The sequence below is a fragment of the Pinus tabuliformis genome, chromosome 2_2, assembly GCF_031772625.1.
Source record: "Pinus tabuliformis cultivar Carrire ecotype Pingquan chromosome 2_2, CPIR1, whole genome shotgun sequence".
NCBI classification, from domain to species: Eukaryota; Viridiplantae; Streptophyta; class Pinopsida; order Pinales; family Pinaceae; genus Pinus; species Pinus tabuliformis.
In genome coordinates, this window is record NC_142300.1 from 760,446,480 (window position 1) to 760,518,568 (window position 72,089).

At 37.7% G+C, this 72,089-nt stretch overlaps 2 protein-coding genes and 1 long non-coding RNA gene across 5 annotated transcripts; 2 read left to right on the plus strand and 1 right to left on the minus strand.

Moving 5' to 3' along the window:
• Positions 1–30,621: 30,621 nt before the first annotated feature.
• LOC149194909 (uncharacterized) lies at positions 30,622–38,781 on the plus strand. Of its 2 annotated transcripts, XR_016254575.1 has the most exons (3): positions 30,622–30,984; positions 37,924–38,201; positions 38,291–38,781. It is a non-coding gene; the product is annotated as an uncharacterized LOC149194909 (long non-coding RNA). The 2 variants fall into 2 exon arrangements; XR_016254574.1 differs by lacking the exons at positions 37,924–38,201; positions 38,291–38,781 and adding an exon at positions 36,422–36,510.
• Positions 38,782–39,669: 888 nt separating this feature from the next.
• Positions 39,670–41,981, plus strand: LOC149194910 (uncharacterized). 2 transcript variants are annotated; one of them, XR_016254573.1, is made up of 4 exons: positions 39,670–40,594; positions 40,684–40,764; positions 40,862–40,938; positions 41,536–41,981. XR_016254573.1 is itself a non-coding variant. In XM_089405180.1 (4 exons), exons 1-3 carry the CDS (start codon positions 39,763–39,765, stop codon positions 40,935–40,937), a joined length of 999 nt encoding a protein of 332 aa, XP_089261306.1. In that variant the 5' UTR covers positions 39,670–39,762; the 3' UTR covers position 40,938; positions 41,536–41,981. The 2 variants fall into 2 exon arrangements, 1 of the variants encoding a protein (XP_089261306.1); XM_089405180.1 differs by having other exon boundaries at positions 40,852–40,938.
• Positions 41,982–43,728: 1,747 nt separating this feature from the next.
• LOC149194911 (disease resistance protein ADR1-like) lies at positions 43,729–47,454 on the minus strand. The gene is made up of 5 exons (XM_089405181.1): positions 46,705–47,454; positions 46,168–46,577; positions 45,419–45,777; positions 45,107–45,315; positions 43,729–44,848 (listed from the first exon to the last, which is right to left on the minus strand). The coding sequence occupies exons 1-5, from the start codon at positions 47,363–47,365 to the stop codon at positions 44,010–44,012; spliced, it is 2,478 nt and encodes an 825-aa protein (XP_089261307.1). The 5' UTR covers positions 47,366–47,454; the 3' UTR covers positions 43,729–44,009.
• Between the last annotated feature and the right edge of the window lie 24,635 nt (positions 47,455–72,089).

Sequence of the window (72,089 nt, forward strand, 5' to 3'; positions counted from 1 at the left end):
AGTACAAGGAATTAGTTTTGTCAATGTCCATTTTGGGTTTTGTCATTTATTTTTGGTGCATTTTGGCTTTTGGTGCATTTTGGCTTTTCGTGTATTTTAAGGAATTTGGTATAATATAAAGAGGTAGAGGAAGATTTTTGGGGTTTGGGTATTGTGATTTATAATTAAGAGAAAAAAATAAAAAATAAAATAAGTCAGAACCAATTAATTAACAAAGGAATATAGGTCAAATTATTGGTTTTCAATGTTCTTTAGTGCTAAGACAACATATTGCTAATTTATTGTGTGAATATGTTATATTCTTATGGATCTTGTTGTGTTTTGGGCTTCAAGAGTGTTAGTTTCACATTATGTTATGACATCCATGTGTGTTCAGTTGCATAATTGACTGCTAGATACAGTCGAATATCGAGATTTTCCATCGGGAGATCAAGAAGCCTCAATTACGCAAAGTTCATCAAAGATTGTTAGAGGTGATTATGTCTTAAATAAGTTGAATGGAAAGCTCGAATATTGTGGTGGTGAAAAGAGCGTTTTCCGGGAGACTTCTGAGTGGGGATAAGTGCTTAGGAAGACCAGTGAGATAGATGTGACATGCAAATTGTAGTTTGTCCCTTTTGGTACCAATCGCTGTAATGATGTAAATGTAAGTATTAAAGGAGGCACTTTAAATAATTATTACATTAGAATGTAGGCAGATTCGATTTGTTAATGGTTGGACTTTTATGAGATATTTTCTCAACGGTGTTCCCCTGTCTTAGAAAATGTTAGATTTCATTATCACTATTTATATGGCTTCTAACTTGGATTTGGGGTGAATAATATGAATTGTTTGTGTTGACCATGTCTTCTCTACCAATTTCTTTGTTGGTATCAGAGCCTATCTTGGCTTAATTCCTTTGGAGGAAAGGCCACAGAGATGAGAGAGTTTTGAGTTTTATCTCACCATACATAGTTAAATGTGTTAATTTGTTTTGTTTTGTTTTTTTTTTTGTTTTTTTAATGCTTTTGTGTAGATTTTCTCTATGTTTATAGCCTCTTCAACGTCAGATCCTTCCATTTTCCTACGTCATGTTCTCCGGCGGTTCCTCTGAAGTCTCCTTGGGCGTGACAACTGCCACAACTAGATCCATATTATAGACAAAAAAATTCTAGCACATCCACTTTAGCGTGAGTGAAGTCCATAACCATTAATTAGGATTGATTCGGGCATAAAAGACGCATATTGAAACCTCCTCGACGAAACCTCCTCGACAAAAGATGATCGATATATCAGATGAAATGCACAAAACTAATCGATTGTTGCTAAACACAAAAGTAGTCTTTAAATGCCCCTTCATAGAAGATATTTTGTTGCTAAACACAAAAGTAGTCTTTAAATGCCCCTTCATAGAAAATATTTTGTTGAGGTTAAACATTTCGAAAGAGATCAACTAGTTAATGGAATAAGATTTTGGACATGGGCGAGGAAATATATTTGAGATGCCTTGAAAGTGAAATGCGAGAGCAACCTCATCGAAACATGAATTTTGCTTCATATCTATTGCTGGTCGTAACACTAAGAGGTGATAGGGAAATCATTTTCAAACATATTATCGACTACAACAAAGCCCACTGCTGACCATACCTCGATGAGATCGAATCTTGATTGCACAAGAAAATGTGGTGGGCTTATTACACGCATTGGCTGGTGGTATAATGCGTATTTGAAAATGTCTGAAATGAACATGCCATTAAAAAGGCTCATTTCTTCAAGCCTTTGGATGGAGAATAGCTCAAATGGTTGGCTAAATACCACAAGATCCATTTTCAAATATGACGAGACCCTTTGAAATTTGTGTAGGCATTGCTTGGATCCCGATCTGCATAGATCTAATAGAAGGTATTATTTTTTTCACTGTCCATTTTGGGTTTTGTCATTTCTTTTAGGTGTGTTTTGTTCTTTGGTATATTATAATGAGTGAGAGCATGAGTTTTAGGGTTTGGGTATAGTTATTTATAATTAAAATAAAAATAAAAAAATAAAAGAGGTCAAAACCAATTAATTAATAGAGGAATATAGCTCAAATTAGTGGTTTTCAATGTTATTAGGTGCAAAGAGAATGTATTGCTAATTTGATTTTTTGAATATGTTATATACTGATGGATCTTGTTGTGCTTTGGGCTTCAAGCGCATCATTTACACGCTATGTTATGAGATCCATGTGTGTAGAAAAGTCAGGTGCAGAATTGACCGTTGGATACAATCCATTATCAATATTTTCCTTTGGGAGATCGAGAAGACTCAATTATACAAAGTTCATGATCCAAACTTAAACAATAATGCAACAACTTACATATATAATCATAAACACATAGAGATAGCAAAAAACACTTCATTTCAATAATAGAAAAATATTGAATTATGCTTACAAACAGAATGGAAATAAGATAACACGGGCGATGGTAGCTTATCTCTGAGAAGAGATGTGGTGGCGACATGCGTATGAACTGAGTTACAATGAAGCTCAAGGGAAAACCATAAACAACCAGAACCCTAACCCGACGAGATGTAACACCAAGAGTTTATGGGCCCCGTTGGGGTTAGTTGGACAACTAACTTCTCGGGGTCGTAACTTGGTCATACTATCTCCATTTGATGCGTATGATACCTCGCTAGAAAGAAATCTCTGAGGGCTATAACTGCTGACGCAATATCAATATTATTCATCGAAGGAAATTTTCCAAAAAAACATCTTTTAGGGCCTCAAAATGGCTTCGAAAGTTTAGGACCAAAAAAACTGCTAAAAATAGTAAATTGTGCTATAATTAAGGAAACATATGAAACTAACTAGGGGGTTTAGGTGGAATAGGCGAGTGGCCACCAATATCCACCTAGATCATTCCTCCCCCCTTAGGAATCAATTGTCCCCATTGTGTGCAAAGTCTCCATGAGGTGAGGAAATTTCTGTTCAACCTCGTCCCTCATGAACCACTTACCCTGGTGACGGAGTTGACCTGCTTTGACAACTCGATATAGTTGTATCCTCTGTTTTCGAGTGTTCTTGATGTATGTGTCCATGATCTGATCAATTGTGGCTTATTCCATGCATTCCTGGTTGAGCTCTATTGGTGTGAGTTGTTTTGCAATTTCATATGTGTCCAAATATAGTGGGAAGTATGGTTGAAGGTGATCTCCATTGAACACTGGGTGCAAACCAAGGAATGGTGGGATGTTGAGCTCGAAGAAATTGTCATCGATGACCTTGGTGATGGTGTGTGGCCCATATCGGAGCGGGTGAAGCTTGTGGTGGGGTCCAGCAAGGCGCTTTTTCTACAAATGAAGCCAAACTTTGTCGCCCACCTTGAACTTGTGCGGCACTCGGTGTTGATCATGGTGTTGCTTGTACTTACCATTGCATCTATCCAATATATCATGGACCTATTGGAATATGTGTTGAATGCGCTCAATGAAGTTTTTATCCCTTTCAGCTTCGGACTGCACGTGAACCGAATCTATGTGAGTGGATGCAAATGGTATGGCCGCATCAATGGGGCATAATGGCTGAAATCCCAGCCCTACCTAAAAGGGGTTGTGGCCTGTTGAGCTATGGAGAGATCTGGTGCAGTTGTGTTGGAAGTAGCGGAAACTTTCATCCCATGCGCATGGATGCTTTGAGTTGTACATGTGCAGAATGTGTATGATCATCATGTTGACAACCTTTATTTGGCCATCAGTTTGGGGATGGAAAGCTATGAACTTAGTGAGTTTTGTATCCGACGTCAACCAGAGACTTGACCAAAAATGCACTCAAGAATCTATTGTCCCAATCTCAGATAATGGATTGTGATATCCTAAAGTGTACCCACACTGGCTCAAAGAAGAGCTTAGCAGTGGCCTCTGTTGTGATACTCTTCTTGTAGGCTGCCATGATGGCCATCTTAGAGAATTTGTCAACAACCACTGAAACACAATTGTTGTCATGCTCAGTAGAAGGAAGCCCTGATATATAATCCATGGAGACAGATTCCCAAGGTTTACTAGGAGTAGATAGAGGTGTATATAGGCTTGCTTCTTGATGGTTGGTTTGGTAATGGTGCAGGCGTTGTGGGATCTAATATACTTCCCAACATCCTAACGAAGTTTCGTCCAATAAAAATAGTTTTGTAATACTGCCACTATTTTCTCTACTCTGAAATGTCAAGCGACTTGATTGTAGTGTGCCTCCCAAATTACCTTAGCACACTCACTTGAAGGAAGACATATGCGTCCCAAGTGGCATAATAGTGCATCCTGAAGGTGAAAATTTGGAACTTTCTTCCCTTCTAGGACTGTATGGCATATGTTGCCAAATTATGGATCACTCTTGTAAAGATGCGGCCACCTTTTGGAAGTAATTCTTCCATGTAATGTGTGAGTTGTCATTATGAGTCCCAGGTGTCAATCTAGAAGTAGTTATTTTCCTATGTGTGAGTTGTAATAACTATCTAGATGTGTCATTGTTAGTGATCTGGATACTATAAATATGTAACCCTTGAGATCAATAAAATATATTGTGTTTGGTGTTGTGTTTAATCGATCTCTCTCGCTCTCTTTCATATTTCTAACATGGTATCAGAGCGAGATCTGGCTTGACTCCCTAAGGGAGGGCCAGGAATATGTGAAAGTTGTGAGCTCTAATCTTCTATATATATATATATATATATATATATATATATATATATATATATATATATATATTAGTTTAATAGAGTGTTTGATTTATTGTTTGTCTAAGAAAATTTATGTTCATGTGTGTTGTTGTTCCATGGTGTTCAAGTGTTGTGATTTGCTTGTTTGCAACAAAGTTGTGGATAACTTTTATTTTTATTTCTAGTGTGGATCGAATTGGCGAAGAAAAAAATCCAACCTGATCTGAAAGATCTAGAATGTACATGGAATATTTAAGGATGTACTCAGGGTATAACTACTTCCTGGATATGCTCCCTGCAATGCTTACAGAATACTTCCATCCACGTGTTCTGTCAAGTCATAAGAGGAGGTCATGGAGAGTCCAGTGCGGATTGGAAATAATCCAATATTTATGTGATCAAGCTCTGTTGATAAACACTCCAAAATGAAGAGGGTCGCCACATTGTCATCGTCGCCGTAGGAGAAAGATTGCGTTGGATTATGTGGGAGAAGGTGAGAGTAATGGTAAAACCTTGCAGAATCTGGTGGCATTCACCTACAAGACAAAATTTTGAGGTAGAGACCATGTTGTAACTATTACATGGTGCAAGAATTTAATGGGTCGAGGTTACATGTGCATCAAAGTTGGTGAACTAGCGAGCAATATTGTCTGTAGAGTATACATGAAACCCTTGGGATTTGTGTGGGAAAGGTATGTAAATTCTTTCAGCGCTTATATGACTGAGTAGTACAAGATAAGGCAGCGGTCAATTATACGTATAGTATGCAGAGAATATTACAATGGTCAATTTGGTTGTGTTTCTTAAAAACATTGCTGAAAGCCCGCTATTGCCACATGCACCATGAGCCACTTCCACTCAATTACTTAAGAAGTTTATTTTTTATTAAGGTCATGTGGAGAAAATCCTCATTTAAAAAAAAAATCAAGCCTTTGCTCAAATGGTTTGATTCGTTCATTTAATTGGATGTGAATTATTATCACATGTTTCACTATTCACATTACAAAGGGTTTAACATGACTATTTTAAAGCCCACGTGGTAGATCGTTAATGATTCAAGCAGTTGATTGTGTTGAGAAGATTGTGTGTGAGATTTTGTTGATGTTTGTGGTGGTTTTATTGGTATTTTATGACTTCAAGATTGTATGGTGTGGGTTGTAAAATTATTTTGGTGTGTAGAAGGAAAGAAATAAAATAAAAAATCAAATGATGCAAAACCATAAAGAACATACCAACTGTTCAACAGACTAATGTGACCCATCGTGCTCCGAGAGAATTAGTCACAAGTAGTCCTTAATAAGGTCAAGCTAGTGTGACCCGTCATGCTCCGAGAGTGTCAGTGCAGGTTATTTATACAAGGTCAAGTTGTAGAATTGTTTACTCAAGACATTTTTTACCCATAATGCTATTCTAGATAATTGATGAAGGCTACGTAAGGCCATGGATGTTGAGATTTTCTGTTTTGGAGCAAAATAGGAAAAATCTCAGCTGATGACAACAATAGAAATTCAGTTCCTAGATTAGCTCCAGGTTGTTGGGAGGGAGTTAATGCCTCCTATATTTGATGTGAGTGAGTTAATGAGGCTGTTAGATTCTCTATGCTATATAACAGGAAACCATTTGGATGGTTTGCTGAGAGGGTGAGAGTTTTGTGAGGATTTCATGATGTAATCTCCTGTTTTGATTAATAAATGCATGATGCCTATGTTGTGTGGACGTAGCCCATATTGGTTGGGTGAACCACGTTAAACTGTGTCATATGTGCTTGATATTCTGCTGTGTGTTTAATTGATTTGCTGTGCCTCTGAATTCCAACAACTGGTATCAGAGCTCGTTGGAGGAGCGGCACTGCTGGAGCACGGAGTTAGTTTGGAGGTGGAGCGCGGAATTGGTTGCTGGAGCTGATCAAAAACTGCGTGGAGAAATACCTGGTGAAGTTCGGCGTGAAGAGCTGTTGCCGGAGCTGTAACGTGAAGAGCTGTTGCATGGATCTCCATTGAGCACGCTGTGGGAGCACGCATTGAGCACGTTGTTGACCGGTATGTTAACTGCGTGGAGTCTGTTTTAAACTGCTGGTGTTTTATAAAATTGCTGGTGCGTATGTATTTTAAAACAACGATGGATATTGCAAAGGATTTGATATAACCTGCGGTGATATATATGTTAAAATGGCGTTGACTCATATCTAAAACGGTGTTGATATATTATACAGCGTGAGTATGTTGTTTAAAACAGCGTGAATTATATTTCCAACAACGTGGATGTGTATTGAACACGGTGTGAATTAAGTTAAAACCGGCGTGGATCTGGTATACACAAACTGCGTGGAGATGGTTTTTTGTAACAAACGGCATTGATACATATAAAAAAACAGCGTAGATATATATATTTTTGCAACAACGTTGATATAAAACTATGGTATTGTTTAAATATATGCGCTGTGTAAATATGTGAATTTTGTCAATAACAGTCGGCCCAAAATCACATAATCCTGTTAGGTTGTGTCCAAGTTCAGTTCGGCGAAACTATTTGCCCGAAACTTTTGAGAGAGTAAATTATTTTGCCTGAAAGGGATGTATTACTCTTGAGTTTGATACTCAGTTTATATACTGGAATTTTGCACAGCAATAAGGCAGTTTTTTCTTTATTGTGTAAAAAACAAAGGCATAGGCAAATTTTTTTTTTAATTGCTGGTATTTCAACGTTGGTATTGGAGATTATTGTGCTTTTTTGATACAAAATGGCGAAAACTCAAAGTGCCCGGTTTGAAATTGAGAAATTTAATGGGAAAAATAATTTCGAGATCTGGAAGGTAAAGATGCACGATCTGCTGGTTCAACAAGGTGTGGCGAAAGCTTTGTTGGGGAAAAACAAAAGGCCTCCTTCCATGACGAAGGATGAATGGGATGAGATGGACGATAGAGCTCTGAGCGCAATTCGGTTATGTCTGGCGGACGATGTTCTGTTCAACATTGTGTCAGGGAAAACCGCTGCAGGCTTGTGGTCAAAGCTTGAGAAGCTCTATATGACGAAATCTTTGACAAATCGGATTCTTCTGAAACGGCAGCTTTATGGTTTGCAAATGAAAGAAGGTACCTCGATTACTGATCACCTGAATGTTTTTAATACTTTATTGGTGCAATTAGACAATCTAGATGTGAAATTTGATTCCGAGGATAAGGCAATAACTCTATTGTGTTCATTGCCCGAATCATGAGATCACTTTGTTACTTCCATAAGCTTTAGTACTATAGACATCCTTGAGTTTGACGATGTTGTTGGAGCCTTGTTGGCTGAGGAGACGAGGAAGAGGTCGAATGCAGACACCTCTACATCAGAGGTAATGATGGCCAGAGGTCGCTCAAGAGAGAGACACTCCGGGGGCAAGCATAGCGACTCTCGTTCAAAGTCCAAAGGAAAGAAGCCAAAGGTGAAGTGCTGGCATTGTGGCAAGGCTGGACATCTGAAAAAGGATTGCTGGAAGCGAAAGCAGGCTGCTAAAGAAAGCTCTTCGACAGAAAAGAAGGAAGCTGACACCACAGATACAGGTTCAGTATCTGGTTCAGGTATGAGTGATGAGGTATTGTATGTTAATGTTTCAAAACATGATCAACATTGGTTGTTAGATTCCGGGGCATCTAACCACATGTGTATTCATAAAGATTGGTTTAAGACATATAGATCAGTTGATGATGGATTCGTGTACATGGGTAATGATGTCACGTGCAGTATTGTTGGAATAGGAAGTGTACAACTACAAATGTTTGATGGCACAACCAAAATGTTAACTGATGTGAGGCATGTACCAGATTTAAGGAAAAATTTGATTTCATTAGGAGCACTTGATTCAAATGGATATAAAACTGTAATTCAAGGTGGAGTAATGAAAATTTACAAAGGCATCTTACTAGTTATGAAAGCTAAGAAAGTAGGAAATCTATTTCAGTTAGAAGGTAAAACTGGGTCAGATCATGTGTCTGTGTCTGAACATGACAGTAGTTCCATTCACTTATGGCATCAAAGATTGGGGCATATGAGTGAAAGAGGATTGAAAATTTTGGCTGACCAAAAGTTACTTCCTAATCTAAAATCTGGAAAGTTAGATTTCTGTAAACATTGCTTGTTTGGAAAACAAAGTAAACAAAAATTTAAAACAGGCAAACATACTAGTAAAGGAATACTTGATTATATCCATTCAGATGTTTGGGGTCCAGCCCCTACAGCGTCATATGGTGGCTCGTCATATTTTGTATCATTTATTGATGACTTTTCTAGGAAAGTGTAGGTCTACATGTTGAAAAGGAAGTCTGATGTTTTTATAGTTTTCAAGCAGTTTAGAGCATTGGTAGAAAACAGCACTGGTAGAACTATAAAATGTTTAAGAACTGACAATGGTGGTGAGTTTTCCTCCAAGGAGTTTGACAGCTATTGCAAGGATGCAGGGATCGAAAGACATAAGACCACGGTTTATACTCCTCAGCAGAATGGAGTTGCTGAACGCATGAACAGGACTCTTCTAGAGAAAGCAAGGTGTATGCTGAGTAACGCCGGGTTGCAAAAGGAGTTGTGGACAGAAGCAGTGGCAACAGCTTGTTATGTGATAAACCGATCTCCATCAACGGCGATAGGCTGCAAGGTTCCACAAGAGGTATGGAAAGGACACCCTTGTGACTATTCTAAACTCAGAGTGTTTGGTTGTGATGCATATGCTCTAGTGCCTAAACATCAGCGAACTAAATTAGATCCAAAGTCTAAAAGGTATATCTTTGTTGGGTATGGTGATGGAACAAAGGGATATAGATTGTGGGATCCTACTACCCGCAAAATCATCATCAACAGAGATGTAAAGTTTGATGAATCCTCTCTTGTACAGTTAGATGTAAATAGTAGATTGAAATAGGATGATGTATCTAATTTCCAGCATATTCAGTTTGACAGCATTTCTAATGATAATCATAACGGCCATAGTTCAGATTCTTGTCATGAACAGGTTTCAGAATCAGATTATGAACAGGGTTCAGATGGAGGTCATGAACAGGTCTCAGATGGCGATCATGAAGAAGTTCCTACAGATGATAGACAGCCAATTGTGGAAGCACCAGAAACATTCTTAAGGAGGTCTACAAGGATCAAACGCCCTCCGAGAAGGTATGATGATCATGTTACTTCAGTTGCTTTGATCGCTAATGATGATGAACCTTTGTGTTATCAGGAAGCTGTAGAAGGTTCAAATAGTGACAAATGGAAAGCAGCCATGAAGGAAGAAATGATGGCCTTAAGTAAGAATGGCACGTGGAATCTGGTTGAACTTCCGAAAGGCAGGAAAACTATGGGGTGTAAATGGGTTTTCAAGCTGAAACGGGGTGTGAATGATACGGAAGACAGGTACAAAGCGAGGCTGGTTGCAAAAGGGTTTTCTCAGAAAGCTGGCATAGACTTTCATGAGATTTTTTCACCAGTTGTTAAAATTGTTTCAATTAGAATTGTGTTAGCATTAGTGGCTTTGTTTGATTTAGAGTTGCAGCAGTTAGATGTTAAGACTGCATTTCTACATGGTGACTTAGATGAGGAAATATATATGGAACAACCGGAAGGGTTTGTTCACCATCGCAATGAGAAATTTGTCTGCAGGCTCAAGAAGTCATTATATGGCCTGAAGCAGTCGTCTCGGCAGTGGTATAAGAAGTTTGATTCTTTCATGTTGAGTCAGAAATATGTTAGAAGTGAATATGATCATTGTGTTTATTTTAAACAGTTGAATAATGGCATGTTCATTATCTTAGTGTTGTATGTTGATGATATGCTTTTAGCAAGCAAAAGCATTGAAGAAATCAACAGGTTGAAGACTCAGATGGCAAGGACGTTTGATATGAAAGATCTAGGAGCCGCAAGACAGATTTTGGGCATGGAGATTTTCAGAGACAGGAGTAATGGTAAGCTGTGGCTATCACAACAGAAGTATGTTGAGAAAATACTTTTGAGGTTTGGTATGAATAATGTGAAGCCTGTGTCAGTCCCTTTAGCTTCCCATTTCAAGCTTTCTTCGAGTTTATGTCCTAATACAGATGAAGAAAAGGATTATATGTCTCGAATTCTGTATGCCAATGTAGTAGGATATTTAATGTATGCGATGGTTTGTACTCGACCATATATTTCACATGCAGTTGGGGTTGTCAGCAGGTACATGGCAAATCTGGGTAAAGAACACTGGTCAGCAGTGAAATGGGTGCTTCGGTATCTGAGAGGCACAAGTAGTTGTTGTATTTCTTACAATAAGAGTAGTGAATTTGTTTGCGGATATGTTGATTCCGATTTTGCAGGTGATTTGGATAAGAGAAGATCAACTTCAGGGTATGTCTTTACTGTTGCAGGTGGAGCTATAAGCTGGATGTCAAAGCTACAGAATATTGTTGCTTTATCCACTACTGAAGCAGAATACATTGCTGCTTCTCATGCTTGCAAAGAGGCGGTTTGGTTGAAAGGTTTGCTTGGTGAGTTTGGTAGGTTACAGGACAACATCAGGTTACTTTGTGATAGTCAAAGTGCAATACATTTGGCTAAGAATCCGGCCTATCATAGTAAATCAAAGCATATTCCAATTAAGTACCATTTTGTAAGACAGGTTATCACTGAAAGGGGAGTCTCTCTTGAAAAGGTGCATACAAAGGAGAATTGTGCAGACATGTTCACGAAACCAGTTTTGTTGGAGAAGCTACGCTGGTGTTTGGCTTCTCTTGGCTTGCAGAAAAAATAAAATAATAATAACAGGGCATCAGGCTAATTGTTGTCAAGGTGGATATTGTTGAGATTTTCTGTTTTGGAGCAAAATAGGAAAATCTCAGCTGATGACAACAATAGAAATTCAATTCCTAGATTAGCTCCAGGTTGTTGGGAGGGAGTTAATGCCTCCTATATTTGATGTGAGTGAGTTAATGAGGCTGTTAGATTCTCTATGCTATATAACAGGCAACCATTCGGATGGTTTGCTGAGAGGGTGAGAGTTTTGTGAGGATTTCATGATGTAATCTCCTGTTTTGATTAATAAATGCCTGATGCCTATGTTGTGTGGACGTAGCCCAGATTGGTTGGGTGAACCACGTTAAATACTGTGTCATATGTGCTTGATATTCTGCTGTGTGTTTAATTGATTTGTTGTGCCTCTGAATTCCAACAATGGATTCACAGATGGTGGTAGTTCCATAGGATGGTTCAGTATTGAGATTGACCGGATGCGCTCTGGGAGGTTGAGAAGCATCAATTCTACAAATTTTATTAAAAATTGTCAGAGGCGATTACATTTTAAATGGAGGTCAAGTGACAGCTCGAAGATGTGGTGGTGAAAGAGCGATGTTTGCAACATTCCAGAGTGGATGTGGCTTTTGATGATGTGGCTTTTGTGAGTCCCTAGGTGTCAATCTAGAAGTAGTAAATTTCCTATGTGTGAGTTGTAATAACTATCTAGATGTGTTGTTGTCAGTGATCTAGATACTATAAATATGTAACCTTGAGATCAATAAAATATATTGTGTTTGGTGTTGTGTTTAATTGATCTCTCTCGCTCTCTTTCATATTTCTAACACCACCCCGATGTCTCGTGCCCATAAGAGTCGAGCACAGTGATTAGTGACATGACCGGTGGTCGGCTGAGGCAATCAATGATATTATTGGTGCTGCCCTTCTTATACTTAATGTTTAAATGGAAATCTTGCAGATATTTGGACCATTTTTGTTGTTGATCATTCTACAACATCCCTTGTGTATGTATGAATTGTAGATTCTAGTGGTCTGTGTAGATGATCGTTTCCTTCTCCATAATGTAATGCTTCCATTGACAATAGGCCTACACAATGGAATACATTTCTTTGTCGTAAGTGGGGCACTTTCGAACTGTGTCCGAAAGTGTCTCACTATAGTAAGCCACTAGATGTCTATGTTGAGTAAGAACTGCACAAATTGCATAGTCGAAGGCATCTTTCTCAATCTCAAATGGTTGTTGAAGGTCTGGTAATGTGAGCACTGGTGCAAAACGTAGGTGATTCTTCAACTCAAAGAACACTTGTTGTTGGGTTTCCAACCAAAAGAACTTTTCTTTCGCTTCGCCCTTGGTGACTTGACTTAAAGGCCAAGTGATATGAGAGAACCCCAACACGAACCTATGGTAGAAATTGACAAGACCCAAAAAGCTGCAAAACTTTGTTAGAGTGGTTGGGGTTGGCCAATCCCGAATGACTTGTATCTTGGATGGATCCACATGTACACGCTACTCATCCATGATGTACCCTAGATATTGAACCTGGGTCATGCCAAAGGTGCATTTCTCCAAGTTAGCACACATCTTGTGTTGTTGAAGGGTTTGAAGGACATGTCAAATATGGGGGAGGTGCCATTCCCAACTTTGGTTGAATATCAAGATGTCATCTAAATACACCACCATGAATGCATTGGTGAAGGGCCGCAAGATGTCATCCATCAGCCTCATGAAGATCGCAGGGGCGTTCATCAACCCGAACGACATGACAAACCATTTGAAAAGTCCCTCATTGGATTAGAAGGTAGTCTTCCACACATTGGAGGGTTGGATAGGCACATGGTGATAAATTGATTTCAAGTCAATATTGCTGAAATATTTGGCCGCCTTGAGCTGGTCCAGAGAGTCATCAATCTGCAGGATTTGGTACCTATTCCGGACAATGATCTTGTTGAGGGCCTGATAGTCAATATAGAGCCTCTAGATCCCATACTTCTTTTGTACCAATACAATCAGGCTCCCACGGGGTGATGAGCTTGGCCTGATGTGCCCTTTCAATAGTAGTTCTTGAATCTGCCTCTTGATCTCATCGTTCTTCAGATCAAAGCATCGATAGATTGCTCCATTGGTAAGGGGCACATCCAGGGTCAGATCTATGGAGTACTTGACTTGACAATGCATAGGTACCCCTTTGGGTGAGGCGAAAATGTCCCTGTACTCCTCCATGACCTTGTCTATCTGTTGTTGTTGTGCAGAGGAGCCCTGCCTGGAAGTCATGGTCACAACCTTTTTCTTTCCTTGGGGGCGAATCATAAAGAAAATGAATTTCCTCGTTTGGGAAACGATCTTACTAAATTACTTTGCAGTGATCAAAGAGATGGCGGTAGGCGGGGCTACCTCTGGTATCATGTACAACTTATTAGCCAAAGTAATAATCACAGAGCGAGGTTTAGACTCATATACAACATGTCGCTTCTACAAGTATGGTTGTCCTAACAATACATCAAAAACTTCAAGAGGACAACATCACACAGTACCTCATCCGTGAAGGGTTTGATGATGTAGGGAAGGCTACGATACTGGCTGACGTGAAGATCTTGCCCTTGGTGAAGCCACTTGATGGTGTACGACTATGGGTGTGTCGTAGCCTTTAGGCCCAGCCTTTTTATGACTTCTACTGAAATGAGGTTATTTTGGCTCCCTTTGTCGACAATGAACTGCAACGAAGAACCCTTTACCTACATCTATGAGTGGAAGAGGTGTTCCCCCTCCTCTAGATCTTCAGGATCAATTTTCCGGATCTTTGTGGTGGCCATAGTGGCACTGGGCTCCGCATCAATGATTTGCTTCCCTTTGTCAATCCCCTTATCAGGTTCTGATTCAGAGTAGGAACCTACATCTAATTTGGAAGCCTTCAGCTCGGCCACCAGTGACTGCTTGGTCCAACACTCACTTGTATTGTTACTGGAGCTCTTATGAAACAAACACCATTTTCCAGTGTCCTTCTTCGTCTTCATGGTGTTGTTCTCTGCTTGCGTCTTCGGTGGGTTGTCCTGGGTAGCCTCGCCTTGGCTTGGTCCCTTCTTATATGGTTTGGGGGCACCTTTTCCTTGCTTTGGATTCGCAGATTCGAATTCCCTCTTCTTCTATTTAAACTTCTACTCAATCTTTATAGCATACCGATAAGTTGTACCACGCGAGGAAATGTCCATAAACTCCATCTCATCCTAGATGTACTTGTGTAGACCGTCGCGATCCTTAAGCACCAAATGCCACTCAATATCCTTGATACCCAGGTTCATGTGAAGGGTATGGAAAGTATTTGTGAACTCCAGAACGTCTTGGTCCCTTCCCTATTGTAGCATGGTCCATTTTATGTATTTATCTTTATAGCTCTTGACAGGATAATATTGTTCCTTGATGGCGTCTCAGAAAGAATTCCAAGTGGGTGTAGTGGAAAACAACGAGGGTTCACTCTTGTCCTATTGTTCACAGTACCTTTCCCACCAGTCCTTGATGTGTGTGGGGGCTTTGAGAAGTGCAAATGTAATCTTTTCCCGATTGGGAAAGTCATGAACTGAAAAATATCATTCCAATATACTTAGCCATTTATCTACGGCGTTTGCATCTATCAGGCCTTCGAATATGGGAATATCCAAGTTAACTTGTACCTTAAAAGGAGTGGCACCTCCAGAGTGGTTGCTGAATGAAGATATATCACATATAGGTAGCCGTCGAAGGATCTGGACAAAGTTATCTAGCATTGTGTCCCTCTATTGCTCAGGGGTTTCGTAAAGGAACATTTTGAAAGGATTTCCTGCCCCCTTGTCTTTATTTTCTTCCTCCATGGGAGGTTGTCGGGTTTTACGAAGTTGATCCTACAATGGTTCAACCAGATCAAGCCCTAACTCATTATACCCTGACCTCATTGAGGCATGTAAAGAAAAACAAAGAAATAGCATACTGCTCTGATACCACTAATGCGAACTTAAACAAGAACGCAACAACTTACAGATATAATCATAAACACAGGGATGTAGCAGAAAAACACTTCATTTAATAAATAGAAAAATACTTAACTATGCTTACAAACAGAATGGAAATAAGATAGGTCGGGCGATGGTAGCTTATCTTTGAAAATAGATGTGGCGACTACATGCCTCTAAACTAAGTTACAATGAGACTCAAGGGCCTTTTTATTATTGAACAATAAGGGAAAACTCTAAACAACCAAAACCCTACCCTGAGGAGACGTAACACAAAGAGTTTATCGGCCCTATTGGGGTTAGTTGGGTAGCCAACTTCCGGAGGTCATAACTTGGCCATATTATCTTTATTTCACCTGTATGATACCTCGTTGGAAATATCTCTCTGAGGAATATAGTTGTTGACACGATTGCTATAGAAATCGTCAAATTTCTCCATAAAAGCATTGTTTATGGCCTCAAAACGGCTTTGGAAGTTGAGGACCCGAAAAACCACTAAAAATAGTAAATTGTCCTATAATTAAGGAAAGAGATGAAACTCACTGAAAGGCCTAGGTGGAATAGGCAGGTGGTCACCAATAATATCCAGCTGGATCAGTTTATCAAAGATGGTTAGAGGAGATTTTCTTAAATGAGTTAAATGGAAAACTCGAATATTGTGGTGGTGAAAAGAGCATTGTCCAAGAGATTTCAAAGTGGGGATAAGTGCTGAGGAAGACTAGTCAGACATATGTGATATGCGAATTATAATTTATTTTTTTTGTACATTAATCTTTGTAATGATGTAAATGTAAACATTAAAGGGCGCACTTGGAATAATTCTTACTTTAGAATGTCGGAAGATTTTCTTTGTTAGTGGTTAGAATTTGTTGAGAGATTTTCTCAACACTTTTCTCCCGTCTTAGAAACGGTTGGATCTCATTACCATTATTTATGTGGCTTGTAATTTGGCTTTGAGGTGAATAATATGAATTGTTTGTGTTCACCCTGTTTTCTCTATTAATTTCTTTGTTGGTATCAGAGCCTCGCTTAATTCCCTTGTGGGAAAGGCCACGGGAGTTTTGAGTTTTATCTCACCGTAAATAATTTAATGAGTGAATATGTTTTTTTTACGTGACTATATGCATATTTGCTCGGTGTTTACAGCCCGCCCCTTCAACGTTATATCCTTACATTTTCCCACATCAAGTTCTCCACTGATTCCTTCGAAGTCTACTTGGGCGTGAAAACTTCCACACCGAGATCCAGTTTCCTGACAAAAAATTTCTACCACAACCACTTCAGTGTGAGGGAGGTTCACAACCATTAATTAGGATCAATTCTGGCAGAAAAGACACATATTGACACCTCCTCCACCAAAGATGATCAATATACCCGATGAAATGCACATAACTGATTAACAGTTGCTTAACGTCAGAGTAGTTTATAAATGCCCCTTCGTAGAGGAGATTTTGTTGCGGCCCAACATTTCTAAAGGGATCATATAGTTAATGGAATAAACTTCTCGACGTGGGCAAGAACGGATATTTGAGCCGCCTGGAAAGTCAAATGCCAGACCAACCTCATCGAAACATGAAGTATGCAACATATCTATGGCTGGCCGTACCGCCAAGGGGTCGCAAGGCAATCGTTTGCAAACATATTCTCGATTACAACAAAGCCCACTGTTGTCCATACCTCGATGAGATCGAATCTTGATTGCACGAGCAAACGTGATGGCCATATTACACGCATTAGCTGGTGGTATAATGCATATTTGAAAAACTATGAAATGAACATGCCATTTCAAAGGCTCATTACTTCAAGCCTTTGGATGGATAATTGGTCAAAAGGTTGGCTAAGATATAGATCTGCATAGATCTAGTAGAAGGCACTGGTTTTGGCGGCTTCTGTTTTGGGTTTTGTCATTTCTTTTTGGTGCGTTTTTGTGTTTGGTATATTTTAAGGAGTTTGGTATTTTATAAAGAAGGAGCAGGAGTTTGGGTTTGAGGGTTTGGGCATTGTAATTTATAATTAAAAAAGAAAAAAAAAAAAAAAAAAGTCAAAACCAATTAACTAACAAAGGAATATAGCTCAAATTAGTGGTTCTCAATGTTCTTCCGTGTAGAGAGAACATATTGCTAATTTGATTGTGTGAATCTATTATACACTGATCAATCTTGCTGTGCTTCAAGCTTCAAGAGCATTAGTTACACGTTATGTTATGAAATCTATGTGTGTAGAAAGGTCAGTTACATAATTGACTTGTGGATACAATTTAGTGTCGAGATTTTCTTTTGGGAGACCCAGAAGCGTCAATTAGACAAAGTTCATCAAAGATGGTTAGGTGATTATGTCTTAATGAGTTGAATGGGAAGCTCAGATATTGTGGTAGTGAAAAGAGTGCCCCGGAGACTTCACAGTGGGAATAAGTGTCGAGGAAAACGAGTGAAATAGATGTGACATGGAAATTATAATTTGCCTTAATCTTTTTAATATCTAAATGTAATCATTAAAAGAGGCACTTCAAATAATGCTAACATTAGAAGGTAGGCAATTCGTTTTGTTAATGGTTAGAGTACGTTGAAAGATTTTCTCAACAATATTCTCTTGCCTTAGAAATTGTTGATTCTGATTACCACCAGGGATGGAATTTGACGGGCATTTTGCCCGTCATAGGGCAATTTTCCCGTATTTGACTGCTGAAATTTGTCAATGCCCGTTTTTACTGACGTGCCCGAAACCGTAAAAGACGTATTTTAGACGTTTGGAACTTTTTCCAAAACGTTCTTACGCCCCTTTATTTTCCATCTAACCGTGTGTTTTTTTGGCAAGTTTCTTTTCACTGAAAATATGCTCAATTTTAATCAGCGCCGACAGCCAATAAGCATATTAAATTATGTTTACGTTATCTGGATTCAGAGTAGGAACACGGTAACTTTCCAGAAAGCCCCAAAAGCTACCTAGGGTTTCTTTTCGTTGTTATTTTTCTTTCTTTTTTCAAAACATGGGTTTTAAATTATTTGGGTATTTTTTCTGTTTGAATGGGATTGATGTGATGAAGACTGGGTGCAGATTCATGGCTGCCAAAGGCCCCCTCAACCGCCCATGTTGTCTTTTCCCTTTCCGTTGCCTAGAGTAGAAAATAAAAATTCGTCATTGTAGTGCAAACATTTCGTCAAGTAATTTGCCTACAGCGGTTTCTTGCGTTTTTCCCGGTGTTCGTGTTTGAAGGATTTTGATGCATTTGGCGTCTCCGAAATCGAATTGATATATTTGACCTGCTAGCCAGCCAGGCGCCCGTATGGTCCTCGGGAATATGTGCCCAGCTTGAGAGGACCGACGAAGAAGAATTCATTTGGTGGGGGAGCAACGGGGATTCTTGTAATCTCGAAATGCATTTTCATAGGATATGAGAGCACCGGGGATTCTTGGAATCTCGAAATGCATTTTCATAGGGTATGACATTTGATTCGATTGCTTGGTTGGTTCGACTCTTCTGGGTCAGAGGAAGGAACTTTGAGAAGCGAGTTTCTGTTGGATTTGGATTCTTGGGTTCTATTTGAGCGATGGATTGTGTAGGTGAACGCCTTCTGCTGCTACGGGGGTAAATGGCGAGAATTTGTGGTTATTTCTGTTGTTTGTGGTAGATCTCCGTGGAGGTGGTATTGGAGCGGGGGTTATGGGTAAGGCGGCGTTGGGACTGGCTATGGCTTGCGCTGCGGTGTCGTGCACGGTTGCCTCTTTGCTGGTGGCCAGGTGGGTGAGGAGCCGAGGCAAGTGGAACTGTCTCGTGGGATGCTCTACTCCTTTGTATCGTTGGAGGCAGCTAGTTGACGCCATGGTTGTGGAGATGCACGCCGGATTGGCCTATGAGAGGGGAAGTAAGCTCAAAATGTTGCTTACATTCGTCAACAGTGCCTATGAGAGGGGAAGTAAGCTCAAAATGTTGCTTACATTCGTCAACAGCCTGCCTAATTTTGTATGGTATTTTGTATCGAATTTTATATTAGATAATGTCATAAATTATCTCTAAATGGAACTTGGTTTTATTAGGTATCTAAATATTCAGGTGGTATAATATAATATATAAGACTTTTGTGATCTAGGATGTAGAAAATACTTTTTCAGATTAATCACATTGTAAGCATTGGGTTGACGTTTCAAACCAACTAATGTGATTCATCCTAATAGTCTTTCGGATTAGTTACATTGGAAGGATTGGGTCGAAGTTTCAAACCAGCTAATGTGGTTCATCCTCAGGACGTTTCGAACCAACTAATAAACCACATTAGTTGGTTCGAAACATCCTGAGGATGAACCACATTAGCTGGTTTGAAACTTTGACCCAATCCTTCCAATGTAATTAATCCGAAAGACTATTCTCTTGGCATAATATAAATTGTTGATTTTAAATTATAACTGTTGATTTTAAATGATAATTTAAAGATTAGGCATCTAAATATTGGCATGATATAAATTGTTGGTTTTAAATGATAAATTAAATATATGCAATGGCTAACAATCAAGTATTTTACTTAAGACTAACTATATAGTTTTAATAAGAAAATTTCAAATGCTCAAACACTTTTTGTTGAAACCTCCACAATTGAGTTTTTCAAATTTTGGTTTTTTCATTGAGATAAATATATGAAATTCTTTAACATAATTATGTTATTGAATGGTAATTTTTTAATCAAATCTTTATTAGTGAAAGGTTAATCTGTGTTATGAGAACATCACTCTTTTGACGGGCAAAATTTTAAACATAACGTTTCTTGACGGGAAGCCTAAAGACCCAAAACGTCAAAAAAAAAATTGTATGATGGGTAAAGAGAAACCCAAATTCCAACCCTGATTACCACTATGTGGCTTGTAATTTGCCTTTTAAGGTAAATAATACGAATGGTTTGTGTTTTCTCTGTTCTACCTTAATTTCCTTGCGGGAAAGGCCACAGAGATGAGCGAGTTTTGAGTTTTATCTCACCGTACATAGTTTAATCTGTGAATTTGTTTTTTTTACGTGCCTATTTGTAGATTTTCTCGGTGTTTACATCCCCCTCAATGTCAGATCCTTCCATTTTCCTGCATCAAGTCCTCCGGCGGTACCTCTGAAGTCTCCTTCGGCGTGACAACTGCCACAGCGAATCCAGTTTCTTGACAAAAAATTTCGAGCAGTACCTCTGAAGTCTCCTTCGGCGTGACAACTGCCACAGCTAGATCCAGCTTCTTAACAAAAGATATCTAGCATAGCCAGTTCAGCGTGAGCGAGGTCCAGAGCCATTAATTAGGTTTGATTCGGGGAGAAAAGACGCAGATGGACACCTCCTTCACCAAATATGATCAATATATCCGATGAAATGCACATAACTGATCGACCATTGCTAAACACCAAAGTAGTCTTTAAATCCCCTTCGCTTCTGCGGCTCAACATTTCGAAAGAGATCAACTAGTTAATGGAACAACCTTCTGGACGTGGGCAAGGACGGATATCTGAGCCGCCCAGAAATTCAAATGCGAGACCAACCTCATCGAAACATGAATTATGCGGCAGATCTATTGCTGGACGTAACACCTAGGGGTCGCAGGGAATCATTTGCAAACATATTCTCTATTACAACAAAGCCCAATACTAGCCATACCTCGATGAGATCTAATCTTGACTACACAAGAAAATGTGATGGGCGTATTACACTCATTGGCTGGTGGTATAATGTGTATTTGAAAAAGTCTGAAATAAGCATGCCATTACAAAGGCTCATTTCATTAAGCCTTTGGATGGAGAATTGGTCGTCGGCTAAATACCACGAGATCCATTGTCAAATACCAGGAGAGCCTTTGAAATTTCTATATCTTATGTTTCTTTGATATAGGTCTGCATAAATCTTATAGAAGACAGTAGTTTTGTCAACGTCCATTTTGGGTCTGTCATTTCTTTTTGGTGCTTTTTGGTGTTTGGTATATTATAAAGAGGCAGAGCAGGAGTTTTAGGGTATGGGTATTGTGATTTATAATTAAAAGAAAAATAAAATAAAAGAGGTAAGAATTAATTAATATATAAAAGAATATAGTTTAAATTAGTGGTTCTCGTTTTTTTTGGTGTGGAGAGAATGTATTGCTAATTTGATTGTGTGAATTTGTTATATACTAATGGATTTTGTTGTGCTTTGGGCTTCAAGAGTGTCACGTTATGTTATAAGATCCATGTGTGTAGAAAAGTCAGTTGTATAATTGATTGTTGAACACAGTGGAGTATCTAGATTTTCTAAGATCCATGTGTGTAGAAAGGTCAGCGGCATAATTGACTTTCGGACACAGTGAAGTATCCAGATTTTCCTTCAGTTGATTGAGAAGCGTCAATTATACAAAGTTCATCAAAGATGGTTAGAGGCAATTATGTCTTAAATGAGTTGAATGGGAAGCTCGAATATTGTGGTGGTGAAAAGAGCATTGTGCTGGAGACTTCAGAGTTGGGATAAGTGCGCGAGGAAGACCAGTGAGACAAATTTGACATAGAAATTGTAATTTGACTTTTTTGTATTAATATTTATAATGATATAAATCTAAGCATTAAAAGGAGCTTTTGGAATAATGCTTACATTAGAATGTAAGCAGATTTGGTTTCTTAGTGGTTAGAGTGTGTTGAAAAATTTTCTCAACAATGTTTTAGTGTCTTAGTGATTGTTCAATTTCATTACCACTATTTATATTGCTTGTAATTTAGTTTTAAAGTGAATAATACGAATTGTTCCTCCTAATTTTTTTGGATAGCCACCCTCGACAGTTCTCTTCCGACCATTTTTATATAACATATATCCACCGTATATGATTTTATTCAGCTGGTTTCGTTTAATAATTATTTAGACTTTGGATAGAACTCAGCTTAAAAGATTTTATTGTTTATGTTTAATTTCATAGAATACGAGAACGAGTTTGTGGGATAAAGCTACTCGGGCTTTTTTGTTTTTTCTTTTTTCTTTTAAAATTGGTTTCGAATTTTATAGAAATTAAGTGGAAAATATAATTTTATTAATAATTCGATAAAAATATTTAAAATTTTCCTTTTTAGGTTTTTGTTTTTTGAATTTTGACCAAATGTCAAAATATTGAAAAATCAAAATATCTAATTTTTTCAAGTTTTAACAGACCATAAAGAGATGCATTTTGACTCATTAAAATAACATTTAAGACAATTTCAATAACCTTATGCAATAATCATGGGCAACCACCCAAAAAAATAATTACAAAGAAAATAGGTATTTGATAAAAGTTCCGAATAACACCTGTTTCATTTTAAAATTTAAATAAATAAGATTCTTGTCTAATCCAGATATTGCTAACAGAATAAAAAAGAAAATGTAGGCATTCAATCAACATCCCGGGTCATAAACGTTTGTTTAAAATTTAGATTATTTATTTGTAAAATAGAATAATGCATCAGAAGATATCCACTCATGTTTTTAAATCTAAAAATGTTACCGGTAAAATAAAGTATCTAACGATAAAATACATAATTCTTTCTTTGAAGGTTTTGCTGTCCTACAGTCCTAACCAATGTGTTTGAACTGAAACATGCTTCTTAGGAGCTATGTATTTTAACTTAATAAAACAAACTAGATCAAAAATAACCAACGAGGTGACCTTAGAACTCCCCCAACCATGCTACGAAAGCAAAATAAAATAAAATTGTGATAGCATAAACTATATAAAAACGGCGAACGGTATTTCCACCTCCATAGAAACATAAATGCCCGTCCTTACACCCCTTCTTACGTCAACATGTGATGGATGCATGGTTGGGAACATGCGATGACGTAAGGAGGAGGGGTGTAAGGTCCTCGAGCTCTAACCGAGCGCGGGCACACAAGTGCGCGGACGCACAAGTGGACAGGGCGCGCGGTTGGAGTGTACACGGGCGCGGGCGTGATGGGCGAACATGGGCGCGCGGTGAACGAGCGCGGGTGCGCGGTGCACAACCCGGGCGGGCAATGCGACGGAGGGCGCGCACGACCGAACGCGGGAAGAAGTGCGACGATAAGGCGAGCTGCGTGCGACAATAGTAAAATGGCTAAGGCAAATGCGATGGTGACTTATAACCCAATGAGCATGGAGAAGTATGGGCGAGGCCGACTTGCATCCATGGGCGGGCCGACATGCATATGGCGTTCACAAAGGGGTGTGTTAACATAATTTTGGGGGTCGGCTGGAGAGACACCACCCACGTTGAACCCACGTTGACATGCATATATATTGCATAGCGTTGAGGCTTCATTTGGCATCGAACAAGCTTGGACAACTTCGCATAGAGCTCATGAGTAAAAACAAGTGTGCAGTTTTGAAGGGAATGCGCATAGCTCATGCGCATTATTTGAAGGCGCATTCTTGGTGATACTTAGAGTTGGTCGAGGGTTGGGCAAGGTGTGCCCAGGGTTGTCTCAAGTGCAGATTTGTGCCGGGATTGACAAGGGTGTCTTGGTGGCTCGGGTGAGCACCCACCCTTCGTGCAAGGTGTGCACAAGGTTGTTGTAAAAGACTGATTTGCCTATATTGTAAAAAAACTAAGTATTAGCTTGGAGTTTTGCCAAGCATTACTTGTTATGATTGTATTATCAAAGAAAGATTGATTATTATATATTGCCGGGCAGACTCATTGTTCAGGGAGTTGCCCCTCCCTTTATACTGTGCAATTGTTGTTCTCTTTTATAATTGCTGTGGATAATGAATGAGTATAGGTGTTCATTAGTATAAAGGATAAATATAATTTTACTTGGTTGCGAAACACAAACTAAGTAAGGACAAGTGAATTAGGCGTAGTCCATGAATGTTAGTATTGGTGAAAAGAAAGCATTCGGTGGTGCCGCACCTCGCTATAAGCAGTTGGAAGACTACCGCAGGTGTAGGGGCGTGACAGGTGGTATCAGAGCAGGGTTGCTCGTGACGAAGTGCAGGTGTGGGAACACTTGGAAGCTGGTGAGCAGGGTTTCTCATGAGTGAAGCTGATAAGCAAGGTTGCTTGTAAGGGTACTTGCAAGTGAAGGAAACCGTTTCACACAAGTGGAACAAGGGTTGGTTCAGGTTGCAGGCACTTGGAGAATATGGAGAGGGCTGAAAAGGCAGAGATGGTGGATGAACCTACGATAGGTGAGTCTATCCATGATGTAGTTAAAGACCTCCAGTACAAAATATTGGAGCAAATGGGTCGATGGAGTTCTGACTGGGTTTCAATGAAGGCTGAGAACATGAAGATTCGGGGACGCTGTTCGGAACTAAGGAGGGAACTTGAGAAACTCAGAAGCCAATGTGAAAGTATGGCAAACATGGAACTCAAGGGACTTGATGAGGAGATCCAACAAAGCAGACTTGGTCTTCAAGAGCTCTTTAATGAAAGAGCCCGGTTGAGGAAGAAAAGTGCCAAAGTGGAAGCCGAAATCAAGCAGGTTGAGGAAGAAATAAAGAAGAAGCTTCTTGGTAAGAAGGTTGTGGTGATTGAGTAAGAAGAGCTCGACCACATTGGCAGGTTGGGAACTCACTACCGAGAGAATCCAGAGAACATTCGAAAGCTTAGTTCCATGAATTTGGTCAGTGGACACTTGGTTGGTGCACTTGAGCAAGATGCGGTGGAAGGGAAGCTTGGAGCAAGACAAGCTGAACCAGGACCGAGTTGCCTAGAAGAGCCAAGAAAGGAGGTGAAGTACCTTAGAAGAAATGTCAAGAAGGAGCATGAGCCTATTGACACTTCTAAGGCCGAATTCTTGAGGAAGGTTGTTGAGGTAAGGCGCAAGACAAAGCTGACACAAGGAGGTGATTCCTTGAAGCTAAGTTTTGTGCAGGTAACTATGAAAGGCAAGAAGTTTGCAGCTTTGGTGGATACAGGAGCTACTCATAGCTTCGTAAGCAGAAAAGCAGCAAAGTCTTTTGGGGAAAAGACAAAGGTAGAAAAGGAATGGAGCGCTTTCAAGGCAGTCAAATCTACCATAAGCGTTGTTGATGGTGTATTGAAGAACACTCAAGTGAAAGTAGGATCGTGGTTTGGGAAGTTGGACTTGAGAGTTGTGGACATGGATGATCATTCTATGGTGTTGGGGCTGGACTTCATGGAGCTGCACAAGCCATACCGATGGTGGACCGGGACATTCTCTTGATTACAGCTGAAGGGAAAACCAAGATGGTGCCTATGAATAGAAGGAGTTGCTTGGGGTATAGACCAAGAATGAATTCTATGATTTTGTATCCCAAAGATCCAAATGTGAAGCATGAGGATGTGGAGCAAAGAGGACTTGGGAGTATTATTCAAACAACAAAGGAAAAGAAGTTGGTTGACTTCATTGCAAAAGCTAGAAGGAAGAATGAAGGAAGTGAGAGGACAACCTCACGAACATGGAGACACTTGATGGGAACATCTTCTACTGATGATCTTCATAGTGGAGTTGCAAATGAAGAGAGTCTGAGTACTACTTCAGAGGCAATGGTTGATGAGGATTATGGAAGTAGAGATCCTACTGGGATAGTGGACTTTTGCAGGTATGCTATGGGCATATATGACTTCTAGCTGACAAAGACCAAGCTAGGCGAGCTTGGATGTACATGTGAAGAGATTGAGGCTGTGCACAGATACTTGAGGACACAACATCAATCTGACACATGGGTGGATGAGAGTCAGGGAGGAAACTTCCTGGCCCTCCTTTCTCTATAAACAACCTTGGAGGAAGGTTGATGTGGAGGCCTTGGTAGGGAGGAACCACACCAACTTGAACAAGGGGCCTTGAAGGGGGCTTCTTCATGATGGAGTGCAGACTTGGATGCAGATGACCAGATGTTGGGATGGAGTCTACATGAGCTAGACATCATGGACAACTAGAGTCATGGACATCAGGTTGGAATTAAGGAGCATGACAGTTATGCAGGGACATGAAGGGGAGGCATGTGTGGAAGAAGTTATTCATGAACATTCCATGGGAATGCCGAAGCAAAAGGTGTTGTGTAGATGTTGTTATGACATGGAGTTATATGAGCTAGTGGAGAGGTTGTACACTCTTGTGCAACAAGACCATGGCTTGACATGTTGCAGATGGGATGGAATTCCATGGACCTGGACATGGTTTATTCTTGATGAGTCCAAGATGTGGAAGAAGTTAGAGAAAGACTTGCGATGACATGAGGATGTGCATTCTTATGATTTGGGCGTGTGGTTGGACTGATCACCCAACTAGTTCGGGTCATGAGGGGTACCAATGTGCAGAGATGTGTTTATTTCAGGTGGAGTATCATGACAATCGTTCACATGGGACACATGACAGATTGAGGAGATTGTTGAGACGAGATGTTGACACATGGTAGAGGTGTTTTAGCACTTATTGGAGGATCATGGCAGTGGTGCACATGGTGATGAGGACATGATGGAGTTTGACACATTGTTGCGGTGGACATGTAGCTTGAGTTGGAAGGACCAGCCTTCCATGATGAAGAGCAGCATGGGGAGATTGTGACAAGGTGGTTGATGATCATGGACATCTGATATATGACATACCAGTGGGATGTGTACATTGGTATGGCTATCTTGGTAACAATTGGTTGCTGAGATGAGACATGGTGGAGATGGAGTCCTACATATGTTGCAAGGATGTTTGCCATATGAGGGGGAGTTGACACCATGGATATTGATGCTTGGAGGATGGTATGTTGTTGAGGACGACAATGATTTCAGGTGGAGGAAGATGTAAGGTCCTCGAGCTCTAACCGAGCGTGGGCACACAAGCGCGCGGGCGCACAAGTGGACAGGGCGCGCGGTTGGAGTGTACACGGGCGAGGGCGCGATGGGCGAACATGGGCGCGTGGTGAACGAGTGCGGGCGCGCGGTGCACAACCCGGGCAGGCAATGCGACGGAGGGCGCGCACGACCGAACGCAGGCAAAAGTGCGACGATAACGCGAGCTGCGTGCGACAATAGTAAAATGGATAAGGCAAATGCGATGGTGACTTATAACCCAATGGGCGTGGAGAAGTATGGGCGAGGCCGACTTGGAGACATGGGCGGGCCGACATGCATATGGCGTTCACAAAGGGGTGTGTTAACATAATTTTGGGGGTCGGCTGGAGAGCCACCACCCACGTTGAACCCACGTTGACATGCGTATATATTGCATAGCGTTGAGGCTTCATTTGACATCGAACAAGCTTGGACAACTTCGCATAGAGCTCAAGAGTAAAACAAGTGCGCAGTTTTGAAGGGAATGCGCATAGCTCATGCGCATTATTTGAAGGCGCATTCTTGGTGATACTTAGAGCCGGTCGAGGGTTGGGCAAGGTGTGCCCAGGGTTGTCTCAAGTGCAGATTTGTGCCGGGATTGACAAGGGTGTCTTGGTGGCTCGGGTGAGCACCCACCCTTCGTGCAAGGTGTGCACAAGGTTGTTGTAAAAGGCTGATTTGCCTATATTGTAAAAAAACTAAGTATTGGCTTGGAGTTTTGCCAAGCATTACTTGTTATGATTGTATTATCAAAGAAAGATTGATTATTATATATTGCCGGGCAGACTCATTGTTCAGGGAGTTGCCCCTCCCTTTATACTGTGCAACTGTTGTTCTCTTTTATAATTGCTGTGGATAATGAATGAGTATGGGTGTTCATTAGTATAAAGGATAAACATAATTTTACTTGGTTGCGAAACACAAACTAATTAAGGACAAGTGAATTAGGCGTAGTCCATGAATGTTAGTATTGGTGAAAAGAAAGCATTCGGTGGTTCCGCACCTCACTATAAGCGGTTGGAAGACTACCGCAGGTGTAGGGGCGTGACAAGGGGTGTCTGGGCTGTAAAGGACGGGCATTTATGTTTCTATGGAGGTGGAAATAAACTGCGGATGATTTGGAAGGAATTGGCGTGCCTGGGCCAGAGAATTTAACGATGTTGTCTGCTTCCCGGGATCGTCCACCCGCTCTGTTAAGTAGACAAGACGAGACCGCCCGCCTGTGCAATAAAGATTGATTCGGAGGATAAAGATTGGCGGGCTTGAACTGAATGTCCTGCATTGTATTCTTATCTAAATTGCCGGCGCTTTTTCCCTTTGCTAGCATGTCGCAGTGCTCTACATGATACCTCCCAAGGGATCTTCCGCCACTCGAAGATTCAGGTGATGATAATAATAGATTCTTTCTGCTACTGTTGCTGCGGAATATTTGATGGCTCCTGTCTCGGACAACAGCTCTGTAAATGAAAGGTATCAGTCCTTCCATTGGTATTAGTTGGATCTTTGTCAAAGATTGCAAATGATTAATCACTGAAACAGTCTGAGGGACAAGGCAGTGATAATGTGAACTTGTGCAAGAGCTATACTGGTAACACAATATGAGATGAGGAAGGGTATGTTACGATTTGGTATAAAAAGAGTGCAGAGCAGAAGTGGAAAGCGGTAAGTCACACTGTCTGTGTGCTGCGCACAGTCCTTTTTATCGTGCTGCCAGAATGTTAATCGAGGCGGCTGCTTGGTCAATATACAAAAATCTCGACGTCTCGCAGTCAACATACACCAAAAATCCAAAATGGATAGCGTCAAGACGTGGAACGCTGACATTTCTGCTAAAGCGAAGCTACGGTTACCTTGCCAATAATCAGTCGCGATTTTCGTTTCAAGCTAACTATCCCCCTCGATTTCATTAATTCTCCTCAATGCATCTCTATTAAACCTTGTAAGACTCCTAAAAAATACAAAACACCAGAGGATTGTCATGTTTTTGTCAGGATTGATTATTTCCATGACTGTAAATTGAGGGAGAATTCTCCCACCAATCAGTCGCGATTTTCGTTTCAAGCTAACCATCCCCCTCGATTTCATTAATTCTCCTCAATGCATCTCTATTAAACCTTGTAAGACTCCTAAAAAAGACAAAACACCAGAGGATTGTCATGTTTTTGTCAGGATTGATTATTTCCATGACTGTAAATTGAGGGAGAATTCTCATGTTTTTGTTAAAATTGATTATTTTCATCACTATAAATTGAGGGAGATCATTAAAATTAAGAAAATATCTAATAGGTTAAATAAGAATGATACATAGAAAATCGAAAATCAACAATTTGTATATTCCATCTCTTTATTCCTAAACTCTGTGGTTTTTTTTGAGCTTGTAGTATTTCTTTTTCTCTTCTCCTCTCTGTTTCTTTCATTTTTACTATTGTTTTTTTTATCTTTCATTATATTCTTTGCATTTTTACTAATATTAAATTTTTTATATTTTTTTAATACACACTTCCTTTTGTCTTTTGGTAATCTAATATTATTCTATATATATTTCACTTATTATTTTATTTTCGTAAATTATTTATTATTATTAATTTAAATACTACTATGAATTTATATATTGGTATTCCTTTCTATGGTTGGAATTTATATAGTGGTATTCCTTTCTATGGTTGGAATTTATTTTTATTTTAGAATTTTTTTATTGTTATTTTAGTTGACATTTACATTTTATTTATTTATTTAGTTATAATTTATTCTATTATTTTTGTAATTTTTATTCATCCTACAACTTTATTTTATATATATTATTATTAAAATAAGAATTTATTTTATGTATATTATTATTAAAATAAGAATTTTTGTAACTTTGTTTTATAATATTTTTATTATTATAGAAAATAGTATTTTTTAAAATAAGAATATGTGTAATACAATTTTTTTATAATAAAGTAATATTTATAACAATCTATATATTTGTATTTAATATATTATTTTTTCTTTTAATCTTTTTAAGGTTATTTTTGTTAATTCTTTCTTCTTTTTGGTATTATTTTGGGTAGTTTCTAATGAATTAATTAATTTATTTTTCTTAAAATAATAATAGTACTTTTTTTTAGTCACTCTTTAACATTTTTTTAATGATATTTATTTTTGTAATTTTTTATTTTATTGTTATATTATTTATTTTCTTGATTTTTAGGAGTTTATCTATATATGTGTATTGTAATTATTAGGTATATGGATCTTAATATATATCTTTGTTTTGTTCATTTCAAGCAGCTCAAGTGGCAATGGCCATGGAATGAAGTCTCACTGGGTTCGAATCTTGTACTACCCTCCCTGGTTGCGGAGTGAATAATGGACATGTAAAATCGAAAATAAGAGAGTCCTGCCAAGAATAACAAATATATATATATATATATATATATATATATATATATATATATATCATGAACCAAATAGATCTTTGTCTTCATAAAACCAAATAGATGATTCTACACGGAGTAGTCTACCTGGGCGGAGGAATTGCCCGGTTTCCGTCGCCGCCCGGAAAATTGTCCGGCGCCGGCCGCCGGCAATCCCTCGCCCTCCGCCACTCTCCCCTGGCTCCGCCACCCCTTCCTCCGCTCGGCATTCACTCCCTGATTTTTCCACGCACCCCCTTCCTCCGCTCCGCATTCACTCCCTGATTTTTCGACGCAGATCGGATCCGAGCTGGCATCCTGAAATTTCGCTGACAGATTGCCCGATTCGAAATGGAGGAAGGTCCCGATCGCGATCTGCTCACTCACCTTCCTCCTCGACTAGGCGCCTCCGGCTCTGGGCTTCCTCCGCTCTGCTGCTCGCCACCAACACACCAGGTTTGTTCCGCTGTTTATTTTAAAATTGTTATAACCTTGCTCAGTTTAGTAGAATGATTCCCTGAGTCACATACTGATGAGGATACGCGGTAGGCAAAAGAATTGCTTTGTTCCCAAACCCAAGTTGGATCTCTGAGCATCAGATTCCTGTGACCTCCTTTTACATATTCCTTACAGATATTCTCAATGTGGACTACTCCCAGGTAGATCCAAATCGAAAACCTCAACGCTGTAAATTGTTGTAAATTGTTGCAAGAATCGTTACTATTTGATCACTGATTTCGCGCCACTCATAGTACCTTCACATTCTCCATTTGAGGAGGCGACATCCTTTAGATGATGGTTACATTAAATTTCAAGGGGCTCTGCTCTAGATTAGAAGAGCTGCTCGCAGGCCTTCTTGAAACAGTTGGGCAACTCTATTCGCCAATCGTACAAAAACCTCAAAATGAACAAAATCCCATCTACTTGAACTCCCTGAGCATCGTCAATAGAGGTGTTCAATTGGTGAAAATGTGCGAGAAAACCAGCCCTCTTAATACTTTCCAGAACCTCAGATATGCTTCTGAAATCCACCAGCTGGAAAAGGAGATCCGTGACTTCGTCCAATACCAGATGCCTGATCCAAATCGAAAACCTCAGCGCAAGTTTTGCGATTGTTTCCCACAACGGCTGTAAATTGCTGCAAGAATCGTTACTATTCGATCACTGATTTCGCGCCACTCATAGTATTCTCACGGTGTTTCAAACTGTTCAATCAAACCTCTGGCAATTCGTTACCGGCCATTTTCAGAGTCGTCTGAAGTGTTTAAAAATTATAAACTAAGAGAAACCTCTGCACATTTTGTAAGATGAATTTGCCGCAATTTTTCCTACCATCTGCTCCACCTCCCTGTCAAACTTCTGCTTCTCCTATTCGGTATTGGAATAGGAGAATTTACAGTCAGCACGAGAATCCATGCATATCATACTGTAAAGCGTCTAAGTAGCAGGATTATGGCCACTTGCAGAGAGTAATGATAACCCTAGAAGGCAATTATGATTTTGTGGAGCATCCTGTATGTGGTAGATTGATGATCTTGCCACAAAGTTTTCATATGTGCAGATATTGATCCTCTCTGCTAAGAGTGCCTTCACTTACTAGCTATACAGGACCAGGCTTTTGCTAGCATCCAAGGAAACCTTCATCTTACTAAACCAGATGTGAAAAACCAGATGACAAAGTGTCTTTCCCAAATGGGAGGTCTATAGTGCAATAAAGTAGTAATGCCTATCTTCAAGTGGTATGGCACCCCTGTTGACAGATTTGCTGAAATGTATCATTCCTTGAGAACAAACCTGCTTTGCCCTTGAGCAAGACTTGACAATTTCTAATTTCATTTGCTATTCATGCAATCAACTTCCTAGGGATCAATTTCATATGCATAGTACTGACTATTCAATTTGACATCTTACCAAACAAGCAAGTTTTCCAAGTGGTCTAGACACCAAACAAAACACTTAAACCATATGATGGCAATATCAATGAACCAATGTCAGTATCGGTAGAGCATGTCCTCTCTTTAGGGCACATAGATGCAAACTAAGGTTAACATAGAGCACTAAAAATATTAAATTCCTTCAGAACTGTATTAAACCAATGAAAAATACACCATATAGGAGATGAGAAATCTGATCAGTTCAAGGTTTCCAACTTTTAAAGAAAGTTTCAAATGAAGGAGTTAGCTTTTTCATTATACACATAACTAGCTAACTCGAGCTACTGTTTAATTTGCTGAAATGTATCATTCCTTGAGAACAAACCTGCTTTGCCCTTGAGCAAGACCTGACAATTTCTAATTTCATTTGCTATTCATGTAATCAACTTCCTAGGGATCAATTTCATATGCACAGTACTGACTATTCAATTTGACATCTTACCAAACAAGCAAGTTTTCCAAGTGGTCTAGACACCAAACAAAACACTTAAACCATATGATGGCAATATCAATGAACCAATGTCAGTATCGGTAGAGCATGTCCTCTCTTTAGGGCACATAGATGCAAACTAAGGTTAACATAGAGCACTAAAAATATTAAATTCTTTCGGAACTCTATTAAACCAATGAAAAATACACCATATAGGAGATGAGAAATATGATCAGTGCAAGGTTTCCAACTTTTAAAGAAAGTTTCAAATGAAGGAGTTAGCTTTTTCATTATACACATAACTAGCTAACTCGAGCTACTGTTTAATTTACTGAAATGTATCATTCCTTGAGAACAAACCTCCTTTGCCCTTGAGCAAGACTTGACAATTTCTAATTTCATTTGCTATTCATGCAATCAACTTCCTAGGGATCAATTTCATATGCATAGTACTGACTATTCAATTTGACATCTTACCAAACAAGCAAGTTTTCCAAGTGGTCTAGACACCAAACAAAACACTCAAACCATATGATGGAAATATCAATGAACCAATGTCAGTATCGGTAGAGCATGTCCTCTCTTTAGGGCACATAGATGAAAACTAAGGTTAACATAGAGCACTAAAAATATTAAATTCTTTCAGAACTGTATTAAACCAATGAAAAATACACCATATAGGAGATGAGAAATCTGATCAGTGCAAGGTTTCCAACTTTTAAAGAAAGTTTCAAATGAAGGAGTTAGCTTTTTCATTATACACATAACTAGCTAACTCGAGCTACTGTTTAATTTGCTGAAATGTATCATTCCTTGAGAACAAACCTGCTTTGCCCTTGAGCAAGACTTGACAATTTCTAATTTCATTTGCTATTCATGCAATCAACTTCCTAGGGATCAATTTCATATGCATAGTACTGACTATTCAATTTGACATCTTACCAAACAAGCAAGTTTTCCAAGTGGTCTAGACACCAAACAAAACACTTAAACCATATGATGGCAATATCAATGAACCAATGTCAGTATCGGTAGAGCATGTCCTCTCTTTAGGGCACATAGATGCATACTAAGGTGCTTCAATGCTTAACTCCTTCATTTGAAACTTTCTTTAAAAGTTGGAAACCTTGCACTGATCAGATTTCTCATCTCCTATATGGTGTATTTTTCATTGGTTTAATACAGTTCTGAAAGAATTTAATATTTTTAGTGCTCTATGTTAACCGACTTTTCAACATTCCCCCCTACTCTTCTTCTTCCGACAGCTTCCTTTTAGTTTCTTTAGGCTCTTTTAGCCTACTTTTTCTTCTGAAAATATGCCATGTTTATTCTTGCCAGATTTTTGATTTTGCCTGCTTTATCGCAATCCTTTTTAAGTAAACGAGGTTCTGATGCCATCTTCTTCTAGTTAGGAATGATTAGACTTTAGGTCTAGATGGTTTCTGATTTGACTTTTACATTACCAATGACCATAAATTTTCTTTGCTGCTCAGAAATGCTCTCTTTACCACCTCTGTAATTTCTGCAAGTTGGAGCCAGATTCAGAGGCCTACATGTCACATGGTTTCAGATTTTTCAATATCTGAGCAAAATTGTTGGCCAATGAATCGTGCCTTGCTACTTACTCCCCATATTTCTTCCACCTTGATTGTGAGATTTAAATTTCCACCTAGAGCAGTATTTACATCTTTAACACGCCTTAGTGCATTGGAGTCATACCAAAAGGGATTTTGGACTCCGTAAAGACCATAATGATTAGTAATTTATGACAGCTTTCCTGTTTTTGGTGGAATTCAAAACTCTCTAGACAGCTGCATAAGACATGTTGAACTACCGAGTTCCGGTGTATTGTTTCAGCAAGTTTTGATGTCACCAGACTTCCCATATGGATCATGAACACAAAATTGCCACTGTACCTTTACACATTGTTTCTTGAATCAAAATTATGTCAGGATTATAATTGGAAAATAATCTCTCGCTAGCTTTGTTTCGTCACACAATCTTGTTTTGCATTCAAAGAAAGAATGATCATCGCGTAACCTCTGTTAGAGGTACCCCTGTTCCGAGGACCCCCTTAATTGTCATTTGTATTTCCTTTGTCCTCAATGTATTTCTATTGTTAGGAATGGAATGCACGCTCTTCATGTTGTGGAGGATGTATCTTTATACATATTTAACCCCTCAATGCCTAAATCTTCTTTTTCGGTTTTGAGTCTTTCCATGTCTGAGACTTTACCCTATCAAGTTATTCCTTTGCTTGTCTTGGGCTTTTACCTCCTTTTCTTGACCAGCAGCACTTTATACGGGAGATTCTTTCAAATTTTGCAACTGTCCTCAAATACATCGACACAACTTGATCATTACTCGATGAATCACAACGTACCTCTATTTTTATGCTGCCAAGCTTGAAGATTTTGATAATGCTTCTGAATCGTCAGACTCGTTCCAAGCTTCAGTTGTGCTACTTGATTTTTCCTTTGTCCCATAGGCCTCTGTTTTTCTTTCACGATATCCCCCTGAAGGATTCTAAATTTCAAGCCAGTTCAATCCTAGAACTGAAATAGAGTTGGGAATTTCTCCGTGCTCTTATAGTGACTCTACTCTCTTCTCCTCTAGAACATTCTGCCTCATTTAACACTGATGTAATTTTTCAGGAACTAAATGGTAAGAAACAGTTTACTAAGTCTTGTAATGATACATAGCATGATCTGTTTTCTTTGTCAATGACCATTTTCTCTCAAACCTTACCAAGGAAAACGTTGTGACCCTTCGCATCTGATGGTCATGTGCTTTTCTGGCAGTTATGTATTTTTGGCTGAATTAAAGGTAAAATGCCATTTAGCAACTATCTTTTGTGCCTCATGGTTTGCTTTCTTCTCATAGCTTGATTTCTCTTCGACAAAGGTTGTTTCACTGTATTCTGTATATCAATTTCTGAAGTGAATTAAGGATATTCCAAGCCCGATTGTGACACTTGCTTTGAAACACTGAGTGTTAAAGTTTGACAAAACATTAAGACAAATGTTGTTTCCGTGTATTCTATCTGTGGTGGAATATCCCCGAGCAGAACCTCTATGGCAAGGATCAAATCATTGTAATCATCTCCTTTTGATACTGGAATTCCTCGCTGCATATAATTCAGGACTTATGTTTGTCTCCATAAATCTTGAGGAAGGAGCAGCGGGTGCTATATCAAATCCAAAAGCGCTAACACTAAGTAAGAATCTCCTTGGAGATTGTAAAACTTTGGTATCTTTACTTATCCTGGACTGCTCCATTAAATTGAATTGTCCTATAAGGCAGACTAAGACCATTGCTTGTTGGACCGGTTTCATGTTTTGGGGGCATATCAAAAAACACTTTTTGAATTTAATGGCCATGTTAACTTTTAGCATCAATCACTCTCGATTTCTTTTCCTGTTATCCTCAGGTTTGAGCTTAAGTACATCTTGAAGGCCATGAACCCAGATTCATGTTTGTGGCTTGATTTTTGACTGTTTGTTCAATTTTTGTGTCTTGGCTTTTCTAGGATTCCTCTTTGAATCTCCATCAAAATGTAGCCTGTATAGGGTTCCTCTTTGAATCTCCATCATAATGCCCTTCTTTTTAGACTCTAAAAATTTTCTTTATCCAAAACTAGTGCCCTCTTCTTTGCTTACAACTCATTCACCTATAATTTTGTGGCTTAATTAAGAAACCAAAAACATCACTTTTGTACAGGGATTCTAGTTTTTCCTCCACTTCCTTAAGTAATCTCTCCTTCTTATGTATTTTGTAAATTGCCAAATCAGTGGACCTGTTTAGTCCTTTTGAGGTTCTCCTCAAATTGTACGGAAGCTGATCCCTGAGAGAATCCATGCATCCTTTAGTTTCTTGACATATTTTTCCTCCTTAACCATTCAAGATTTAGGTTGAAGTGATGAGGGGTCTTTTCTTTATAGGAGCCAATTCTAGTATTACAAGGTTGTGGTCAGAATCCCCTCCACATAAGGCTGAATTTGGAACTGATAGCTTCATCTAAAAAGAGGTCTGATATAAGAAAATGGTCCAACCTTTTCATTATTCTATATACTCCAACCCTCTTATTTCTCTAAGTAGGGGAGAGATTTATTACCTCAATAGCATTGGAGAATCCTCAGGAATTTCTATTTAACATGAGAAAATTTATAAGTGGGATTTTGTTCCCCTTCTAAAACAAGTTGATATATGGGGTAGGGAGATTCTATGAAACCTGTGAGAAATGAAAGGTGGGATTTTTTTACTTTATAAAGAAAATTGATATCTTGGTAAGAAGCATGTGACAATGGTCTTTTAATTTTCTTGAAGCTCTATCAGTACTCTGTGAATGGTGGTAGTTGGAATGCAGTGGTTTTCATTGGTTTTGATTATGCCTTTGTTAGATGTTTAAAGAGTGAAACTAACATAGTGGTTCTTCTTGATGATTATATTATACCTAAGTAAATCTGATGGTTAATGGGTTGGCTCTAGTGGAGAGCTACTTTAAACATGAATGCCACAAGGCACAATAGGGCCTTTTCTTTGTTCTAACACATCTCTTTTGCCACGGGTAGTGGAATGTGAGTGTAATGATTGCTTGCTATAAATTTCACATATATTATGGCAGCACCAAGAATCTTTGAGGACAGACTACTAGTAGAGTTGTGATGTAAACATACATTGTAGAAAACCCTTTAATTCAAGTCTAGTCCTGCTTAGCAAATGGTCACCCTAAAAAAACATGGCCAACATTCATTGGATTGCATCTGTTCATGTTGTCAAAGGAATCTTTCCTTTAAGGAATGCCTGGTTCAAAGTGAATGAGGCAAGAAGCAACATCTTAAAGGAAATGCTTGCATCCCAAATTTTTTGCATCCTTTTGTGCTATTTATTTTTGTCATTATTGAGTGATTTATATTTTAGACTTCAAAAAAAGCATAAAAGAGGTTTTATATATATATATATGTGTGTGTGTTGGATAGCTTGCTAAGATTGAAATTTTGATTTTGATGTCCTTGCATATTGTTTGACCAGATCAGTTCAAAATGGGCAAGCGAAGCAAATGGAAATATATCATGGATCTTGAGGTGCAAGACCTCAAAGGCAAAATGACGTTCTCTAGTAAAGACTTGGTTTGGACGGAAATAAATAAAAAAAACAATAGTATTGATCGAATTGCTGTAATCCCATTATGACGAGTTGTTGAGTTTATCAAAGGAGAGGAAGAAAATCCTATTGCTCCATGTAAATTCATACGAAAAACAAAAAAAAAAACCAAAAGAAAGAGCTACCGCTGCATTGCAATATGATATGTGAGTATTTAAAATATATATTGTTTAAATATTTTGAAACCAAGGTTATCTTTCTTTGTATGTACTAACAATTTAAATTTTTGGTGTAGTTATCATTGTTCATTTGGCCCAGAGGACAAAAGAGGAAATCTTTCAGCTAAACGAAGGACCTCATTTGTGCAGAAGAGGGGTTGCCAATGCCACTTTATTATGAAAGTTATGCATGAAATTCCTGATAGAGCAATATTAACTTTCAATATGTATGAACATGAAGATGGAGAAGGTTGGGCTTGTCATGGTCAATGTGACACTTCAGGTGAGACCAGGGCCTTGCATAGGCCAAAGCTTTCAAGGGACATTGTTGCATATGTAGAGAGTTGTTTCTTTTTGGGAGTGCCTATTGATGTAGTGTATAGAACCCACATTAAGAGACATGTTGACATCGATGTGGCAGCTCGAGATAGAGATTTTTTCTTATGCAGGAAAGATATTGTAAACATCTATAATAGGTTGGCAAAGGGAAATTATCAACTTCACAAAAAGGATGAAATGAGTGTAAACCTTTGGTATCAAAAGCATCAGGAAGATTTTTTCTTTTACCAAAAGCCCAATGGTGTGGAGGTCCCTTTTATAATAGGGATTCAAACAAAGTGGATGTTGGAGACAATGGTGAAGCTATCGCACAATAGCTTAATAGCCATGGATTCAACATTTAACACCAATAAATAAGGGGTAACTCAGATGCCAATGACTTATCGAATATATTTATTTAAGTTGTATACATTCAAAATGATTAATAACTTGTATTTGAATTTATGTAATGTTGAAAATGACAGTATCAGTTGTATACACTCGTAGCATTTGATGAACAACAAAGCGGGGTGCCTGTTGCATGGGTCGTGGCATCACGAAACACATCAGATGATATTTCAATATGGCTGGAGCAGCTCATGCGCAAGTGTTTCCAAATTCATCCTGATTGGAAAGTCAATGCTTTCATGGTTGATGATGCACTGGCTGAAATCAGTGCCTTGAGGTAACTTTAACATTTTCATGATATAACCAAACTTGCATTTTTTCTAAAATTCCCACACTAAAATGCATTGAATATGGCAGGAGGATCACAGGTTGTGATGTGATCTTATGCATTTGGCATGTACGGAGGGCTTGGTTGAAAAATGTCAATCGGTTGGCCACTAGTTCCATTAAAGCCAAGGAGATGTTCAGTGAGTTAGTTTTCATCATGAAACACACTCTCAATTATGAAGTGGAAGATGCAATCAATCAATTTTTTATCAAGTTTGCAGATGAAGAGAAGTTCTTAGACTATTTCAACAAAAATTGGGTCACTGGAGATAAGATTCGTAAGTAAAAAAAAAAAAATTGTATTATATGCATTTTTTTATTTTATAAAGGTGATATAGTGAGACTGACATCGTTTTATTTGCAATTAGGTATGTGGGTTAAAGGTTGTCAGGAGTTTCCTCATGCAAATCAAGAGACCAATAATGCTGTTGAGTCATACCATTGTTACCTAAAAACAACATTTCTATCTGATAGAAGGAAAAAATGTGCCCGGAGGATGGATTGGTTATTGCATATGTTACTAACAACAGTTGAACCTTGTTATCGGTTCAAGGAAATCTTAAAAGAAGAAGGATTTCTAAACAACTACAAAAGAGAAAAGCAGCTAGAATCATCAGTGGAACGAGCAAGACAAATTTTGGACACTGATTGTTGTCCTCATGAGAACATAACCCGTGCTTATTGGGTGAGAAGTCAGACAGATCGAGGTAAAAAATACCTTGTCACCTGGTATCGTAAGGATTTTATAACGTGTGAATGTCCATGGTCTATCCGTGGAAACATTTGCAAGCATGCCATAAAGGTTAATTGGTTGTATTTCCACTCGGATACTTCAAATCCATTGCTTCATCAGCCTGCAGAGGATAACATATGCAATGACCCACCTGAGATCAATATAGAGCCTCAAAACCATGATGCAGATGTCGATGCTACTCTTATGGCCACAAATGTTGTTGATGCAGATGCCGAGGCACTTCATTTGGCAAGGGAGGAGTTGTTTAGCTATACACATCTCATTTTCGATAACCCTCCTACTACTTTGGCAAAGACAATCCAGTTGACTGGTATGCTTAAAAAAATGTTGGATGAAGCCAATAACTTGCATGTTACTGATTTTGACTTCACACCTGGATTGGGTTCTCTTGATCCATCTTTGAAGAGGAAGAAGAGTTTCCTTAGCCCCACAAAGAAAAGAAGAAGCAGCAGAAAAAACAATGGTTTGGAAATTGATTTAAATGTTGATCCATCAGAATATGAACCATTTGAGTTTCGATACCTCAATAAGCGAGGACGTCATCGGCCAAATAATGTCGTGTCTATGGTTCCAGGTTAGTTTCATGTGTTGAATAGTCATGGTTTTAGATTTAAGTATTTAATCATCACTATTCTCTAACATGTGGTATGTTTATTTTTACAGCGATGCAACAATCCCCAACCATGGCGATAACCCAAGACCAAAGAGAGATACAAGACCATCCAACCTTACCTGCCATGCCAGGTACATTTGACACTCTTTCATTGTGTGTGAATATATACCTTGATGCTCTCAAAAATTTCTTTGTGATAACGTTTGACATTTTTCTAGGTAACTATAGAATAAGTGGAGAAGCATCATCTTCTACCATGACTGATCATCTATGGAAGGACTTCAACTCTAGTGGGAATCAATGAGGTATGCATAAAGAATAGATAAGCTAGGTTATCATGGCGTCTTTGGGTGGCCCTCTATCATATGATAAGTATATTTATGTTTTCCCATCGTTATGTTGTTATGAAAATGCCTTTTTCATAATCTGTTCATGGTCACTGAAAAATTTGCTCATTGTCAAATAGAATCTCTTTACTTATTTATGTTCATGCAACATGTTTGATTTTTATACTTAAACATGTAGTTACTATGTTCTCATACCTATGTTCATGGTTCGATGCTTATTAGATTTATAGATCTTTATATTTTACATCTTTATAAAGTTCTGGTTAGATGATCAAAGGCAAACGAGGTTTGGACCTTATCATTGTGTTTTTTGTTGTTGTATTTTTAATTCCTTGCCTCTAATCAAAGATCTCATTGGATTTTCATGACTTCATCAAGCTGATTTTGCCTCCATGGAATAGTATATGATAGCGTAGTAGATTGTTATGTTATTTTAAACATGCCCTCTTCATGATTTGTTGATGTTCACTGAATGATGTTTTGTCCTTTTATGCTTGTGATAAAGTGTTAACTGTCTTGTAGACTACTCCTTATTTGTGATCCTGAATTTTGCAGGCATATGAACTCCTTCCAGAAAGGGCAAAGACAAATGGAAACATGCACTCTGCAAGAGAGCTAAGAGATGACTAAATAGCAAAAGCCCTGAAGGTGCTTGAATGCTCTTTGAAGAGACAATGGAAGGGACACAGATTTTTGTTGATTGAAGTGGACAGATTTGAGCCGAGGAAACTTTTAAAGCTGTTGACTTATGCACTGTATTGGATTTGCTACTCCTTTCTTTGAGCTATTATGTTCTCTAGCCTCTGGTGTGCCTCTTTTACTGTCGCAGTGGTTATTTCTATTCACTCAAAAAGTGATGATTTGTAAAAATTTGAACTCAGATCAAGAAGCAAATATATATATATATATATATATATATATATATATATATATATAAAAGAATAATGATTGAGCTATAAATTTCTTTGTATTGAGAGATAACTTGAAGTCTCTTTTTAATATTTAATATCTATTTTTTTAGATTACACTTTATTTTTGAGTTTTTGTTATTCATATTACTAAATTTTATTAACATGTTTTTCAATACTAATAAAATTGATGCTTTTTATATTTCATTATTTTTGGATCATCCTAAATAAACAAAAAAAAATTAAACTTAGAAATAAGTAAATAAATATCTTCCTCAGAAAAGATTTATTTCAATTTTTTTAAATTTTTAAAAAATAATAACATGGTAATCTTTATGAAATATATACTCTCAAATTTTATATACAAGGATTTTTTTTTTTAATTATCAAATCTAATTTGAATTCAAATTTGATAACTATACATTAGATTATTCTATTGACTTAGAGTTCAATGATCGGAATTTCACCCCAACATAAACCCAAGTTCCCACTATAACTGGGAAGATCTTCCAATAGCTCGTTTCCTAAAGAAAAAATCTCAAACACCTATCCCTGATTTCATAAGATTGCATCTTCTGCCATTGAGTTCTCATTTCCTCTTAATCTGACATCAAAGGGTAAAAGTTGAGTCTAAGTTTTCTCAATGAATGGTGATAATTCTTGTAGCTCTGTTTAGTATTTTTCTCTCAAAATCTTTAATATGTTTAATTTTCTATAAAGATTAAATTTGGAGTTTCACTTAAAAAATATATATGAACTTCTAAAATTTTGCAGGACGCAAACATTCCTTTCAAAATAGATAAAAATTGCAGATTAAATGCCTACTCTAATAGATAACAAGAACACAAAATATATATACACATATCACATCGGAATTTGTAATGGGGGAGACAGCCAACAAGGAATAAAAACTGGACTCTCAAGTTCATAAACCCTGTGATAACAGTCCAGTAGTATTACAAATAAATAAATCTTGTGATAAAGTCGAGTCACGGTATCCCAACAGTATGCATAAATATGGGAACACAAAAGCAAATTTAGTTCAGAATGTGAACTTTAAATGTAATGCCAATAGGAATTTATCAAACCTGCAATCAATTTAAGTAACACTGTTGCAGAGAGCCCAGTGAAAAGACTCCAAGGAATTTACAGACACCCTTTAAAGATGTGGATAATTAGATTTTAATGGGACATGAATAACATGTCTATTGTTGTCATAAAATAAATAAAAAAACATTACATAAAGCAAAACATTACAAAGACCCTTGTTCTAGAGAAGAGAAGTGGCCATTTACATTGCCATTCATGGACTTCACTTTAAGATTATTGATAGATAAATGGATTAAAAAAACAAAAAAAAGCCTTGTAAGAGAAGTTGCCATTTACATTTGCATCCATGGACTTGCAGGGATGTTTCTTGGATTTGGCATTAATGTTATTATTTTGGCAAATAATTTTGCTAAATGTTGGTAAATTTTTCACTCAATATTTTTCATATGACACGGAATTCAAATTCGAACTTTGTAACTATGATTTGAACTGAGAAGAGGCACGCAGGTAGTTGGAATGGCGCACAATCGGTAACTATGCTTTAAACTGAGCAAAGGCAAGTAAGTAGTTGGAATGACGCAGTGATAAGGTGGAAAGCTAGAGAGTTTGTTAACAAAAAAAAATAGTTAGTTACAAAATTTATGGAAAAATGTCTGTTTATGGAGTTTATGACATTGATTTAAAAATAAAAAATATGAGAAACTATAAGCAACATCACCTCTGCTCAGCAAGGAATCCTAGAAACATTGAAAAGAATCCTAAAACATTGAAAAGAGAAAAATACTCACACTAAATAAAACAGATAATTTTATTAATTGAGAAAAAGACTTTTTTTACAACTACATTCTGGAGGGCCTGTCTTTGCAAATTGCAAGGTGAGGCCCATTATTCTTGGCGCCTTATTGAATTACAATATTCAATATCATGGATAAATGGATAAATACTATGGGTGGTTAGTATTCTTGGTGCCTTATGAAATTACATTATTCAATATCATGGCTAACGCTTTCCATTGAGATCAATGTGCAAAACGAAACCCCTTATTTAACTCCTTGCTGTCTAAGTAGGATATCAAGCATCCAGCCAATCCAAGCTGAAGTGTGCATCTACCACTTCAACTCTAAGCTCTGGAATGGCAGAGCTCTTGAAACGCATCCATTGCTGTCCAATCTTCTCATCACAGATAACATGCTTTAGATATTTCAGCCTTCCAACTGATTTAGGCAGCTTCCTCAATCGGGAGCACTCTCTCATGTCAAGCTCCTCGAGTTTCTTTAGTTGTCCTATCTCTTCGGGAAGTTCTTTTAGGCATTCACATAGCGAAATGTCCAGATATTCCAGCTTCCCAAGTTTTCCAATAGATGCTGGAAGCTCTTTCAAACCTAGACATGCAGATACGCTTAACATTCTTAAAGAGCTGAGCTTCCCCAAGTCATCAGGCAACTTTTGCAGAAGGTGGCAGCTAGTGATAGACCACTTCTCAACTGAAGATGTGTCACAGATACCAGGGGGTAACTCCTCTAAATCACAGCAGTGGTCCAAGTTAAAATCTTGCATTATGGGAAGCTTTAGGCTTGACTGGGAGTTGTTGAACCTGGACATATTTCCAAGCCCTTCACATAATCTCAGAGATATCTTCTTCAAGTTCTGCAATACTTTACTGTGCTCTTGAAGTGGGGGCACATTCAACTTCTCCAAGTGAATAGCCTGAACCTGAGTAAGTGAAGATAAGGCTGGTAGACCGTTGACTGTGGCTTTCTTGTTACCATAATTAAACACTATGAGGACTTTCAGGTTCCTCATAGAACTCAAAAATGATGGAAGAAAGTATTTACCTGCAGAAAAGACTAAAACCAAAGCCTCTGCTTGAGAAAAATGCATCTCACACCACTGATCGTCTTCCATTGCACCTACATAGGTGAACCACAGATGCAAAGTTAGATTAAAACATTATAGGTCATTACACACACTATGAAATCATTACATATCTTTTCTAACAACTTTTGAATCAATGATCAACACCTATATATCATTACATGTATTTTCATGCAGATCACAGAGTGACAGCCTATGTGATGTAGGATAAGGTTGGCATGTGACAATTCTTTTGATTCCAATGTTCAGAAAAAATTATGTATGCTTCAAAAAATGTTGTTAAAATCACCCACCTGTGTGAATGGAAACAATTTGAGCATCAAACGCTTGATCCTTGAGCAACTCCCATTTTGCTGGCAAACTATCTTCCTTTTTGGGCATAAGCAACCTCTTCCTACGAGCTATGCTGCCTCGGGATGCCAAATATAAGGCCAAATCCCGCATTACATCATGTTGAGAAAAGTACAGCTCAGAGGCACTGCCATAATTGATTGCTTGGCTCCTAATACATCCAATTACCAAGACAACAACACAATGTATAAGACAGAGGAAGCCAAGATCAAATTAGCTTTGACCACACAACAATTAGAAATGAAGGCGCTTACCTGAGATTGCTGTTTGTTAAATTTAACAGATTTCTGCTTGCAAGTTCTAACAAGATGACAAAAGCATCTTGCCACTCCATCTTTCGCACATAAACCCAAATATCCAATAATGCATCCACTGAGATTTTTTTATCCTCTGGAAATGACCCCAAGTCTAAGAAGCACTCTCGTGCTTCCTCGTCCAGGGCATCAATGCTGGTCTCCAAGCATCTAAGAAGCCCTTCTTTGTGATAATCTGATATTGATTCCCCATTTAAGAGCTTGTTCTTGGCACCCTCCCACGCCGGATGAGGCTGACCATACAAAGAGCTTCCGATCACCTTCAGAGCAAGTGGCAGGCCTTTACATTCCGCTTGGACCTGTGATTCATACATCAGCAACACTAAGTCAAAATTCCATAGGTGGAAACCAATCAAATACCAAAAACAAAAGTTGTTGATATTTTGCCTGATAAGCTTAAAGTTCATTCACAGGTTTTTGTTTGATTGTTTATGAAGATGAATATATTATTGAGTTTATGGCTAGAATCTTTTTTAATGGATTGCCGATACCATTGTTAACAGCAGAGTAAGTATTAATATGGAATTATGTGAAACTATAAGGATATCCTGATATGATATGCCACTGTAGTAATTGCTTGTAATTAGGGGCATTTAGGAGAACACTGTGTCACAAACATTAAATTGAACCAAACTTACTAAAATAATATATTGCATATAAATAGCATTCCAGTACTTTAAGAGACATACCTGCTTGACTAGCTGCTCGTCCGCATTACTTGGAATTGATTTCTGTCCAAAAGCCCAAAAGCAGAAAAGAGGCAGAGCATCAGCATCATCCAGCAATGGCAAATCATACAGCCTGGTAGAGGTTGTTGTGCGGATGATAGAACGATCTCGGGTTGTCACAAGGGTCTTATAACCTTCACCTTGAAATAACAATTTTTCCAGAATTTCCATAGACCAGACATCATCTAACACCACAAGAGTTCGCTTGCCTCGCCTAAGCAGCTGCTGCTGCAGCTGTCTATGTGCATCCTCGATATTCTGAAAATCAGGTTTCTTCCTCGGAACAATCTTCTCCCACATGGTCTCTAAAATTTCCTTCAGGTTCGGGGATTGTGAGACCGTGATGAAAATGATATTGTTTTGGAAAGCACCTGCCATACATAAAGAGCAATTTGTTAGGATGGAAATTCCATAAATTGAACAGAAATCTAAATTAAATGCAAAAAGATAGCCTTTCAGGAGATGAAAATGGTTTGAATAAATAAAATCCCCAATCACCTTTAATTTCTTGATCATTGCAGAGGGACAATGCCATAGTTGTTTTGCCAACGCCCCCAATACCTTGCACCGCAACGACGGACACCTCTCTCTGGAGTAGAATCTTCTTAACATTAAGAATAGTTTTCTCCAGTCCCACTACAAAATCAGATTTCACTGAACCACTACGATCAGAAGTGGAAGCTTCGTCAAAAGCTCCATCAAACATACCATGTGGACCCATTTGTTGTAACATCGTGGCATTCTCATCGGGATCATTGGTGAGCCTGGGAACGATTGTTTCATTCACGTTTCTCTCATCCACTGCCTCTAACTCGTACAGATGGCGAAGACCCTTGAACTCCGATATGATATTCTTCAACTCAAGAGATAGTTGGTCAGGCATCTGGTATTGGACGAAGTCACGGATCTCCTTTTCCAGCTGGTGGATTTCAGAAGCATATCTGAGGTTCTGGAAAGTATTAAGAGGGCTGGTTTTCTCGCACATTTTCACCAATTGAACGCCTCTATTGACGATGCTCAGGGAGTTCAAGTAGATGGGATTTTGTTCATTTTGAGGTTTTTGTACGATTGGCGAATAGAGTTGCCCAACTGTTTCAAGAAGGCCTGCGAGCAGCTCTTCTAATCTAGAGCAGAGCCCCTTGCAATTTAATGTAACCATCGTCTAAAGGATGTCGCCTCCTCAAATGGAGAATGTGAAGGTACTATGAGTGGCGCGAAATCAGTGATCGAATAGTAACGATTCTTGCAGCAATTTACAACGCTGAGGTTTTCGATTTGGATCTACCTGGGAGTAGTCCACATTGAGAATATCCGTAAGGAATATGTAAAAGGAGGTCACAGGAATCTGATGCTTAGAGATCCAACTTGGGTTTGGGAACAAAGCAATTCTTTTGTCTACCGCGTATCCTCATCAGTATGTGACTTAGGGAATCATTCTACTGAACTGAGCAAGGTTATAACAATTTTAAAATAAACAGCGGAACAAACCTGGTGTGTTGGTGGCGAGCAGCAGAGCAGAGGAAGCCCAGAGCCGGAGGCGCCTAGTCGAGGAGGAAGGTGAGTGAGCAGATCGCGATCGGGACCTTCCTCCATTTCGAATCGGGCAATCTGTCAGCGAAATTTCAGGATGCCAGCTCGGATCCGATCTGCGTCGAAAAATCAGGGAGTGAATGAGGGCGGAGGAAGGGGGTGCGTGGAAAAATCAGGGAGTGAATTCCGAGCGGAGGAAGGGGTGGCGGAGCTAGGGGAGAGTGGCGGAGGGCGAGGGATTGCCGGCGGCCGGCACGGACAATTTTCCGGGCGACGACGGAAACCGAGCAATTCCTCCGCCCAGGTAGAGTACTCCATTCTAAACACTTCGACCTTGAAAAAAAAATGATTTGAATTATTTGAAAATTTTATTACTTAATTTCATATATATTGAACCATTTAGTGGGTTATTTAATAAAATTTTCGCATATTTTATATAAAACACAAACGTTCGGAAAAATATATAATCTAAAACTTCAAAAAGAGACGTTTAAAATAATCTAATTTATGAAGACAAAAACCTTCTCAATAAATTTTCATCAAATTCCATATAAAACAAAAAACACAGAGAAAAATATAACCTAAAACCAAAAAAAACAAAAACGAAAACGAATAACATTTAAAATAGGCTGCTTGATGAAAACGAAAAACGTTTGGCTTTATGGAACATGGAAAGTTGTGTCCTTTACCAATCCAACTGTACAGCATTCCCAATTTTCCAATTCTGCCAAACACGGGGTTCTGAATAGTTTATGACAGCGAACACGCAGAGTGTCAAGATATACGCTTTACCCTAAATGCACAAGGTATTTGTATTTGTGATTGGATAATGTTCCAATCTCCTATCACAGTGGGCGTATTTGGAAAAAATGCAATTACTTGTCACAGTATCTGGATTGATAATTAACATATTTTCCATTTCAAGTAATTTTTATGTTTGATCGTCAATATGATCAAGATTTTTATAATAATCCATGTTTTTATGTTGAAATTTTATCTTGAGTTAGTCCATTTTAATTGAACTTATTATATATTTAAAAAATCCATTTCAAATGAATTCAAATTCTTAAGGTTTTAAATTCACCACAAAAGGTTGTCACCTAATTACACGTCTTTTCAAGGTTGACATTGGCTTTTACATAGGAGTTGTTACCGATCTTACAAATTCGTTAGGAACGTAAATTTCTAGTCGGAATCTGGTTAAAAAAATTCAAAAAAACGGAAAGTTGGAGTGTTTGAATCGTTTTTTTATGGTGGGAATGGATTCAACACCATCCAAAACTCCGGGGACCCAAAATCTTAAAATTTAACACTGTAACACAAATTTTCAAAAATTTCCACCAAATTTTATCATAATCTTGCCAACATTTCTATTAATTTCTAGACTAATATATAAGTTCTTTAGACCACATTTTTACACGCAATGTGCTTCTCTTCGGGTTTGAATTTCGATTTTTTTTAAGAGTTCATGTATAAACATTTGTAATTGACGGAATCGCTTCTGAGATTCACTCTAGTTAGTTTGGGTTTTTAATATGTAGGCATTGTACGACTAGAGTAAACTTGATGGACCTCTGAATTGAGCAACTATGTGCATCTAAAAGTGTCAGGGCCACGAGCTGACAAGGTTATGTGCGACGAGACGAGTCAGAGGAAAACTCAGTTTTATGCGACGAGTTGTGCAAACTCAGTTTTAACGACGCGTTGTGTGGAGGCGAGCTCAGTTTTATGCGACGGTGGGCGACAACAGTTAAATGTAATGAGCAGTCAACTCCGGCGACCCACAAGGGTGACCGATTACGAGCACGAGCCCTGAGCGAGTCGACACAGCAGCCGAGTCAACATGAGGGTCGAAAAACTCCAAGGGAATATTTGGCTAAGTGTTGGGTAGAAGGGCGACCGTGGAGAAATTATAGGAAGCCGATGTGTGGTTGGGCCGACGTGTTGGTTAGGTCAACGTATGGTTGCGCCGATGTGAATAAGTGGAGTGAGATGGTGGAAGTGTTGCCGGCTTAGAGGAGGGTGGATCCCCTCAAACACATGGGCACCCATATATATAGAGTGGACTAATTCAAGAAGAGATCATCCAAGCAATCCAACTCAAGCAAGCATCTAACATAGATTGGGCAAGAAAGGAAGAGAAAGGATAAGGCAAGGGCGAAGGCAACAAGCGGGTCGAGGACCGAAGCAACCGTAGCTGAAAAATTTGAAGAACCATAGGTTGGGCGCCTTGACATGGAGAGGCGGGCGCACATGACCCGACAGGCGAACGCGGGTGCATAGACCCGAACAGGTTGACGCATAGACCAATGGGTAGAACATGGGCATAGGTGGGCACTTGGACATGAGAGTGGGGCGCACACGACCTGGCAAGAAAATGCAGGTGCAGGATGGGCACGCAGACACAAATCAGTGGGCGACCCGATCGAGCAAAGGTTGTAAGGCGCAGGTTGGGCACGCGGACACAGAGAGTTGGGTAACCTAACCCCACAAAGGTTGCAGGTAGTGGGCAAGCACGCAGTCACGATAGGTGGGCGACCTGACCCGGTGGGAAACCCGACATGGCGGGAAGCCTAGTTCTAGATTAAGGCAAGTTGCAGGAGGTGACTTGTGCATCTTTGCAAAAGGAAAATTTGAGGTTTCCAAGCAAGGTGGAAAATTGTCTAAGTGTGTAGACTTAGCTGAAAACTTGTATATTGTATACTTGTAAAATATTGAACTATTATTACTGATACGGGCAGACTCTATATTGGGAGTTTCCCCTCCCATTGAAGAAAAGTGTATTTCCATTATGCATATAAATGATGATATGATGAAATGATGAATGTATGAATGTTTATTTCTGCTGCATTATAACACTAAGTAGAATTGGAAGAAAATAAACTAAGTGTTGAAGAGTTAGGCGTATTTTGTACTCACAAGTATTGGTGAAAAGAAAGTGTGTAGCAGTGCCGCACCTACCTATGTGTGGTTGAAAGACTACCACCATGATAGGGGCATGACAGTTGGTATCAAAGGAAGGTTGGAAATTGACGCGAAGCAGATAACACTTCACTTCATGACAATTGGTATCAGAGGCCATTGAAGGAAAAATAAAAAGATATCACTACTCTTAGTGGCAAGTTGGTATCAGACTTTCCACAAGACTTTGGTGAAGAAGTTCGACAGGGGCAAGTAAAGGGTCGAATTTGAACAACGAAGAAGTGTATGGTATTTGGTAGATCACAAGAAAAGTTGATGGCTGATCAAGAGGAAGAACCTCAAGTTAGGACAACTGAATCTAGCAGGGATGTCGTAATAATTTTCATGGATAAGGTATTGGATGACATGGAGGAATGTTCTTCGAGGGTGGCTGCACTAAAAGCCAAAAATGTTGAATTTCAAAAGAAGTTCATGAAATTGAAGGAAGAACACGAAGACATCAAAATCCGATATGAGTATATAGAATGGTTGTATACGCAAATAGAGAAATAATTCAAGGATATAGGAGTTGCAAAAGACCAAGGTTTAGAGGAAATCTTGAAGTTGTAGAAAGTACTTGGTGATGCTCGAAACGAGATAGTTGTTTTGAAGAAAATAGTTGGGCAAGGACCTATCAAAGGAGTTGCCCATGTGAATGTCAAGAAACTTGAATCTTATGATGGGATGAGGAGTGCTAAAGCTCTTGGAAATTTCTTATGGGATATGGAGCAATACTTGGAGTGCTTGGGCTTACCTGATGATGAAGCCAAAGTCAAAGTAGTTGCTCAATTCTTGACGAAGGATGCTAAGATGTGGTGGAGACGGAAGGTGGATCAGATTTCCAGTGGGGATGCTAATGAAATCTCTACATGGGACAACATGAAGAAAGATTTACAAACTCATTTCATCCCACAAGATGAGACTCGGGATGCAAGGACGAAGATTATGTACATTTAGCAAACAAAAAGTCTAGAGGCATATCATCGAGAATTCTCGAGTGCGATATTGGAGCTACCTGATATGGCGGAAAAGGGAAACATGTTCAATTTCATTATAACATTGAAACCTTAGGCACGCAATGAGCTGAAGAGGCAAAATTTCAAGACACTAGAAGAAGAATTTTCTGCAACTGATCTCTTGGTAGAACATTATGATGAAGGGACCGAAGAGAGAAAGAAGAAGTTCAAGAAACCAAAGGAAAAATCTACGAAGGAAGAGCCTTTGAGATCAAATGAGAATTCGAATATGAAGAAGCCTCTAAAGTGTTGGAAATGTGAAGAACCCCACACGGTAAGGAAGTTTCCTTCAAGACTAAAAGAGGCAGCAGCAGCACAGGCTGATACGAAGAAGAAGAAAGAAGAACCATCCATTGGAGTGATGCAAATTGTGGGAGTTGTAGTGGCTATGGAAGCAGTCTCATGACAGGATATTGAAAGGAATAAGCTGGAGTATGTGGTAATGAAGATTGGGAAAGGAATTGTACTCAAAACGATGGATAGTGGTGCAACTCATAACTTCATGAGGGAAGAAACTATGAGGAAGATTGGGTTGAAGTTTATACTAGCTCAAGCACAGTTGAAAGTAGTGAATTCTCCACCCAATTCAGTGATTGGTATAACAGAGAAAGTGGATGTGAGCATAGGTGAATGGATTGGGAAGGTCGATTTCACGATTGTGCAGATAGACGACTATGAAGTTGTACTGGGTATGAAATTTATGAAACAGTTTGAAGCTATGATGGTGCCACACATGAAGAAGTTGTACATTTACGATGGGTGGGATGATGATCCTATAGGGGTATCAACCGTGGGAGCTACAACAACTGAGTGTAAATTGACAATGATGAATGTGGAGGAAGTCAAGTGAGATGAAGAACTCTATAAGAGGTTGTCTTCTGTAGAGGAAAAACTTATGGAGAAATCATAGGTTATTAGAGCATTGTCTGATAGTATATTGGATTTGACGAGGAGACTAGTGGTAGTGGAAGGAGACGAAGATACTAAACGCAAAGTTCAAAAGGAAAGTCGGGAAGCATACATGAAGAGATTAGAGTAGGAATATCCAGACAGGTGGATTGATCTATTAGCTGAGGAAGAGGGGGAGCCTTCGGCCTCCACTTCCTCCTTATCTTCTTATACTAACATGGCAATGATGCTCATTGTAAGCTGCTCATGGCAGTGAGTGTCCTATATTTTGAGAAGACATTTGGGTTGAGATGGAGACGATTGACAACAGGATGAAGAGATGAGTCATGATGATGTACGGGGCATTCGTTCTTGTGGAGCAGATGTACGATCAGATGATCCGATCACCAACACGAGGGGATCCTGCACATGATTTTCTTGCAGAGTTTGGCAGATCGATGGCATGAAGTAGGTCATAGGTGAGATGATGTTGTCGAGGACGATAATATTTCTAGAGTGGTGGAGTATGTCAAGTCCATGAGCACACATGGTTATGTGCGACAAGATGAGTCAAAGGTAAACTCGATTTTATGCGATGAGTTGTGTAAACTTGGTTTTATGCGACGAGTTGTGCAAAATTGGTTTTATGCAACGAGTTGTGTGAAGCTGATCACAGTTTTCTGTGACATTGGGAAACATCAGTTCAATGTGATGAATGGTCAAATCAGGTGAATACGTTAGGTGACCCACATCAAGCGACCAATTGGGTGTGCATGCCCGGGGCGAGTCAACTCAAGGGTCAAAAAACCGCAAAGGAAAATTCAGCAAAGTGTTGGGCAGATGGGTGGCCATGGAGAATTCATAAGAGGTCGACATATCGTTGGGCCGACATGTTGGTTAGGCCAACTTATGGTCAGGCCGACATGAATAAGTGGAGTGACATGGTGGAAGTGTGGTCGACTTGGAGGAGGGATGAGCCCCTCAAACACATGGGCACACATATATATAGAGTGGACAACTTGGAGAAGAGATCATCCAAGCAATCCAACTCAAGAAAGCATCCAACATAGATTGGGTGAGTAAGCAAGATAAATCATAAGGCAAGGGCAAAGGTAGTAGGCAGGCCGAGGACCGAAGAAGCCGCAGCCAAAAAAATTGAAGAATCGCAGGTTGAGCACCTTGACATGGAAAAGCAGGAACACAAGACGCGACAGGCGGCTGCGAGCATAGGTGAGCGCACAGACCCAGAGAGGGCGGGCACACAGACCCAATGGTTAGAGCACGGGTAGAGGTGGGTACTTGGACATAGAGAGTTGGCCATGCAGACACAGAGATTTGGGCAAACTAACTCGGTGGATGTTCCAAGGCGTGGGGAGGCGCACGGTCACTACAGGTGGGCAACTTGACCATGTATTGTAACAAAGGCATTTTATAAGTTAATTAGATACATGCTAACGTGGGGTGAAGCTCTGTAGTTAAAAATCTTCTTACATATTTTTTTAAATGTATATATTTTAACTCATATATATATATATATATATATATATATATATATATATATATATTAATAATAATAATAATAATTTAAAATAAAGTTACATTTTAGTTATTTTTCAAGAATTTTTTAAAAATTTGGCAATATGTATCATGAGGTAAGTGTTTTGATGCCTATATTTGTTTACCATTGATTTAATTTATATGGTTGTTTTAGTTTCTTGAAAAATTTAAATACATAGGCTTCGCCTTAACAAGTGAGCCTTCTCATGAGATATATTTTCACCCAATCACTTCTTACTCATACCCATTTTACTATGGAGTATTTCTAGTCTATAAGTAGTCTTTGTTCAGTACCATGTATTAGTATTCTTAGTCAATACCATGGATTAATAATATGTGGGTTATCATTATGTTCCTGAACAACCGTAGCACATTTGGCTCCTTTCACAACATTCTATATGTATGTATATATATATATATATATAATTTGATCTCACATCTAAAAAAGTTCCACTTGAGATCAAATAAAAGCTTGAGTGAATATTTTTTTCATTAATTATATCTCCTTGCTACTATTATTTAATATGTTTTTCAACAAATTTGTATCATCAAGCCAATGTTTTAAAAAACTCATGCTTATATATATAATAAAAGCTTGAGTGAATGTTTTTGTCATTAATTATATCTCCTTGCAACTAATATTTAAGATGTTTTTCAACAACTTTTCATCATTAAGACAATGTTCTAAAAAACTCATGCTTATGCCTCAGCAAAATCTTTGTTAGTATATCATTTATATTATATTCAATGTGTATTTTCTTAAAATATGGAAACTCATCATCTAGCACTCGAAAATCCAATGACATTTTGCATCAATGTGATTCTCTTAAAATGATATATTGGGTCTCACTAAATGAATGGCGCTCTCGCTGCCATAATGTAGCACATATTTGTCTTACATTATTCCCAAGAATTATTGCATCTAGAACATCTCTTTGTAGGCTTCCATGGCAACTATGTATTTTTCCTCTATGGTGAAGAGTGTTACTACTTTATACAAACTAGAAGCCCAAAATACTATTGCATTTGTGAAAAATATATAAATAACTAGTAGTGTTCTTTCTAGTGTCCACATCTTCAGCAATATTTTCATTTATATAACCCTCAAGCATATGATTATTATTATTACAAAAACATAAAAAAAATAATGACAAGTACCCTTCAAATATCTTAAAATCCAGTTCATTCCTTCCCAATTTTCTTTTTATGGATTTGCAAGGAATATGTTCGCTACATACACTAAATGTGCAATATATGGTCAAGTGCATAGTGTGGCCTTTGAGGGGTTAAAGAAGAATAGCAATCAAGCACTAGATTTGGCATTAAAAAACTTGTAGTAACCTTTTGAAGTGGAGATAGATGTGAATGGGTATCATATGGAAGTGATGTTATGCAGGGAGAAAGGTCTATATGCTACTATTATGAAGTATTTTATGGGGAAATTATTAACTACCCTACCTAAGACAAGGAGCTCTATGCTCTGGTGCAAGATGTGTAGAACTAGAAACATTGTATGTTGGGAAAACTTTTCTCATTGATTTCAAAGGAGGAACCATTGACGTCAAGAAGTATAAAGATCAAAGGGTGCCTACTGGAGAGTCACAGTTGGTTATCATTGATGTGTGTTTGATATTTTTTTTGAATGCATTTTGAGTTTAGTGGATAAACTCAAATACTACTGCAAAATTATTAGATGGGTACACCTCATAAATACCTTTCCAAAGGTATATTTCACTTAGAAAATATCCAAAGGATTGATGAGAAAATGTATTTTACAGTGTGGTGGTTGGTTAAATAAAAGAGCTAGTTTGGTCTATTAAGGTTAGGATTGACCATTTGTAATGTCCCTTAATAATAAATAATAAATAATAAATAATAAAAATCATAAATAATAAATAATAAATAATAATAATAATAATTAAAGTAATAAATAATAAATAATATAAAAAAATACAAGAAAATAAATAATAAACAATGAATAAAAATAAGAATAATAAAAAATAAAAATAGTAATAAATAATAAATAACCATACTAAAGCTCTAAATAAAAATAAATATAAATAAAACAATAAAACAATAAAAAAAATCAGTAAAGATATAAAAAAGAAATAAAGCAAGAAAGCAATAAAGTTGCATGTAGACACATGGAGTGTGTGCATGTGGTTCCCCTTCCAATGTTTGTTCTATATATTTGATGGTGAGGAAGATGGGAGGCATTCCATCATTCCAAGATTCTATCATTCATTCTCTTGGAAGAATAATGTTCTAAGACAAAGGAGTCACTGGCAGTAGTACGTTGATTGAGGCTCACGGGTGGCCAGTTGTAGCAAGTCCTTGCGCAATTGAGCCTACGGTTGGGTGGAGAGTCGTTCCCAAAACCTTGTTGCAGTAAGCAGACTTCATCCATAGGCAAGTATTACTCATAGTTTGAACTTGATGTTAATTAGTTGATTAATTACATATTTATTTTTGGCTGTTACATATGGTATCAGAGCAATAGGCTGAACCCTTAGGGCCTATGGGCATCTTAAAAAAAAATAAAAAATTGTTTTCTTTTCTTGGGATTTTTAACTTGAATTGTTTTGAAAGTTACAGGATCATTACTTCCGGGAGGCCACATGTCTTTTATGCTTATTCCATTCCTCTTTTATGGGTATTTTAACCTTTTGTTGAGCTATGGTTTTCTTGAGATGGATGTTTCATAATTATCAGATTATCTCAAATTTTTTTTTTAAGAAGGTAATGCGTGTACTATTTTCAGCCTAATTGTATTTTGTCAGGAAAGTGTGTGTGTGTATAAAAATGTTATATCCACTGAGAAACAACGCAGGAAGAAACGCCTTACTTTGCAGTTTAATTTGTATTTGTCAAGTTATTTGTGATTAGAAATCGAAAATGTGTTATGAGAATTTTATTTTTTTGTTTCATTTACAGTTGTCACAAGTGGCCCTTCCCCATTACGGTGACATTACAATGAACTATAGGCCAGTTTTTAAAATGAATATCCAAAATTTTCCACGATAACAAACTTATAAGCGTGAGAAGATGCGACTGGGGTCAAACTCTTTTAAGCCTTATACCTGCACTATCTGCAAGGGACAGGTTGCTTATGAAGACAAGTCAACTCACTTGAATGAGTGAGATGGGCCATGTTGGGTGACCATGTTTTTGGGGATTTGAACTGGGTGATGAAACACCCTCTTTACATCGATTCAAGACCCAGTTGACTCAGAATGCAGGTTACAGTTATCACAGCACTTAAACATGAGCATTGCTTATTCTAGGCGTAGTCTTAGAGTTTACTTTGCACGTCTAGATAAATTAAGCCAATTGTGATGGATTCTGTTAAATAGGTTTTATCAATGAAGCCTCCGACTACAATTTTTGTACATTTCTTAGCTGATCTTTTTACATTTCTATATATCATTATATGTTTTGAGATAGAAGGGGCAATGGGTATTTCTCCCTATTTTTTTTTTAATCAAGATAAGTTTCATTTGAGCAGCATCCAGTGAAATTTTGTTAATATGAATATTTGAATTCGAATTCAATTCGGTGCTATTAATTGACAATCTACTTTAAAGCACAGTTTAGCAGGAAAACACTTAATACACAAGTGTCGAGGTCACCATGCAACCAAGTTACAAACCAAGGCAACACTTAATACACAAATACCATAGATAAAGCCTGTGCATTGCATTTGAGAATACATCCTCAATGCTTCATTACCGGAGTCCTTCCTTACATAATCTCTGATCATTTATATTCAAAGCAATAGGCAACTAGGGTAGTTTTATATTCACATTCACATGGTATAGGGTGGATTACAATCACTACTATTATAAATTAAATATAGAAAGTATGTATATCACACAGAAGGTGAATCGAAATTTGAGGATTCATGGTATTTATCGTGATAAGTTGGCAAGATATCGCACTTTTATGCTTGAATACAGCGAAACGAAATTTCATGGTTTTCATATTTAAGGTGTTTTCCTAAACATCATTTTCGATCTGAACAATAGTGTGTGTATTATGCATGTAAATCAAATTCTCCTAGAAGATTGATGTGTAATGAACTTTAAGCCAGTCGTACAATGTTTTAAGTTCGAGTGGCAGTTGGGACTCATGAGTCTTTGTGTTCTTTAAAGTCGATAACTGGATCGGGTATCTTGCATACCAGGTGCCAAGATAAAATGATCATAACCACAATGAAGAAAACCAGTGGCATGAAATACAGATACAGTTCCTTGAAGCAAGAACGACCATTGATTATGCAAAAGAGCATATTGAGTTCTTTAATACAAAAGTTCATATGTTGTGTAATTTTTCAGGCATATTCACACCTGCCTGTTGTGAGAAGAGTGTTTGAATAATGAAATGAAGTCTTTGTTGGTTGTTAAAAGTGGTTTGCATGATCCTGTTAGTCATTTAGCTTCATGAAATATTTCACCCAGTGGAAAAATCTTTGGAATTTAGGTTTTGTGTAATCTCCTTGTGTAGCATCCAGGTTACAACCATTTGCAGATAAATATGATCCACAAGGTTACCTCAAATGAAGTGCATATCAGTTCAAAGTCCAAGCACCAAAAGAAGCTCCTTCTCTCGTCAAGAATTCAAAGCGCTAAAATCATTATAGCTAAAATGTATTGTAGCCAATAGGTTTGTTCAGAGTTCCCGGTTTTGTTTCGATCTTTATATTGTAATTAATGAATGTAAACCCTGGTAGCTATTAAGGATTTGTTAAGGGTTTGATATGGTGTTGCCTTCGCAGGAGCGCTTGCACGCGGGCCATCTTATTAATAAAATGATTTTATTTTGTGTTTTCGGGAGGGATAACCTTCCCAATCATCCGATCCGGTTTTGGGTCGGGTGGCGGTGTCTCTTCTTGTTTATGGTGTGTTTCTGTTGGAATATTTCTTTGGTTGTTTGATTTATTAAAGCCCTTAGAGTAATCATTTAATGGCCATAAGAATCTCAAGATACATAAATTTGTTAACGATTTATTTTGTTAAAGGCAGTCCATTTAATTTTTATAACATCTTTCTTCTAACATAAGTTATGATTGCTTAAAAAGATACTCAAAATATTTCACTCTACAACACGGAATTTCAATTTATCCTAGCACATAAAGTCATGAATCTGTAGACTTGATATTGGTGTGACATATAATTCAAAAGTCATGGTGAATAAATTTTCTTTCAGAATTCAAGTACCTTCTTAAAACAATAATGCCACCAATATTCTTAAGCTTTACTCATTTGAATTTTGATTTAATGTTGAGACAATTCTCTAAGTTTTATTCAGACATCATTATTACCTTCCAACACATGTTTTCCATGATTTAATACTACAAAATTAGTGATTATTGATAATTTGCATGATCAATCAAACAGTTTCAAATTTAGCAATGGTATGATTGCATGTCGTGCAATAGGGGAAAAATATACAAAATAGTAGATTGAAATGAATTAAGAATCTTCAAAACTTTGTTGATAAATTTGGCATGGTTAATACATATCTGGTTAAAAATTCACTGCATAATTATCACAACAATAATCTAAGTATCTTGGATCTTATTTTATGCTTCTTCAGTGATGAATTTTGATATTGAGTAACTGATTATGGCCAACTTGGTGCTACATAGATACTTATGGTGGTTGAGAGGAAGTGTCACAACAAGGGTAAGAAATCAGTAAGAAGAGGAAACATATTTTAGAACATAATGGAAGAGTTTGGTATAATCATAACATGGTACTCTAAAGGTATCACCATAAGGTCTATCTAGGGATGATGCACATAAAGAAGAAAATATTGGCAATCAACTAATGAAGTTGAATAATCATGGTAATAATGAAGGTCATTTTTAAGGAACTTGGAAGGTATAATAAAATATAATGATTGGAGGAGATAAGTTGTGTGCATGACAACATCTATAATACTTTTCTCTCTAATGGGAGGGCCACATTGTAAATTTTTTCATAAGTATATGAATTATGGATAACAAGATGTATGATCAGGCAATTTTATTATGTTGATGTCTTAAAACAGGAAATGATAAATGGATTACATTTGGTAGCCATCTTAATGAATTTATTTATCGGGTATTACCCAAGTTGGGGAATAGTAACAACATTTCCAAAGTATATCAATGCTATGCTTTTAAGAGAGGAGGAAAAGAAACCACAATGACTGGAGGTGAGAAATTAAAGTCAAATGAAGTGAAGAAGTTTTCATTTTTGAAGCTAGTAGACATGGAATATTAGAAAATTAAGGCTAGGAGAAAAATAAAAATATATCTATGAATATCTGGTAGGAGGAAATGAAAGGATGTTCTATCAAGAAGAAAGTTCTTTTAAGGGTATTGATAAGCGGAGCCAGAAACATGAGTGATAATGGTCATAATGATGATCTACATATTTTAAAAATGTGAAGATATGAAGTTGAGAATTTTCATAATGACCAGTGATGATAAACAAGGAAGATGTTTAAAATAATAGTGAAGTATAGGAAGGAATGTTGCTAGAAATTTTATATGGATATCTTGAGAAGGATTGTGTACATATTGACAAAAGAAGTGAGAGTCAATTAATAGAGGTTGTACTTGACTGATTTGCACTCATTGTTTCATGAGTAGGACTTCCCATAACGTTAAAGGAGGTTGTTTCCACATAACACCTCACAGTTAAATTTTTCATGGACAATGATGGTAGTAGTGTTTCCAACTGTTTCAAAATCTAAAATAATGATACTATTTAATGAGAAAGATTCTTTTGTCCAACTTGAAGAAGGGTGAATTTATGATAAAGCAATCAAGTGGTCTTGAGATAGGAACTTGACGAGATAAGAAAATATTTGTGTTGATGAAAATGATAATGGTTAAGTGATGTATGTATAAGTCAACATGGATCAACAAACCCTCATGCAAGTAAATTAAGCATGATATAAAATTAAATCATGATGACCTAGTGTTTATATGCAACTGCATATAGTGGTATTAGGATCAATAAGCCAAAGGGTAAATGGATGTAAAACCAAGGGATTTTAACTTTGAGATAGATGATTTAAATAATGATTGTATAACTAGTAATTTCGTAACAATGAATTTCACCAGAATTTCCTTGGGGAAGGAAGAATATATGATGAGATATTAAGACTCAAGATGATGAGGCTCATGTGAAATTTAACAATGTACTTAGATGATTATACCTATGGTGTAAAGGGTCAGCTTCCTAGTTGAAAGAAGTGGAAATGATTATTGAAAAAGTAATTGTATCTTGATGAAAACATAACACTAATAACAATGATGAGATAACAAAGATCCTAGATGGATGTTGAATAATCTTCGTTCATAGTTGAATGTTTGTAAAGTAAATGAAATTGAATTTTTTTCTAATGAATCATGATAAGAATGCTTATAGAGTATTATTCTATAAGTATTGAGATGTTCTCATATTGATGATGTTTCATGATATGATGGTATGAGGGTGATCATGCACATGTGGTTCATATTTATATAGTTGTTACAATAGTGATGATGCATCCTTATGACGATGATGATATGCATAGGAATTATGATGTTATGCCAAGGTATATTGACATATTCATTTACTACGTGATGATATGCATAGGAATTATGATGCTATAATATGAGGTTTATTGACATGTGGTTCATTTATTATGTGAAGTCATGATATATCCTTGATGCAAATATGTTAATGTTATAACTTATGATGGTATTTCATGAGGTGAAGCATGTGATAGTTGCGTACAAATTTATGACATGCATGAGCATGCAGTTTGTTATTATTCATAATGTTGCGATTAACAATGATGAATGTTCTCATGATGACATGCAAGACTTGGCATGTGGATTATTTTCTATGATACTATGATGGTATGGCTAATGCATTGGTTGCATGTTGAGGTGTGATGATTCACAGGACTCCACAAATGGGCCGAGAGGGCCGGTTTATTTGATGATCTCATGCGAGCCCATACGCACAAGGGAGAATAAGTAACACCATATGGGCTGGGGACAAACTCAATCAACACTACATATGCTAGTGGTTCCTTTGTCTTGTGTAGCTCTTGATGGATAGCTCTTGTAGGGCTATGGGACCATCTTGAGGAGGCCAAGTGCCTGATGTTCTAGGCTAGGTGCTTGTTATTGGATTGGGATGTCGAAGTCTGGTGGGCATGTAAGGACTTTTATGCCTGGGGCTGTGTGCCTTAGTAGTTGTGGAGGGAGTGGGCCAGCGTTGCGAGATGCCCAGAGTCATTGAGTACCGTACTGGATGCTTGCCTTGGGGCAGATGAGGTCTGAGTCAGGCGCGAGCCTTGGGGCCAGCCTTGGACTAGGATACAGACCGGGTCAGGCTTACGCCAGGTGCCGAAAGTGGGAAAAAGGACAGAGATTCCTTGGGGCTTCCCGTGTGTTGTGAAACTTTCGATGCCTGCTGATTATACTAGTTTAGCAGAGGGTGTCGGCAAAATGAAGTAATAAATAACAAAATAAAATGTTAATAAAAATAATAAATAATAATAATAATAATAATAAATAATAAGTAATATAAAAAATACAAGAAAATAAATAATAAACAATGAATAAAAATAAGAATAATAATAAAAAAAATAGTAGTAAATAATAAATAACCATACTAAAGCTCTAAATAAAAATAAATAGAAATAAAACAAGAAAACAATAAAAAAAAAAATCAGTAAAGCTATCAAAAAGAAATAAAGCAAGAAAGCAATAAAGTTGTATGTAGACACATGGAGTGTGTGCATGTGGTTCCCCTTCCAATGTTTGTTCTATATATTAGATGGTGAGGAAGATGGGATGCATTCCATCATTCCAAGATTCTATCATTCATTCTCTTGGGAGAATAGTATTCTAAGGCAGAGGAGTCACTGACAGTAGTATGTTGATTGAGACTTGGGGCTGGCCAGTTGTAGCAAGTCCTTGCGCAATTGAGCCTACGGTTCGATGGAGAGTTGTTTCCAAAACCTTGTTGTAGTAAGCAGACTTCAACCATAGGTAAGTATTACTCATAGTTTGAACTTGATGTTGATAAGTTGATTAATTACATATTTATTTTGGGTTGTTACACCATTTTGGCCCCAAACCCCCAAATAAGAATGGGGCCCAACCATTAGAGCCATTTCGGAAAGTACAAGTTTTGGTGGAATTAGAAGTTCTTAAGAAAAATGTCTTGAATCCTTAAACCTTGGAGAGGCATAGGACCAAGTTTGGGTGGATATTGAAATGTGCACAAGGAAAATTCCATGAACCCCCCAACCCCTGAACCTATGTTGGACCCATCCAAGATTAGGCCTATTTGAGCCAGTCATACCTTCAGCGTCTAATGAAATTTACAAATGAAAAATGAAAATTTCACCTCAACTCGAACTGGTTCCCCCGGTATAATTTGATGACAAGGCATGGTGACATCAACAAAGTGATGTGGAACATATCATACAAGTGACATGTCGCATGCTAATTTGGTGTTTCTGGGTGGTGAAGTGGGCCAGATCCAATTAAACTTAGCACATCCTAGGACTTCCACATGGCCCAGATATGTCAACATGACAGTGGTATGATGATGTAACAAGGCTTTGGATTTTGCACTAGGATAATGTGTTTTGGAGAATTATTCCATGGTAATTAATTAATTTATTTATTTTATTGAAAAATGGTAAATAAAACCTTCAGTCAATTAGTAGCATGCCTGAAACATGGCATAAAGCCCACAAAACCTTTGGGCCTTCGAACGAATATCCAAAGTGTCCCGAACTGCAAACCCCAAAACGAGCATGGGACCGAGTTCAATTATTTGGGTCCGTAATGTGTTCAGAAATGTAGGAGGAAAGAGTCTTGAACCTGAACAAATGTGTTTAACTCTTAAAGTAAAAAAAAAAGGGTCATGGTGCATGGTTATAATGCAGAGGAGCCAAGATAATGAATTCTACTATTTTGGTGCTCAAGGAATTAAAGACATGGTCAAAACGACAATTTCCTATTTATCAATGGTGTTATAATAAAGGTGTTTGGGTAAATTATTTCATTGTTAAACATTCTCGTGATCACACAATTCAGTTGAGGAATTTTACTTTTTCAATTTTATTATGGCTGTTACAAATATTTTGGCACTTTGTTTCAACGATTTAAATATAGGGCTACATTCGTTGAATTTGAAGAGATACCAGCGAAGCTGAGTGCGCAGTATTTAAAAAGTCTTGACTCCAAATGTATGAGGATGTAAAAGGATGTAACAAAATATGTAAAAAATACGTAATTTTAATTGTAAAAGAAAATACTTTGGCATTATTTTTTATAAAATTAATAGTATAAGGGAGAAAGTGGGAAAGTTGATAAGCAAAGAGAGTTAAAACCAGCTAAACAAAAAATATATGAAGCATACAAATAACTATGGGATAAAAGGTTGTTATATGAGAATTAGTTGCAGAAAGGAAACTACAGAGGATTAGAAACTTAAAAGGTACAACAAAGAGAATATTAGGTATGTCATCAAGAATAAATTTTGATATCTTTTATTAAGAGAATTAAGTCTCCTTCAGGAAAGTTCTTGAAAGGTCACCATATTAGTGCCTATGAATGAGTGCTTGCAAAGAAAAAAGTGGTTGTATCTTCCCCTAGGTTGGTTCCTATATAATATGATGTTAAAACAAGTCAGTACTTAGAATTAAATGAAAACAAAAAAATTGGTGATTTTTTTCCCTTTATGAGTTTCCTTGTATATATGGTGTCTCTATGTGGTGTTTGTGTGAGTGATGCTAATGGTATTGTTGTGCATTGACTTCATGGTAATTGTTGAATAGTTAAATAAATCTGTTCATTGTTAAAATTGGCTAAATATTGTTAAAATGTTTAAAATACTAATCCATCCGCCCTCTTAGTATTTTCTTAGCTTCCAACAATTAGTATAAGAGTCAGTTCATTCAACATTCGCCTAATAGTTGGAAGGAAGATCTAATATATAAATATGGCGAGTTAGGAAGGATGTTCTGCAAACAAAGCTCCTATGTTTAATTGAACTAACTATACCTTGTGGGAATTTATAACGATCACATATCTAATGTCTCTTGGAGTATAAGTTTTGGGTTCCATAGAGCATGGTTATGAAAAAACACCTGTGATTGTTAACAAATATGATAAACTTGAATTTTCTTTCAATGCCAAAGTTATGAATGCTATCCTTAGTGGGTTAGCCGAATCATAATTTCTAAAAGTAATGCACTATAAGACTTCAAAGGAAATGTCGGATAAGTTAAGAAACATTCACAAAGGTGATGGTAAAGTGAAAATGGGTTAGAATGCAGTTTGAGTCAGTGAAAATGAATGATGATGAAGATATATCGAAATTATTTCTTCGAGTCGATGAAATAATAAATGCTGTGAGAGGTAATGATGAAACCATGAAGGAATCTAGAATAGTTCAAAGAGTGTTGAGGTCTCTTCCCACCAATTTTCATCCGAAAGTATTATCTATTAAAGAAATGTCTAACATGGAAACTCTAACAATGGATTGATTTCTTGGGTCACTAATAGAATCTAATATGAGAATCGCAAAAGGAAAATCGACATCAAGAGAAGTGGCATTTAAAGAAAACATAACATCCTCAAAATGCTTAGAATGTTCAATAGTTTTGGATGAAGAAGAAGCCAAATTTTTAAGACTGAAGAAAGGAACTAGTAAGTACAAAGGTAAACTTCTTTTCAAAGTATTTAGTTGTGGAACAATAGGACATTATGTTTCAAATTGAATATTTAAAAGAGAAGAGAAACACTCGAAATTTAGAGAAAATAATAAATATAGGAGAGTGAAGAATGAGAGAAGAGTTAAAAATAAAATAGTTTATACTCTAGAAGGTAGAAGCTCCGCTGGAGACACAATTGAATCCAGTGATGAAGAAGGAATCAATGAATTTATGATGATGGCCCTAGAATATCAAAACAAAGAACACAATGAGTGTGACAAGTGAAGAACAAGAGGGTGGAGTTGATATAGAAGGAGAACTAATCAGTGCTTTAGATGAAATTAATAGGCTTAAGAAAAAAATAAGAAACCAAAGGAAATATTGATTAAATATGTTAAAGAAGAACACAAGTATGAGGAAATTCTTATGTTAAAGGTTGAATTGGAAAAAGCTAAAGAGGTTGAAGACATTTTATTATAACAACTAAAATAGAAAAACAAGTAATGTGAAAAATTGGAAGATGACGTAGTCTCTCTCAAAAAGAAGTTAGAAAAATCTCAAGTTGAACTAAATATAATCTAAACCACACTAAATGACAAGTACCCTTCAAATATCCTAAAATCCACTTCACTCCTTCCCAATTTTATTTTTATTGATTTGCAAGGATTATGTTTGCTACTTACACTACATGTGCAATATATGGTCAAGTGCATAGTGTGGCCTTTGAGGAGTTAAAGAAGAATAGAAATCGAGCATTAGATTTGGCATTAAAAGACTTATAGTAACCTTTTGAAGTGGAGATAGATGTGAATTGGTATCATATGAGAGTAGTGTTATGCAGGATGAAAGGCCTATATGGTACTATTATGAAGTATTTTATGGGGAAATTATTAACGACCTTACCTAAGACAAGGAGCTCTATGCTCTGGTGCAAGATGTGTAGAACTGGAAACATTATATGTTAGGCAAAGTGTTCTCATTGATTTTAAAGGAGGAACCATTGATGTCAAGAAGTATAAAGATCAGAGGGTGCCTACTAGAGAGTCGCAATTGGTCATCATTGATGGAAAACAATCATTGATGTGTGTTTGATATTTTTTTGAATGCATTTTCGAGTTTAGTGGAGAAACTCCAAAGGAGTGATGAGAAAATGCATTTTACATTGTGGCAGTTGGTTAAAGAAACAAGCCAATTTGTTCTATTCATGTTAGTTTTGACCATTTTGGCCCCGAATCCCCAAATAAGAATGGGGCCCAACCATAAGAGCCATTTGGGCAAGTGCAAGTTTTGGCGGAATTGGAAGTGCTAGAGAAAAAATGTCTTGAATCCTCAAACCTTGGACATGCGTAGGACCAAGTTTAGGCAGATATTGAAAAGTGCACAAAGAAAATGCCCTGAACCCCCAAACTCCTGAACCTATGTTCGACCCATCTAAGATTTGGGCTATTTGAGCCATTTATACTTTTGGCCTCTAAAGAAATTTACAAAAGAAAAATGAAAATTTCACCTCAACTCGAACATGTTCCCTCTGTATAATTTGATGAAGAGGCATGGTGAAATCAACAAAGTGATGTGGCAGATATCATACATGTGACATTTGGCATGTTGATTTGGTGTTTTTGGTTGGTGAAGTGGGCTAGATCCAATGAAACTTAACACATCCTAGGACGACCACATGGACCAGATATGTCAACATGACATTAGTATGATGATGTAACAAGGCTTTGGATTTTGCACCAGGAGGATGTGTTTAAGAGAATTATTTTGTTTTCATTTATTTATTTATTTTACTGAAAAATGGTAAATTAGACCTTCCTTCAATTAGTATCATGCTTGAAACATGGCATAGAGTGCACAAAACCTTTGGGCCTTCAAACAAATATCCAAAGTGTCTAGGAGAAAGGGTCCCAAACTACAAACCCCAGAACTAGCATGGGACCCAGTTCAATTATTTGGGTCCATAATGTGTTAAGGAATGTAGGAGGAAAGAGTCTTGAACCTGAAGAAATGTATTTAACTCCTGAAGTAAAGAAACAGTGTCATGGTGCATGGTTATAATATAGAGGAGCCAAGATAATGATTTTTATTGTTTTGGTGCTCAAGGAATTAAAGACATGATCACAACCACAATTTTCTATTTATCAACATTGTTATAATAAAGGTGCTTGGGTAAATTAGTGCATTGTTAAACATTCTTGTGATCATAGAATTCAGTCGAGGAATTTGACTTTTTCAATTTTCCTTTACTCAAGCCTTAATAGGAGGTGTTGAGACTACTTTGTCAGAAGGACCTGTACAGTATGATGTTTTTCCAGATTTTTCAGTTGCCTTAGATGATCCCCATATATTAAAATGTCTAACATTAGGGGTCCAGACCCAAGGGTATGAAGGTTTTCTGTCAAAAGCAAAAAATTTGACTATCTTCTATATTACTTGTGTGAGATTTTATAATACTACTATACCTGTTGTCTTACATAGCCATGATTCTGACTCTGGAACCGTAACACTCATCCAATATGACTCTGCCTGCAATCCAGTTGCACCTATTTCTGTTTCTAAAAGACTTAAGTCCTCCTGATGATTGGGTCACGAACTGGAAAAAACTTGCCAAAAGGCCAGTTGCTCTTGCCCAATCCATTATGACAGAAACTGATGACGAAGTCATAACCAGATTCCCTATAGTTCAGCCAGCTTTGCAGCGTGGTGGGAGTAGTAGAAGCATTCAGTCTCCTGTACAAAATACAGTTTATCCTTCTTATCAAATAGATCCACAGCTTTCTGCTCATCTCAGACAAAACCCTGTATAGTCTCCAGTTTTGTCTCTTCTTCCATCAGGAAGAATCCCTATCCATGAACATAGAATTCAATTACCCGCACAAACCAGACAATGCAGCCATCCAGATTGTTCGCCTGATGAATGTAAAAATAATTTCCACTCCTTTCATGTCATTGAAGTATTCACAAACCTACAAACCTCTGTTCCCCAAGCCAATCAATATCCAAAACAGAGACCTGGCCTAGGTCACCATGATGCTTATGAAGTCCCTTTACAGAGACTTGTAGCAAATAGTGCGCTGCCTGCAACAGAACAATTGACAATGGCACAAATGCAGTAGCTTGAAATATTCAAAAGAGGGCTTGCTCCCTTCAATAAAAAGGATTTGAGCCAAATGCAGCAGCTTGAAATATTCAAAAGAGGGCTTGCTCCCTTCAATAAAAAGGATCCTCAAATCCTTCCATTATTTTTATGGGACACAAAGACTCATCCTCTCAAAGACAAATACAGGGAGGAACATACAATAGAACAAACAGAAGAGATCTCTGCACAATGGGTAAAGTGGATGGAAAATAAAAATTGTTGGATATCATTATATGAATGGTATTACAGTTATCAATTAGATGGTCTGCCTATTGAATTGAAACCTGCAGAGTTTCCAGAAAAAATAGTATCCATGGTTTCCAAACCAAACAAAAGGACTAGATCTGAGCTAGCCCAACAACTAGGATATCCTACTCCAGCAAAGTCACAAGCTATCCTAGTACAAATGATGGATACTGAAGAGTCTGAACCTAAAAAGATACACAAATGGTATACTGTCACAGGCCAGGTAATAGAAACAGAGAATGATATCCCACCTTGGGATGACCTGGTTATTACCAAAGATAACCAGAAGTATAATATGATGCCCCTGCAGTCAGATGTTGATATGCTATCTGATAGAAATTCAGTAGCTAGTACAAATTGGACAAATGTCTGTCTTCATAAGAGCCACAAAATCTTGGATAAAAAGATCAGCATAATAGGCAAAGAACAAAGAGAATTGACTAAAAAATATTTAGTCAACATAGATACAAATACTATCCTTTTGTCTCAAAAGATGGATAGACAGTTTGGCCTATTAGTAAAAGAATTCCAGGATATAGGGAAAAAACTAGAAAGAGAAATAATAGACCTTCACCTAAATTTACATGATGTTTCAGATAATGTTGATGCAACAGGAAATGCATTAGCAGAATTAAAACTTGAGCATACAGGGATTGCAGATAAGATTGATTATCTTGAAAGGTCTAAAAGGCTTTCTTCACAACCGAAGAAAGAACAAACAGAAAAAGTAAAGGCAGAAAAAGAAAAGATGGTCCGGCCAACATCCTTATCCTTGTACAAACCGGAAAGTAGATTAAAGTTTGGCCCTGTAAATATTGAATCTACAACTGATATTCCTATATTAGATGTACCTACTAGATTTGAATTTGGGAAGAAAACAGAACAACTGTTATCTGATCCATTTTCTTCAATTAGATTTTCATTACCAAATAAAGCAACAAATTCTACATCTGAATATCATCCTTCTCCTATAGAAACAAATTATTATGAGCCTGAGGATGATGGAGCTTTTGATTTGAATGTTTTGCATCATGCATCAGATTCTGAAAGTTTACATGCAAACATTCCTAAAGACTACCAAGGTAGTTGGAAAACAGCTCCTGATATTTCCCATGGTGCAAACTTGTATCCTCAGAAAGAATGGTCTACTAGTTCTATAGTCAGTTGGAGTATTACTAATAAGAATCCATCAGAAATTCAGATGATGTTGGAACAAATGGTTACATGTTACAAAACATATGTTGCTACTAATTCTACACATGTTGATTATGTAAATATGCTCATCATTGGTTTTGAAGGTAGGTTAAAACAGTGGATTGCATTACTTCAGCAGAAAGATAAAGATTTACTTTCTGAATGGGAAAAAACCATTGTCTTAAACGATCAAGGTCAGCCACAACTTTTAGCTGACGATAGTGTGGAAAACAATTACATAGGTAAACTCATCTCTGCTATTTCTCATGAGTTTATCAGGCAACATATAGACACCACACAAATACAGACTATGGCTTTGACACAGATGAGATTAAAAAAGATGACTGATTTTAATGCTCATTTTGAAGAATATCAAAGAAGACTATTTTTGCTCCCTATTGCTTTAGCTCCTGTTAGTGCCTAGATTTACCTCAGGCTGAAAAGGTAGGATCCAGGGCCAACATCAAACCACGCTCAGCCTGGTAGCTAGCCCTACCAGGTCAGGAGAGGGCTCTCTCCGGGTCAATCTCAGCAAATAATGATCAATGAGGGCTTGAGATGACTGAAATATCTTCTGATCTTAGGCTAGGTATGAGTGCAAGAGAGTTTGATTTGATAAAATGATGATTTGTTGGCTCAGAGGGAAAGGCACATTTTGGGGTTGCGGGGATTGAGGTTCAGTTTTGCAGAGATCTCAATGGGGCAAGGTAGGCAATCGTTTTGGCACTTAAATTTGAGTGAAATGGAAGGAATAGACATGTGAGGTGTTGAAGAGGGCAAGAGCAATCATGAATCCTCCCCAAACAGCTGAAAACATCAAATAACTAAAGCAAACTTCAAGTAGAGCACTGCACTTTCAATGAATTCTACTTACACTCTTGTTTGTTTAGTTCAGAAGAAATAAGATAGATAAGGGCTTGCAATCACATAAAAAAATTCACAATTACAAAGAGAAGCACTGTACCAAGACAAATTTCCACATGAATCCCAAAGAGTGCTGCAAATCTTGGTCTCAATTCCTTAGCCAAAATGAAATATGAGTGTACAATGAAGTTCTTTTCTTCCTCAAGAGTCCAACCATGCTAATAACTGAAAGATCACAAGATATAGACAAAGCATAACTCATCCTAGCCTCTACAGGTTGAGCTCACAAGTTTAGGAGCTGTTCCAACTAATTCTAAACTGAGAACTAGAAATCAAGCAGTGGAACAGCGTGCCTCTAGAAACTAGGGAACTGATTCATTCAGTTTCAAACAACATTTTAACCAATGAATCTACCTCCATAAGTGAAAATTTGACATATTTACATCATGATCCATCAATGTATCACAAATTTTCCATTAAGAAAGTGAAAATGTCAAACTGGCCAAAGCTAGGCGAAAAACAGAGCAATACTTGGTCAAACTGGCAATTTTTCCTCTATGCGCTGCGCCTGATTCTCTATGTGTAGCGCTTGTTTGGACCCACTTTTGGAGGCCTTTCTGGTGTCCAAATTGGCTCCAAGTGTGCTTGTTGGAAAGGTCTGTCTGTCTACTTTCCAACCCAGGTAGAATTTTTTAATTTGGCCTCCATTGTCCCCTCCAAAATTCAGTTCTCCCAACACTGCTTCCTGTGTGTCAAAATAGGGGCAG

Bases quoted from the DNA above. Each gene is read 5' to 3' on its own strand.
- LOC149194910 (XM_089405180.1), top strand. From the start codon at position 39,763: ATGGATTGGTTATTGCATATGTTACTAACAACAGTTGAACCTTGTTAT. The intron at 40,595-40,683 runs GTTAGTTTCATG...TTATTTTTACAG, and splicing joins TGTCGTGTCTATGGTTCCAG to CGATGCAACAATCCCCAACC. The intron at 40,765-40,851 runs GTACATTTGACA...ACATTTTTCTAG, and splicing joins AACCTTACCTGCCATGCCAG to GTAACTATAGAATAAGTGGA.
- LOC149194911 (XM_089405181.1), bottom strand. From the start codon at position 47,365: ATGGTTACATTAAATTGCAAGGGGCTCTGCTCTAGATTAGAAGAGCTG. The intron at 45,778-46,167 runs GTATGTCTCTTA...TATGAATCACAG, and splicing joins ACGAGCAGCTAGTCAAGCAG to GTCCAAGCGGAATGTAAAGG. The intron at 44,849-45,106 runs GTGGGTGATTTT...TCACCTATGTAG, and splicing joins AATTGTTTCCATTCACACAG to GTGCAATGGAAGACGATCAG.